Here is a 71,697-nt window from a genome sequence, read left to right as displayed (position 1 = left end):
CGTTCAAGTTCCTTAGCTCGGTTTCTTCAGTTCGGTGTCTTCCTTCAGTTCGGTCTCTCTTTGGTGAGTCTTCCCTAGCTCTCCTTTTTTATTCTGTGTCTTTTCCATGTCTAGCTTTAGTTTAGACAGTCTTTTAGATGAGGGCAGTGAATCCGCTAGGGCCGAAGTGGGTACCTCAGCTCAGGTCGTAGATCGCCATACCAAAGAAGCTACTTCGGGTCAAGATGCGATCTGTGATCCTCCCGAGGTGGAATCACCCCGGGCGGCTCGAGAGGCCTCGGGTGATCTGGCGTCCACCTCGCATCGAGGTCGGCAGCCATATAACTTTGGCCCGTCAACAATGACGGCGAACAGGCTCCTGTCCCTAGTAGCTCAGTATAGGCTTCCGAGCAACTTTGTCTATAGTCTTCCCTTAGGTAACATTCCTTGGGAGCACAGTCACGACAAGATCATGATCTTCGAGGAGCAGCTCACAGCTGGTCTTCGTCTTCCACTTCACCCCTTGATTGTCGAAGTCATAAAACTTTTTAACATTACCATAGATCAGCTGCATCTGAACTCCATTCGTAATGTAGTAGGAACCATCTCACTCTTCCACGACTATAACCTTCCTCTTGACCTTGATATCTTTTCTTCCATTCTCTCGATAAAGAAAAACTCATCCTATGTTCTACCTGAACACAGGCGAACTTACTACCTATCCCCTCGTCCGGGCTAGAAACTCTTGCACGAGCTCCCAAATAAGGTCCCAACCTGGAAAAGGCGTTACTTCGTGGTCCGTAACACTGAGGGGTAACCTTTCCCAACCCACTCGAGGGTGGCCATTCAAGATCCCGGTGTCAGGCTGGACCTGAAGACAAGGGAAGCACTCCGATCTAGGGCGGAGCTCGGTTTCAAGTTCGTGGACTACGTGACCGAAGACAAGTTCGTGTTGCCTTTGTTGCAGCAACAAAGCAAAAGAGCTCGTAATGAGTCTCCACAGGCTGTTGTCCCAGAGCCCGAGCAGCCCTCAACTGAGCAACCTCCCGTGATCAATCTAGTCGAGGAGGAATTTGGGAAGGTCTCCCCGCCCCGCGCGCCCGAGGAGGCAACGTCTTCAGAGCCCACTGCCGCCTCTTCAGGCAGTTCAGAGCATACTGACTCTGAAGTATAGCCTTCTCAAGAGCCAAAGTGCAGTATACACCGAGGAGGTTGCTAGCTGGGCCGAGCTGTTGATCGCTCAGCTCGGAGCGCGAGGAGCTACCCATTGCATGGTGGTAAGTTATGTCTTAACTTCTTCAATTTTGTACTTAAACTTTTCTTGTACTAACTCTTGTGTCCTTCTCTTGGCAGGTGAACTCCGCTATACATGCCCTGACTTACCAGTCCGAGGTACATTTGAAGCGAGCTCTTGCCGCTGAGTCTTCTTCTCGCGAGGCTCACGTCGAGCTAAACTTGGCCCACAACGAAGTTAACCAATTAAAGAAAGATGCGCGGGCTAAAAAGGAGTTGATCACACTGCTCATGTCCGAGAAGGAGGAGCTCGCGGGCAGAAAGCGGCGTTGAAGAGGGAGGTGGAGAGCCTCGAAGCCCATGTAAAGGAGCGAACCGAGATACTCCTTCAAGCTGTGGAGGAGGCCAAAGTCAAGGCCATCAAGGTGGGGACGGAGAGCTACTGCAAAGGCTTCAAGCTTAGTAGGTGGCTGACCCGACATGAATTCCCTCAGCTCGACCTTAGCGCCATCACTACTTCGAGGGTCACAAAGGAAATGGTTGCCGAAGCTGCTAAAGATCCGGACTCCGAAGTGGAAAGCGACAACGAGTTGCTCGGGGACGTCGAGGAGACCGGTGCTGATGAGTGTACGGACCCTCCTGTCAAAGCCTCGGACAAGGGCGAGGAGCACCGAGATGAATAGAGACTTCTTTTTATCTCCTATAGTGTATACTTCGGGCCTCTGAGCTCGGTTTATAGTGAATTTCTTCTTTTTTCCTCTTGTACTCGAAGTTTGATATTAATGAAATACACTTTTTGACTTAACTTTGTTAAAAATGTTCCAAGTGTAAATAATTATTGAACTGACGAACTAAACCAAGTAGGAGTAATAATGTGTAGGTTACCCCGAACTGTCGAGCTACCGAGCTGGACTACAAGTAGGGATACCCGAAATAAAATTTTTCCAAGTGTAGGTTACCCCGAACTGCCGAGCTACCGAGCTTGACAACTAGTAGGGGTAACTTCGCATAATGTACGCCGAGGTGAGCGGACAATGTAGGGTATATACCCAACCTGTCTACGCACGGGCTACTCGCTTAGATATCGGTTGTCCCTTAGAGCTAGTGGGTCCAACCTAATATTATATGCTGAACTGGGCTAGACGTCGTAGGGTTTATACCCGAACTGTCTATGCCTTAGGCATGAGGGGTGATTTGCCTATGCCGAAAAGGCGACTAGGACTTGTCTGCCTATGCCGAAGAGGCGACTGGGACTTGTCATAGTGCCGAGGTCTTATGTTAGCTCGGCATCATGGCCCTTAGGCTTCTGGGAGTGACTCAGAGTCCTCTCTCCAGTTTGGCGATCATAGGTAGTATCTTCTCAGGTTGTCGATGTTCCACGCTCGAGGTACTTGCTTCCCTTCCAAGGTCTCAAGCTCGTACGTACCTTCCCCGAATACTGGTCTTACTCAATACGGACCTTCCCAATTCGGTCCGAGATTACCAACACCGGGCTCAGGTACCATAACCCTCCAAAGAACTAGGTCACCGACACGGAAGTGTCGCTTCTTGACCCGGGCGTTATAGTACCGAACTACTCTCTGCTGGTAAACTGCAGTCTGGATGTATGCTAGGTCTCGTACTTCTTCCACCAGGTCTAGATTGGTATGGATCTCGTCATTGTTTGTCTCCTCGTCGTAGGCCTCTAAGCGTAGTGTCGGCACCTCGATTTCTGCTGGGATCACCGCTTTCATGCCGTAAGTGAGGTTGAAGGGAGTCTCACCCGTGGCGGTCTTGACAGTAATCCGATAGGCCCATAGCACACTGGGCAGTTCGTCTACCCACAGTCCTTTGGCTCGAGCTAAGCGAGCTTTCAGTCCATGGAGTATAGCTCTGTTGGTAATTTCCGTTTGCCCGTTTGCCTGGGGGTGTGCCACCGAGGTGAAATTTTGCTCTATTCCCATTTTGGCACACCAATTCTGAAACTTGATGTCCTCGAATTGCTTTCCGTTGTCGAAGATGAGAAACTGATGTTGCCCGAAGCGACATACTATATTCCACAAGAAGATATTTTGTATGTTGCGGGTTGTGATCGTCGTCGTTAGGGGTTCCGCTTCCACCCACTTTGTGAAATAATCCACTGCTACCACCAGAAACCTCCTCTGTCCTGTTGCATGCGGGAATGGGCCAAGTATGTCGATTCCCCACTATGCGAAGGGCCATGGGTTGGTGAGGTATTTGAGGTCGGTCGTAGGTCGGTGATGGATGTTGGAGTGCCTCTGACATTTGTCACACTTCTTGACTAGCTTGAGTGTGTCTGCCTTCATTGCGGGCCAGTAGTAACCTTGTCGCAATGCCTTCTGGGCGAGAGCCCTGCTCCCCAAGTGTCCGCCACACAAACCTTCATGGGTGTCGCGGAGAATGAGCTCAGCCTCTGAGGGTCGCAAGCAGCGCAAGTAGGGGAGCGTGAAAGATCTCCTGTACAGTTTTCTGTCTATAACGACGTACTTAACCGACTAGTGCTCTACCCTTCTAGCCGCATTGCGATCGGCAGGGAGGGTCCCATGAAGTAGATAATTCGCGAGTGGGTCAATCCAGCTCGACTCTGCTTGTGCTACAGGAGCGACCTCTCCTGACCCCCCCCCTGAGAATGCTAGGTCGAGGTAGGTCCTCTATGTACATGGTCTGCATGGTGTTACTGCTTGTGCTGGCTAACCGAGACAAGGCATCGGCCTCAACATTCTCGGATCTCAGGATCTGCCTGATGAAATAAGATATGAAGCCACGTAGAACCTCTCTGACCTTGGCCAAAAAAGCAGCCATGGTGGGGTCGCGAGCTTCATACTCGTCGCTGACTTGGTTGACCACGAGTTGGGAGTCGTTGCAGATGATAAGGTGTTTAGCCTTTACTTAATTTCACTAAAGTGAGTCTGACTACTAATGCCTCGTACTCTGCTTCGTTGTTGGATGCTGTGAACTCGAACCAGAGTGCGTATTCCAGCTTCACCCCGCTTGGACCATACAGAATTATGCCCGCACCGCTTCCTTGTTGGTTGGACGAGCCGTCAACGTGGAGGATCCAGGGTTCCTCGTCCCAGGTCGGACCTGCTCTAACCGGGATTGGTGTCGCGTTGGTTGAAGTTTCCTCCGTGTGCTCGACCTCGGCCAGCTCGGGGATTGCGGTGCCAAACATACATTCTACACGAAATCGACTAAGGCCGGATGTCTTTCTCATTGAGTTCGATAGCCCATTTCGTTAATCTGCCAGACACCTCGAGCTTGAGCAGAATCTGCCTCTGAGGCTTGTTGGTGAGGACGATGACGGTGTGGGCTTGGAAGTACAAACGAAGCTTCCGAGCTGCTATGACTAGCACGTACGACAGTTTCTCGATCTTCAGATACCTTGTTTCAGCATCCTGCAAAACCTTGCTAACATAGTAGATGGATCGTTGGACCCGATCTACTTCTTTTATCAGTACTGAGCTGACCACCTCGTCACTCGCGGAGAGGTACAACTTTAAAATATCCCCTTCCTCGGGTCGGGTCAAAACCGAGATACTAGCTAGGTATCTTTTCAGCTCGTCGAAAGCGAGTTGACACTCTGCAGTCCACTCGAAAGTCTTTACTCTTCTTTATGGCCTTAAAGAAAGGCAAGCAGTGGTCCGCCGACTTTGACATAAAACGCCTTAGAGCGGCTATGCGGCCATTCAGCCTCTGAACCTCTTTTAGTTTGCGAGGTGGTCTCATATCTAAGATGGCCTTTATCTTTTCCGGGTTGGCTTCGATGCCACGTCGGTTGACTATGTAGCCCAAGAATTTACCCGAGAGGTGACCTCGAAGATGCACTTGTTAGGATTTAATTTCATGTTGTACTTCGTAAAGTTTCAAAAACGTTTTGCAAATCATTTAATAAAAATTTTGAAAATTGGGTCTTAATGACCATATCATCTACATAACATTCAACTTTATTGCCGATTAATGGCTCAAAATTTCTGTTTACAAGTCTTTGAAAGGTTGCCCCGACATTTTTTAGTTCGAAGGGCATAACCTTATAGCAGTACAATCCAAAATTGGTTACAAAGGCTGTTTTTTCTTCATCGGCAGGGTCCATCCTGATCTGGTTGTAACCAGAGTATGCGTCCAGAAAGCCCAACAACTCATGCCCTGAGGTCGCATCCACTAGGCGGTCGATCTTGGGCAACGGGAAACAATCTTTTGGGCAGGCTCTATTCAGGTCGATATAATCGACGCACATGCGCCATTTACCGTTGGCCTTTTTTACCAGAACTGGGTAAGCTACCCAGCTCGGGTAATGGTCCTCCCTGATGAAGTCTGCCGCTAAGAGCTTCGTTGACTATCCTCCAGCGCTCCGTTGGCCTTTTTTACTAGAACTGGGTTAGCTACCCAGCTCGGGTAATGGTCCTCCCTGATGAAGTCTGCCGCTAAGAGCTTTGTCGACTATCCTCCAACGCTCCGGGGCGAGGTTACGTTTTTTCTGTCTAACGGGCCTGACTAAGGGATCAGTATTTAGTTTGTGAGTTAGGACTTTAGAATCTATTATGGGCATTTCTGCCGCGGACCAAGCAAATACATATAAAATTTTAAGTAAAAAACTTACTAGCTGAGAGCGAAGTGATTCCTCGATCGAAGCGTCGATTTGGAGGGTCTTAGTTGGATCATCTGTTGAGACTGGGATGTGAACCGTCTCCTCTATCGGTGTAGCTCGCTCCTCGACATACCCCGTAGGTCGCTCGAGCTCGACGTCAGCCGCTAGTTTGGCTTTCCCTTTGAGGGCGGCGACGTAGCATTTGCGAGATTCGAGTTGGTCGCCTCGCACAACCCCTACCCCATAGTCCGTAGGAAACATCATTGCCAAGTAGTAGGTGGATACTACCGCACGTAGTGCATGCGTAATGGGCCGACCTACTATGGCATTATACGAGGAGGGAATTGCGACCACTAAGAATGTGTGCTCGAACCTTACAATATTTGGCCATGTGCCGACCTCTACGGGTACTGAGACTCGCCCTAGAGGTCTGACATCCTCACCGTTGAAGCCTACCAGGGGAGTATCCGTCGGCTTTAGATTGCTTGTCTGGAGCTGCAGCTTGTCGAAGGCGTCTTTAAACAGAATGTCGGCCGAGCTACCCGAGTCCACTAGGACGTGCTTGACTTCGAAATCATTTATCCTCAGCTTTATCACTAGGGCGTCATCGTGAGGATATTGGATCCCGCACGCATCATCCTCCGTGAAGTAGATAGGGTCTTCAAGTTTAGGTCGCTTCGGCGGGTTCTGCTCCTCGTTTTCTAATTCGTGAACTAAAGTTTGACCTGCTGCTGAAGTGCAGCCCGCGATGATGGACCTGCCAGTAATCATGTTGATTACTTCGTGGATTGGCCTTTCTTCGGGTAACTGCCGTGGCGGCTGCTCACTCTATCTGTTGTTGGACTCGGGAGCATTTCTTCTCTGGTCCCCCTGCCGGTCTGTTTGTCGATCTACTTGGTTTCTTTCTTCTCTTTGTATGAAATTTTTTAGATACCCGCGATGGATGAGCTCGTTAATCTCGTTGCGGAGGTTCCTACAGTTCTCTGTACTGTGTCCGTGGTATTTGTGGAAGTGACAGTAAACATTCCTGTTCTTGGTGGCGGGATCTCCCCTCAACCAAGGTGGCCAATTGACATAGGAGTCTTTGATTGCCATCAGGATTTCTCCTCACTTCGCGTTGAGGGGTGTATAACTCGTCCTTTGAACAAGCGGAGTTCTGTAACGCTGACCTGACTTGCGAGATTGCAAAGGAGATCGGCTTCCAGACTCGTTTCCTCCCTTGGTCGGGGGCTTACTCTTTCTTCTCTTGTTCCCGTCATTATCTGTGCTGTCACCTTCTCTTTTTCTCTTTTCTGTTGGATTATCAATCTTCATATTCATTTCTTCCTCGGTCCTGATGAACTTATCGGCGAGCTTGAGGAATTCTGTGATGTCTTTCGACTTGTTGGCCACCACATGCCATTTGAACTCTCTATTAGTTATGCCCTTCATTGATGCGCTTGATGTAGCTTCTGATGGACTCCCCTTCTCTTTGAACTACATTGAGGAGGCTTTCCTAGGACCTCGGGCACTTCTTGCTGGTGATGAAGTGCGAGGTGAACAACTCCACGAACTGCGCCCAACTCTTGATTGTTCCTGGCGCGAGGTTCCGGTACCATATATGAACTACTCCTTTAAATGTGGTGGAGAAAGCTACGCACGTGCAGGTCGGTCCCAGCTAGGTGCATCTGGGACTGAAAGGAGTCTACATGGTCGTTAGGATCAAAAGATCCATCATACTTGTCAAGGGGAGGCATTTTGAAGTCCTTGGGCATTGGGGTTGCCAATAGCTCGGAGGACAGAGGGGACGACCCGGAGAGGAGAGGAGCGGTCTTTGTGGCTACTGAGCTCACCTCCTCTTTACCTTTTACTTGTTCCTGCTAGTTTGGCCTTGCAAGTTGGTTGTTCTGAGCTGAAGTTCAGCGTGCTTTGCGACGCCTTCGCTGCTGCTTCTTCGTCGGCTTTGCATTGGTGCTGTTAACCTCTGTGTGGTCTGGTACTGTTTTTCCGTGAGGTAGATCTTGGTTCCCTTGATGTTGAGGTTGATTACCATGGATGGAAGGTCCTTGCCTTGAGTTCGCGGCCAGAACCCCGAACCGGTTACCTGCGAGCGAACCACCTTCTTGATGCGAACGCCGAGGAAGAATGGCTCTGGCGGGCTGAGTGTCTCCGGACCTATTTTCCGAGGTTGTCTTGCGAAGTAGGCGGAGTGATGTGTCCGTCCCTCCTTCCACGAGGTGATACTTGGCTCCTTAGAGGGACTGGGACATGTGAAGTCTCCTCGCCTCAGTGGGGAGATCGAGTGATGTCCTGCACACGAGATCGGTTCTACTGAGATGCTGGGTGTCGAGGTGGAACTAGCTGCTGGCTTTGCGGCAATGGAGGGAACTACTACTGGTAGAACTGGTAGAACATCTATTGCTGGTATTGCTAGAATTGCTGGACTTGGATGGCCCGCACACAGTGTACCAGGTCGTCGAACTGGGATTGCCCGACTCCAAGGGGAATCACAGACGGTTCAACGAAGGTCGCGCCAACTACAGGAGGGAGTGGTGCGTTTACCTGCGTAGAAGCTTGCGGCATGGTCAGTGTTGCAACCCCAGCCGCAGTAAGCAGTATGGCGAACTGACCGATGCAGACTAATGGAAGTTGAGGTTGCCCCCCAAAGATGTTCATTTCAGTGCTCTATCTGACGTGACTAGAGGATGCCATTGATTTCAGATGAGCTGTTGAGTGTAAAGAAGGCTTTTTGTAGCGTTTCCCACAAACGTCGCCAATTGATGTAGTGCGGTCTGACTACTCCTTGCTAGAGGATGATCTGGCTTCTAGTCGGACGGCGAGCTAAGCGGATCTGCGAAATAAGATCAGAGAACCCGGGGTGGCTAGCCCGGCGAGGTCGCTCTGATGCTTAAGTTAGTAAGTTGTAGCGAGCTGAGATAACTTTCAATGTAGATAGCTAAAGAGCTAGAGAGTAGAGAAATCACGCATACCTTGAGCCATTGGGGTTTGAGCCTTTATATAGTTGAGTGCTCGCGGGTTTTGCGGATCGATTCTGGGATCTTCGTCACAATGGGATCCGTTTCCGCTTTAATTGGGGGATAACATTATCAACTAATAAGGCTTATCAATTCCGCCCAAACCGGGCGGGGAGGAGATAAGGCTTGCCGTTACGCGGCGTGATCCCGTGAGGTTCGGAATCCGTTGGAGGGATTTCCGGGATCATCACGTAGTGGTATGAGTCGGTATCCCCGAGCTAATGCTTTTAAGTTTCGAACTGGATTGAATGCCGAAGTGCCTTGGGGTTCTGTTGCGATCTTGTACTGAGGTAATCTCGTCCTGAGGTGGTTGAATATCCAAGCTCGATCTGTTGTGGACTAGGCGCGTCAGGCTGAGCTGACAACTTAGTCAGGTCGTGTCCACGTGTCCCCTTTTTACTAGGTCGGGCCAAATCGCCCTTCATCAAAACCGATTAGGAATAAATCCAACTTTAGATATTGTTTCATGAAAAGTATGGTACCACATCCTAGAGGAATGTTTTAAACCATATAATGATTTCTTCAATTTATACACTTTATTTTATTGTCCCTCTTTTTACATAACCTTTGGGTTGAGTCATGTATATTTTTTCATTCAGATTTGCATTGAAGAAATAAGTTTTAACATCTAGTTGACATAACTCTAAGTCCAAATGGGCAATTAAGGACATTCTGATTCTAATAGAGGCAAACTTGGCAAGTAGAGAATAAGTCTCCTTATAATCAATCCCTTCTACTTGGGTGTACCCCTTTGCTACTAATATTGTCTTTTATTTTTTATAGAACCATCGAAATTGAATTTTATTTTCAATATCCATTTACGCCTTATAGGTTTCCTATTATTGGATAAATTAAATAATTCCAAAACCTGATTTTTATTTATTGGGTCTAACTCTTCTTGTATGGCTTCACACCAATTTTCCTTATCAGGTGCTTCCATGTCATCTTCAAAAAACAATTGGATCATCAAGAGATTCTTCATTCAAGTATATATAATAGTCTTTTAATCTTGATGAAGGGAATCTTTCTCTCTGAATTCTTCCTAGGGTGTCATTATTAGATGAATCCTGTTTTTTAGGTGCATTTTTAAATTCTGTAATTTCTTTGTTTATTTTAAATAGGTATGTAATTCTTTGTTATCCTCAATATGGTCTTCCAAGAATACAACATCTATGCTTCCTATAAATCCAACTGTTTCATTATATTTATAATTTACAAATCTATATCCTTTGTTATTTTCACTATACCTTATGAATGTACACCTAAGACTCTTATTATCTAACTTGATTCTTTACTGACTTGACACTCTTACATATGCACTAGTCCCCCAAATTTTGATATCAACTAGGTATTGTTTTTTACTAGTCTACATTTCATAAGGTGTTAAGCTATTAACTTTAATTGGAACATTGTTTAGAATATATACAACAGTATCTAAGGTTTTTCCCCAAAAGTGTATTCCTAGATTTGAGTGAGATAAAATTGATCTCACCATATCTAACAAAGCCTCATTTCTCTATTCAGCCACTCCATTCTGTTGTGGCGTGAAGGACATGATTAGTTGGTGTGTAATTCCATTTCGTATACAAAAGTCATTGAATAGGTTGGAGATATATTCTCTACCCCTATCACTCATATGAGATTTTGTTTTTCTTCATAACTAGTTCTCTACCAGTGTTTTATATTCTTTAAAATTTCTTTAATACTTATGATTTTCTCTTAATTAAATTCACAAAACCAAACATGGATAAATCATCTATAAAAGTCACAAAGTATTTATTGTTCCCAATGGGCCTCTTCAATTCTTGGATTTGGATCTAAAATTGTATTTCCTTAATGACATAAGAAAATTCAATTGATACACAAGTAATCAGTATCGATTTTGTATTCTTTCCTTTCTTAAAAAGGAGTCTAGTCTTTTTTCTACCGAGGAATGGTTCACAATATTTGAAATTTGTTTCTATTTTGGGAATTAATTCATTGGAGCTCATTCTCATCATTTTATCATTATTTATGTGGCAAAGCCTCATGTGCCATATATATGCATTATCATCCACATGATAAACACAATTAACATAGCCGGAATGAGCATTAACTTTATTAATAGTCAAACAGTACAACCCATCAAACTTATCCCCAAACTTTAAAAATCTACATCAAAACCCTTTTCATCTAACAGAGGTATAAACAATAAATTTTTCTTACAATTAAGTGAACACAATACATCAATAAGGATTAAATTAATGTTCTCATTTATAGGGATCTTCACTTTTCTGGTTCCAAGTACATCAATGTAGGTGTTGTTTCCCATAAAAAATTGTGTTCTCCTGTCTTCATTTCCTTCAATTCCAAGAACATCTCTTTAGTTTTGTAAGTGTACTTAGATGAGTCAGAATCTATGCACAGTCAGAAAAACCGGAATCAGTAAAGTAGGATTCAAGGACTACACAAACTATGTCCTTTTTTTCAGTTTTTCCTTTTTCATTATTTGACTTATTCTTCTTGCATTCAGGGCATTTATATTTTGTGTAGCCTTGTTTTCCACAGTTAAAGCAATGTTTTCCCTTAGTCTTCTTGAATTCGTTTAAGAATTTAAACTTTTTTATTGAAATTCTTTCCATTATTATTTTTGAAATTTTTGCCTTTAGGCTTCTCAACCATTTGGGAAGTTTCAGTTGGTTTGGAAGTAACCATTAAGGATGAATGTTGTGATTTATTCCTCTTCCATTCAACCTCTAATCCTAGCAAAGTATATAAGTTTTTTATACTAACTTCTCTTCCAGATAGGTCCAAAGTAGGCAAGTTTTTTGAACGAAAAACAATCGAAGAAACTCAAACTTATGACTTGTTGTTGCCCTAAAGAAATAAAGGGAGGAGTCGCCAAAGCCTGAAGCCAGCGTCATTGGATATGGGAGAATAATCTTGAACAAAAGATTCTTGTGTGGAGTAGGCGTTGGTGTTGATATAAGTGCAAATCAAGCTTTTTGTAATATTTTTGACAAAAAAGGAGGAACGCCCGAAATGGGGTTTCAGTGGAGGATGAGAAAAAGCCTTCAAGTTGAATAAGTTATATTCTCTCTCCTCTCCCTTTTTTGAATCTTAAAAGGTGGGATGCACGTCAGTGTGGCACGACTACACTCAGAGTACTATACCAGTAGAACTTGGCTCTGATACTAGTGAAAAACTAAGGTTAAATACCTGTAATCTTGGATGACAGGAATCTCAATGATCAAGAGACACACACTCACAGAAACAAGAGACAACGGGAGAATGCATAATCTAAATAAGCCTACACAGGAAGCTTTTAGTCCATCCAAAAAGCAATGTATCTCACTTGTATCTTCATATGGCTGAGAGAGCAATATTTATAACAACAACTCCCAACGTTAACTTCCCTGGTTCTGGGAATAAAAATAACCGAATGAGAACGTTGGGTAGATTGCTCCCTAAGAGATTGAATGAAGCCCCATCAGATTGAGACAAGCGTCTCATATTGACCAAGGATCTAACCACTTGGTCATCCAGTCTAGACTAGGTCAAATGGATATCCATTGACCCAATAAGAGCTGGAATCAGGATCAGAGAAATCCAACAACATTGCTATCTCTATGCATAAAACATTTTCAAGTAAACAATCAAATAAATTTTCTTTCAATAGAAAATAAATAAATAGGTAATAATTAAAAAAAGGATGATTGTGTGCGAAAGTGCTGCATAGAGATAACTAGAAAAATAGTCATCTTCCATCAACATGTTACTTGTCACATGGCCATTGGATATTCCGACATATTGAGGATCAAATGAGGGCCTATGGCCACCCTACAATCAAGTGGGATTGAGTAGAACTGTTATAAGGGAGAGATGATGACCGTGGTCATGTTGTCACTGAGACACCATGGGTTTAGCTTGTATGCTTTGCTCATGCTCTTGTAGTGGTACAAGAGGGACTAGCGTTGGCTTTGACTAGACTTGTTCATGGGCCGGGCTCGGGCCGGGATTTTAATCTTCATAAACAGGATTTTGTTAGGCCCAAGCCCGAGCCCGACCCGACCAACAGGCCTACAACTTGGGCCCGAGCCCGGCCCTAATAAAAATCCCAAAGCCCGACCTAACAGAAAAATGGTCGCCGGTGCTGAGTTCGTGTGACTGTTCGCCAGTGTTGAGTTCGCGTTGAGGTGTTAGCCTAAGTTCACCAAAGAAAGTAATGAGAAAAAGAAGGGCTACAGTTGCTAGCCTATGTTCGTTGGAGATCACCGAAGAAGAAAAACGATTGAGAGGGAACAAGGAACTGAGAATGAGAAGTGAGAACTGCTGGTCCGTTTATCAGAGAAGAAAACACTTGAGAAGACATGAATAAAGAGGGAAGGGAAAAGTTAGGCTTGGGTAGGGTTTTGAGAGTTTAAAACGATGACTGTTCATCGCCGCCGCCGATGCTTGTGTTCGTCACCTCGCCGATGCATGCGTTCGCATATGAGATTTTGAGAGAAGAGAAGTGAGAAGAGGAACGAGAGAGAGAGAGAGAGAGAGAGAGAGAGGACTCACCGCCTGTCTGCCAGAGTTCACTGGTTGCGCTGGTGAGTGTTCGCCGGTTCTGTCTGCCTAAGAGTGTGAGGTTGTGACTGTGAAAACTGAGAAGAGAGAACTAAGGTTCGACGACTAAAACTAAGAGAAAGAGATGACTAAGAAGAGAGGGGTTAGGATATTTAGGTCTAGGGTTTTTGGTTTAACCTATAGGTCGGGCCGAGCTGGGCTGGGCTTTTTTGACAAATCCCGAGCCCGAGCCCGACTAGCCCGACCTGCCACATAGTTGGGCTCGGGCTTTTAGGCCCGAGGTCAAGCCCACAGGCTCAAGTGTGTGTTCAAGCCTATCCGGGGGCCGGGCCAGCCCGTCGGGCTACCCGGCCCATGAACAGGTCTAGCTTTGACTAACCGTGTGCATGGCTTGAGGTGTGCACGACGTTGGCAAGGTTATGTTTCCCAATAGTCGACGACAAAGCTATGCCTTAGTAAGGCTCCAAAGATAAATGATGGCAAGGTATGTCTCAGTAGCCGACAACAATCCTTGGGTTTTTAGAGGTTGACAAATCATCAAATCGCCAATCTCATTTCCTTTTATTAGCAATATGGAAAACATGAACCACTGATCAGATACTGGAGTTCATTCGTTATCTTACAATGATTATCTTCGCCTTTGGTGATGTTGGAAAATGCGGTGATGGTCATTTTTCCCCTTTCTCTTTCATAGGTTCAAACCATTAGGGTTTTAGGTTGAAGAATGGTAGAGGTATTTTTGGTATATTGTAAAATGGGTCAAATATAATAAAGGGTAAAGTAGTAATCTATCAAAATTCGTTAGACCATTTGCCATCAACTTACTAGGGTTCTTTAGATGTTTTGGAAAGTTGAGAAATCGTGAAAAATAACGGTGAATGGTTTGAATTTTGAGAAGATGGAAAAGAGATTGTATTCAGTCCTCAGAAAACGATGCCCACACACCCTTCCAGCCAATTGCAGCTGTGCATCGAGAATATTTCTCAAAAAATAAAAACTACAGTACGGAGATATTCCTAATGCACGATTACTAGTGGTGGCTGTGAGTAGCAGTTGTGAAGACTGAAGACTGATCCGAATTCGATGGTGAGGGTTAAAAATTTACAAAAGCCGCCGCGTTGCCATCCCTTGTCTCAATCACCCGGCCAGCGGCCACCCGGGAAGAGAATGGATATGCGGCGATCCACACGCGTTGGCTGAACGTGTGATCCGGTTAGACCAATTAATGAAACTCGGATATTGGTACCCAAAAAAATTGAAACCAAAGAGTCCCGGACATTAGCTCTTCCGGTATCATGTCTTTTCCGGCAACATAAATTTATCCAAATAACAAATAAATCTGGTGAGTTGTCACGGACAGGAAATAGGCCACCAATCGGCTGCCGTGTGTAAGGTTTACGGCCGAGATAATGATTCAGTAAGCTTTTCAGACCGAATTCGGATCAACTACCAAACAAATGGTAGCAACAAATTCCCAACAAACTATTGTAACCGTATATTGAGAACATCTCTCCATAGAGATGTACTCAATGTGCGGGTGCAGTGGGCTGTTGGGACATCATTGATAGCGTTTTGTGGGTAGCAGATCCCTGCCCGTTGATATCACTAGTGTCACGTGCCTGTGCCAGATGGAGTACAATCTGTCATTAAGAGGTGGCATCCCAATCAGGAGGAATACTATCCAACGAGAAAGCTCACATGAGAGGGTTATCTTTAAACGTTAGATTAGAATCTTCTGAACATGACACTTGTTCAGAAACCACTGAATCCTATCAAAGGCTAATCCAACGGTTAGGTTTTTGTAGGACTATACTTTGTGTTACTCCTCCTAAAAAAAGTCCATCACGAGTCACAATTCAGAACCACGAAGGAAAAGAACAAAGCAGGCAGAGACATTTGGAAACTGGAAACAAAAGAAAGACATGCTGAAGGGTAAAATTGAAAATACAGACAAAAGCAGAGGAGGTCGAAGCATTCGATGAGTTGAACCTTTGTTCCCCGAAGTTTCTCTTCGTTCCGTTTGTCAATTATTTTCAATTGATCTTCTCTCAGCTTCCGGCTTCGGTACGTGCATTAGAGAGGATCGCTCTTTTTCTTCTGTTTTCCCTCGCTAGGAACAGGTTTTCAGATTGTTTATTTTTGTTATAGGGTTTTAATTTCCATTGTTCTTTGCCATTGATGCTTTTGTTTGGTCTTTTTTCTGTTACCTTTTTATTGGTTTTTTCAATCCAGAATTTGGATGATGTGAGGTCGCATATGATTGGTTTTTTGTCTCTTTGACTTATTTTGATTTAGACAAGTCGGTGTTTCGGACTGAAATCGGTGATCTGAGGGGTATAGCTGTTCATAGTTTGAAGCTTATTATCTACTGCGGAAGGCCTGCTGCTTTGTTAATTTTTCTCTTTGGGGCGTATTCCCGTGCTCGAATACGCTAGGAGATGGATTTGGTATCTAGTTACAAGGTATGCGTCATTTACTTATTTGTTTAGTTTGGGTTTAATTTGGTCAGATGGAGTCCGTGATAGGCCTGTTTAAATGGCGACGATTGAATCGGCTTTATACTGTTCAATGCATAACTTTAAACATGGTACTGATAAATTTATGCTATGCTAGTTTGGATATAGTTTAGTTTTCGAGTTCTTATTCTTTTATTATTTATTTATTTTCAGAATTTGTTGGAACAGTGTAAGTTGTTGCAAAGCGTCTTTGCATTGTTACACAGTAATGATATGATGGTTGTTTGGTTATAAAGACGGGCATCCATATATTGGTTGGTTAAGATGGTAGCTGAAGTGTGTCATATTTATTTTTGTAGCAAACATTCCTTAAAAGTGCAGTAAAATTATTAACGATATTATTTGCTTGTCTATCTCTATCTGCATTGCGATTGGAACTGCTTTGACACCTCCTGAATTACATGAAGTGGTTTAATTCTTCTATCAACTAATGCAATTTGATTTACTAGCTAATTAAGTCCTTTTTTTACTATGTTTTCATCGTTATAGTGGTTTGTTTTTTATCATATGAAATTAAGTTTGCAATCTTGTGCAGGGAGTTGTTGGTCTTGTCTTTGGAAATGACAATTCTGCTTCTAGTGAGGATAGGTAAGTTCTACTCACTTTCCTTTCTCTCCATGATGATAATAATGGTTCAAGGAATATAATTAAGTGTGCAATTGATGCCATATTAGTTTCAAAGTATCTCTGTTAGTCTGTTTTTGTGTAAATATATTTTTCAATCGACTAGGTTATTTGCAAAAATATAAAAAGTCATTTTCTGATGTTAGTCACAGATACTGGGTTCTTGGGAGGGGTGGACTGGATGCAGACCTAACCTTTGACATTTTTTCCTCAACATAGATACTCTCAGAGACTCAGACATGAACCTGTGTTATCATGCTTATCAGACCAAGATTTTACCATTACACCAAGCAATGGCCCCTATTATTTGCATGAATATTCCTTTTGAAAATTAGAATAGGATATGATTTGATATTCAGCCTTCATATGGCAATTTATTGATAGTAAATAAAAAAGATTCACCAAAAAGGAAAAATAGAAGATACAATATCAGCCTTCATATTTTAATTAGCAAGCTAATTTTTCTTTAACTAGCTTCAGGTCCTTGTTTGTTATTCCTGAATTCATTTTTTCTGGTTTATCTACTTTCACACTTGCACCATATGCTTTGGTTCACAAGTAGGAAAATTGTTTTATTAATGGTAAAAAAGATTTACAGGGAGTCTCACCCATACAACTACATATAGTATAGATTTTGTAGCTCATATACAACATCTATGGCTAATCGTCATTATGACCCGAAGATAACCTTTTCCCAATAATTACAAAAATTGACAAAATCCACCCCTTCAAAATCTGTAAGAATGGAAGTGTAAGGGACTGTTGGATAATGGATGTAGTAGCCAAACAGAATGACTTATTGCTTTGTCTATTTTTTTTTTAATAAGTACTTAATGTTTTGTTTTTAGTGATTCATCAGAAAAACGTTTTGTTTTTAGTGGGTAAAATACTTAATACAATATTCAAGTGTATTGTAATTAATGTAACTTGAGCTTCAGCTATTAGGGAGTTCACAATCTCCCTAAAAACTTTTTCACTAAAATGGAAGCAAAAAACAGAAGAGATTCCATACAAATGCTCCAGTGTCTGTATTTAGTTGACATCTCTTTCCATCAAATGCTCCAATTTTGTTTTCCCTCTATATCATTACCATGTAACAAGAGAGATGAGATTCCATACTATGTGATCTTGTTCACTGAAACCGTTCACTGGCCAAGACTCAATTAAAGACAATAGATTGCCTAGGGGTATCCATCGTCTTCCAAGCAAAATGGTAAAATGATTGCATGCTTTGGCTGAAAATTTACCATGTAATGTGAGACTGATTATGAATATCTTTTGTGATTTTTTTTGTTGTTTCTGTGTTTTTTCTTTTTAAAATTAATATTTATGGTTTTGCTTGTTTCAATAGCTATGTGGAACGCTTGCTCGACCGTATAAGCAATGGTGTCTTAGCAGACGATAGGCGTATAGCCATAACTGAACTTCAGTCTGTTGTCGCAGAGAGTGGTGCTGCACAGCTAGCATTTGGGGCAATGGGTGGGTTTTCATTATTAATTCTTTCCAAAAAAGAATGTTCCACATTACCTCTTGTATATCATATGTGTTATGTTCCTGTTATTCACAGGCTTCCCCGTGCTTATGGGTGTCTTAAAGGAAGAACGTGATGATGTAGAGATGGTCAGTTCTTCTTTGCTTTATATATATATTTTTTTTATGTTAATAAGTGCTTTGATATCCTCATCTGTTTGATGTTTGATACCTTTGCTGAAACACGTGTCTAACTTAGTCCCTCAGTCCAGGTTATGTAAAATGGGTTCTGATGCAACAGATAAACTTTGCTGCAAATATTTAATAGAACACATTTTCAAACCTCTCCTTGTGTGGGAATATGAGTATTTTTAGTCTATTCAGAATATTAAAAACTAATTTTCTGGTGCATGTAATCTTACTATAATGCAACTGATGGGCAAGATCACATGGATATTTATTGCTTTGCTACTTGCTAGCTATTCTTCATTTGCAAGGATGGGCTATCATGCCTTTTTTTGCCCTTTTCTCCTTCCAGGGCCTTTTTTCTTTGTTCTTAGTACTGCTTTCAGAGCATTTTTTTTTGATGAATTGCTTTCAAAGAATGTTTTGCCCCTATTATTATTTAGTGACATGCTGATCTTTTCTTTCATTGAATGTATACAGGTTCGAGGTGCCCTGGAAACTCTTGTGAGTGCTTTGACTCCTATTAGTCATGCACCGGGGCGAAAGAATGATGTCCAGCCAGATTTAATGAATTCTGATTTGCTTTCTAGAGAATCAGAAAGCATTTCTCTTCTTATAAGTTTGCTGGTGAGAGTTCCCTTGGTCTATTTACTCTATAGATCCCACATAATAGTTCATGATTAGATATGATGTTTAAAAAGCTGCATAATTTTGTCTGTTTTGGCACTGTGGCAGGCAGAGGAGGACTTCTATGTCCGATATTATACTCTTCAACTTTTGACAGCCCTCATTACAAAATCTCCAAATAGGTATATTATGAATAGCTGAAAAATTACTTTTAGTCCATGGATTCTCTACTCGTCCTGAGATGAAGTTTTTGCTGAGATTCCTTCCTCAGATTACAAGAAGCTATTCTTTCTATTCCTCGTGGGATAACTCGGCTTATGGATATGCTTATGGATCGTGAGGTATGAGCTTATTAGGATACAGAAGCAAAGAAAAAATATCTTCTAGTTAGAAACTAAAAGGCATCTTATTTATCTTTATGAATTTTTAGTTCCCTGAATTGTTAACCTTTGTTCTTCATATATATATATATAGCATACATATATAAACTTTTTCGTTAATTAAATTTACAAAAATATACAACAGAGTAAAGGCCAAAAAAGTAAAAAGTCAAAAACCCAATACAGGAAAAGCCATCAAAGGAAAACCCCAGCTATTTCCCCCAGAAACAAAAATTACAATTCAGCCCAGAAAACCTGATTTGTATTTACCCTTTGCCTAGCCAAAGAATCAACCATGTCATATTCCTGGTCAAGCATTCACATTTCTTCATAAGATTTCTATACATCCAAGTTACTTTTTCTCATTCATTAACAAGCTGGTTATCACTTTTGAATAAACCTTCTATAATTAGGTTGGGCACCCATTTCCACAGCCTTCTGCACACCAAACACAGCTGCCATAAATTCAGCTTTTGTCAAGTCTTCAAAGCCAATTGGACCAGAGTACATTGCACCTATGTTACCTTCATCATTTCTGAACACACCCCCTATACCAGAAGGCCCCAACTTCATTTATAACAAGCATTTTGCTACTAATGAGTGGTGGGAGGATGAAATTATCATCTTTAGTGTCCCTAAAAGCAACATATAGTGGGTTTAAATGTAACTACACATCACACATTATTCACAACTTTATATCTTGCTATAACAAATGACATTAACGAGAACTTTTTCTCCTTTTACTTTTTTCCCTAATTTTTGAGACCTCTAAAAGTTTTGTGCACTTGTGCCTTTTGAGCTTAAGACTGATTGTTCTGTTTGTTTGTAGGTTATACGAAATGAGGCTTTGTTATTTCTTACTTACCTAACTCGTGAAGCTGAGGTTGATTTCCTTCCACCCTTACAGTCTTCACAAATTTCTGTCCAGGTGAAAAATGTTTTGTTTTGTACTAAATGTTGCTCTTCTTTAATTTCAGGAAATTCAGAAAATTGTAGTTTTTGAAGGTGCATTTGATAAGATCTTCAGCATTATTAAAGAGGAAGGAGGTTCTGAAGGTGGTGTTGTTGTCCAGGTGATCTTCAGAATTTCCTTTTCTTGTTTCAATCAATTTATTTTTACAACTTCGATTTTTAAATTTAAACCAGTTCAAACAAAGAAGGGGGTCCAACTATGATACCAGAGAGGCATGATATATAAAAAATTTATAACTAATCAACTGGTATCACAACAGTGGTAACCAATCATTTGATATTCATCAAAGTTCACCTGGGGCGGGGGGGGGGGGTTGATTTGGCAAAGCTCTTCTGGTATCATACCATTCCAGCATCATAGAACACTAAACAAGGGTTGACTTTGATAACAAATGGGAGACTTTGATGTTATTACTCTTCTGGTATCATACCATTCCATATACACATAGTCATCCTGTTTCTGCACATCATTTATATTTATATCTAATGAAACTACTTTTATTGATTAAGAAAAGAATTTTTAATTAAAAAAAGGAAGAAATTTTGTCGTGGAATAAACATATATATATATATATATTTTTTTTTTGAAAAGGTAAGGTAATTTATTAAAATAAGAACCAGTACAAAGGAGCCTAGGCCATTAGAGGCTGCCTAGAGCCACCACAAATTACAGATACAACCAGTTCTGAAATCTAAACAACAGACTCAAATTCTGATTTTTAAACAACTTCGATGCCGACACCCAGGACAGAAGTTTACCTACAGCTTTCTGCACCATTTCCTCTGAAGATTTAGCTTTGCCCTGAAAAATTCTGTTATTTCTTTCAATCCAGATAGTCCAAAGCACAGCAACCGGGATAGTCTTCCAAACCAAGATACCTTTCTTGCTGAGACCCTCAATCTACCAACACAACAGCAGATCCTTCACAGAAATTGGCATTACCCAGCCGATTTCCAAAGCTTGGAGAAAATGCCTCCAAATATAATTCGAGACTGGGCAATGTAAGGCCAGATGTTCAGTAGTTTCTACTACCCCACCACATAAGCCACATGACATGTTCGAAATCTGAATGCCAAGTTTCACTAGATTAACTTTGGATAGACATTTATTTAAAGCCATTGTCCAGAGCAAAAACTTCACTTTAGAAGGATTGAATGAGCTCCAAATCTGCCTAGCCGGAAAGTTTTCCTGACCTGAACTTATCAACTTACTGAACATAGACTTAACAGAAAACATGCCATCAGCTTCCCATTTCCATCTCCAAACATCCTCCATGTTTGGGTCAATCCTCTGGTTCTGGAGCAGGCCCAACAGAATTGCATACTCCTCAATTTCCCAGTCAAAGAGGTGCCTCCTACAAGTTAGGTTCCAACTGAAAGAGTTACCATCCACATTGAACTGATGAGTCTTGATTTACAGAAATTTGATATAAGAGAGGAAAGGCATCTTTCAGACACACTTCAAAACACCAAGAGTCTTTCCAAAATTTGATTCTTTCCCCATTTCCCAAGTTGTAACCGATTTCTTCCTCAAATAAACTAGCGTTCTTCATTATACCTGTCCAAATGGAACTTATCCCTCTTGAAATAGGAGAATTGGATCTCCAATCACCCCAGTCCACTCCATATTTGTCCACAATCATCTTTCTCCACCAAGCATTTCTTTCATTTGCAAATTTCCAAAGCCATTTACACAGGAGGGCAGAATTGAATTTCTTCAATTTTCTTATTCCCAACCCTCCAACTTTCTTAGGAAGACACACTTGATCCCAGTTTACAACATGAACCTTCTTCTCCTCCTCCCAACCTCTCCAAAGAAAGTTTTTCTGTAGTTGCTCCACTCTGTTAGCCACTTTGGAAGAAATAGGAAATAGGGAGAGGTAGTAAGTAGGTAAATTAGAAAGAGTACTCTTAATCAAAATCACTCTCCCCCCAAAAGAAAGGTATTTAGCTTTCCAGGAAGCCAATTTCTTCTCCATTCTTTCAACCACTAGATTCCAAATTTGAGAGGAAGTATATTTAGCTCCAAGAGGGAACCCCAAGTACTTGACCGGAAGATGGGCAGTTTGACAAGCCATAACTTCTGCACAAACTTCTAGATTTGTAACAAGACCTATAGGGATAATCTGAGATTTACTCAAATTAACCTTAAGGCCAGACACCACCTCAAACCAACTCAAAATTCCAGGCACCACCTCCAGTTGATTAGGGGAAGCATCAACAAAGCATAAGGTGTCATCAGCAAATTGATGAATATTGACTTTTTCTTTTCCCGGAGCAATTGCAAAGCCCTCCCAAAGCCCATTTTCAGCATCCTTCTTGCTAAAGAGAGATAAAATTTCCACGACACAAATGAAGAGTAGGGGAGAGAGAGGGTCACCTTGCCTCAAACCTCTTGAACTTCCAAAAAACCCCGTCGTTTGCCCGTTAATTAAGATGGAGAACTTAGGAGTCTTAACACAAACTCTGATCCAGTTTCTCCAAAGCTGCCCAAAATTCATTTTCTCTAAAACCAGATCCAAGTAGTGCCAGTTAATATGATCATAAGCTTTTTCAATATCCAGTTTACACAGAACACCTGGGGTCCCCTCTCTTCTTCTGGACTCCAACAGTTCATTAGCAATGAGAACAGAGTCAACCATCTGTCTACCCGGGATAAAAGCACTTTGGTTACAAGAGATAACACTGCCTAACACACACTTTCATTCTTTCAGCCAAAACCTTAGCCAAGATTTTGTAGAAACTGTGCAAGAGACTAATGGGCCTGAAGTCCTTTATATTGACAACCCCCTCAATTTTCGGAATAAGAGTGATGAAAGTTGTATTCAGACTTCTCTGAAAGGAGGCATTAGTGTGAAATGCCTGAAACACCTGCATCAGATCACTCCTCACAATATCCCAACATTTTAAATAGAATAGATTAGAGAACCCATCAGGACCCGGTGATTTATCATTTTCTTGCTTCTTTACTGCACCCTTAATTTCCTCTTCTGAGAATGGTCTCTCTAACCAGATTTTCTGCTCTTCATTTATCTGAACCCACTTCTCTTTGTAAAGGTTCTTATAGAAAGAAGTAGCTACAGATTTGACTTCAGAACTAGACTCACCACACCTGTCCTCCCACACCACCTTGCTGATTGAAGAGAACCTAGCACGAGCATTTGCCATTTTGTGAAAGAACTTTGTATTTTTATCCCCCTCTTTAAGCCAAATGGATTTGGCTCTGTCTCCACTTCCTCTCTTCCTCAACTGCCATCTTATCATATCTGATTTTTACAATTGATCTCTTAGGTCTCAGATCTTCAGACAAGGGATCCGCCTCTTCAGCTCTGTCAATCTCTACAATGGTGCTCAACAAAGCCTTCTTATCAGTAACCCACTTCATATTCTTCTCCTTACTCCAATTTTTAGTTTACCCTTGACAGCCTATAATTTTGATGCCATGACATAAGAACTAGAGCCCTCCACTTGCAACTCATTCCACATAGAGCTGATTAAGGGGATAAGATTTTCCTCCTCAAACCAAGCATTTTCAAACTTAAACGGAGATTTGACTGTCTTACGGAGACCACAAACAAGCTGAATAGGGCTATGGTCGGACATCGGTCTAGGAAAGGTAAGCTGTCTGAAATCAGGAAAGAATTCATCCCAGTTTGAAGAAACCAAGAATCTGTCCAGCCTAACCAGGGTCGTGGAATAAACATATATCCCTACAACTTTGTGGGGTCTTTTGCATATTGGGGTGTTTTCAGAGCCTAGAACTTCATACTTGTGCTGTTTTTCTAGCAAACCAAGTGCTGTTAAAGTTTTTATGATTCCAGATTTATTTCTTCTTAGTGCAGGTTGTTTGTTATATCATAGGTGGTCGTGTTATGCCTCAAAAACAAAGCACAGTAATACTGTCAAACTTGGTCCTGTTCACTAGTGAGATTCACTCTTAGAAAACAAAGAGGAACAAATTCTTGGGTGATGTTTAGCATCAAACAGAGAAGTAGAATGCGAGGTCAATTGTTTTGGTGAGAGTTATAGCTAGAAAAACATAACTTCTGGTGTGAACCAACAGTTAACAGTTGATAAATAACTTGAAGAAAGTTCTTAGTGTTTACAAGAGAGTACAAAAATAAACTTGACTCAACTAATTTGTCTCAACTATATGGGGTTGACAACATGAATTCTGTTCCACCATTCAACTCTGTTTGGTGCCATACTCTAGTACAAAATATGTATGCTGTTTAATTTTCTGTAACTCTTTCTTTTTTGTTTATAACCTGCAACAACCATCAAAGGTATTTTATTGTTGTAAGGAAAAAATAAGTTTATCTGACAGCCCATGGAGACTTTATCATGTGAAATATTATAAAGTAATCTCCTCTCGTTAAAGCAATGAAAGGGTGACAATACATAATATGCCCAGTATCAACCACTACATAATACCAGAACATTACAAAAGAAAAGCAGTATGCAAAAAGAATCTCTTCCTCAAGCAAGGCCATCAGCAAAGGCATTAATGTACCTTGGAATCCACTTGAATAAGCTGTGGATTGTAGAAGCATTTGATTTCTTTTTAAAGTCAAGATATTGTGAATCTTGTGTTGAATTTCAAATAGGATTGGGAGGGAGGGAGGATAGGACCAACTAAATTTTGGTATGAACCAAAGAAGGGGTATTTCTTACAGAAGCTTGATGTTATGGTTATCTTCTCGAAAGTAGAGTGCAAAATCATGTATTTTGTATTTTTTTTTATGTATTTGTACTGTACATATTTGCATTTTTGCTCTTTTCAAACTGAGCCTTTAGTAGTGTATTGGTGTTACAGAAATGCTGAACGAGTGGAATAACAAGTCATTTTTGTGCTAGTTGGCACTGGCCTAAGACTTGTTATCTTATGTTGAGTTGGTCCATTGTATTGAAAGAGTAATGGATTATGCATAGACTACTAAGATAAGGATTTGTCCTTAACTTGAAAGCTATTTTAGGTCCTTTTTTTTGAGAGGTTCGGTCTCTTTTTTGTGTGTCGATACTTGCAATATTAGTAGAAGTTTAGTGTAAATTTTTGTATGCTCAAAAAAAAAAAAAACATCAGGCAGGGATTGAAATTCAATTTGAGAATGTATGTGATGTTGATAAAAAAATTGAGAATGTATGTGATTTTGCATGGAGAATAATATGATTTTGGTTTTCTTATTTGTATGCTTAAGAAATCTGTTCCTCATGCCTTATACAGATCTCTTGGTTACAATGATTCTAATTTGTTTGGTTATTGATTCAAGAAGGGAAATATGTTGTGTTTTATTTTATGATTTTGCTATCAGATCATGATCTCTGTATCATCTTTGCATCTGATTTTTCAAACTACATGTAATGGCTGACATTTGATTTCTTTTTGTGTTTATTTCTAAGCAATGAATTGATGACAAATGAATACCATGAAACTATAATGGTATCACTGATACTTCTGTTACTGTACAGGACTGTCTTGAATTGTTGAACAACCTCATTCGCAGCAATGCATCAAATCAGGTTAGCCTTCTTTGTTATTTCTTTAATCAGGAACAGATCAACACAAGTTTCATTAAATTTAAATATAGAAAAGTGAAGTACCCAGAGCAATTGCTAGACTAGGACAAACCAGCAGTTCCCAACAAGCAAGGATACAATGTGTATAGTTATGTAACCCCTTTGGGAGGACCCAGATTCAACTTGTCACTATTCAATGATGGTAACTGTACCTCTTGCATGTTTCAGATATTACTAAGGGAAACAATTGGTTTTGAGCCTATAATATCGATTTTGAAGCTTCGGAGTAGTGCCTACAGTTTTACCCAACAAAAGGTGAGGTACTCATGGAAAAGGTTTACTACTTTATTGGGTTGGTATAGTTTAAATGCAGTTAGATCTTCTATTGTTGGGTGACCAAATATATTCCGTCTTAAAACCTTACTGTTGAAGTTTTGTTGTGTCTAAAACCAAACACCATGCCAGTAGACAGTGAATCTTCTCAGTGCGTTAGAAACTATCACGTTGCTACTGATGGGAGGTCCAGATGTTGAACCTGGCAAAGATAACAATAGGCTGACTAACCAGACTGTTTTAGCTCAGGTTTGTCTTAAGCCCCCCATCTATGTTGAGACGTTTGGCTTAGAAAATGTCTCATTTATTGTCATCTTGTAAGAATTGCAGAAAAAAGTTTTGGACCATCTTCTAATGTTGGGAGTAGAGAACCAGTGGGTTGCAGTTGCTGTGCGTTGTTCGGTAAGATAAGCATTTCTTTTAGGATTTATTCCCTTGCCCTTCTTGTTTTCTCATAGTGATTGAAGGATGGAAAACATTTAAATAGAAAGAATACAAATGAAAGGGAGTACCTAAGGAGTTTAATGCCTGGTTTACAGAGTATGCCTCTCATGTAAATGAGGTAGTTTCTATCATATGATAAAAATAGAAGTTCCTTTCATGTCCTGTGGCAGCTAAAGTGGCTGCCTGAATGGTTTCTAATGCTTACTTGATGGAAAAATGGAAAAGAAAGAAAAAGCTAGCTGTTTGACAGTCTCTGTCTGCTACATCTTAAAACTTGCTCATATCAAAAGAATTAAGGTTCGGTTTGGAAGGAGTACAAATATAAATATGTAGAGTGCAAAACCTTGTATTTTGTATCTATTTGTACTGTACATGTTTGTATTTGTACTCTTTCCAAACTGAGCCAAAGAGAAAAAAAATCGAAGACTACTATTTTGGGGTAAATGTGAAATATATAGTGGATTATGTGCTGATGTGGACAGGAAGATTGTACTCATGGCTGATAGGCAGAGTCTGGTTCCCCATATTGGCCTACCACTAGAGCAATTCCCCCCGATGCCACAGCCTTGAAAGTCCGTACTGAAAGTGTAATGTAAGTAACAACTGAAGAGAGATGGTGACATTGTTTACAAAATCTCAGTTGTTATATACCACTAAAATTTGTATTTCTTCAGTTGTTATATACCATACATGTTCAATTTAATTCTAGTTGGTTGCCAAGTTATATTTTTTTTATTTGATGCATTACACAAAGTTCTGAATGATTGATCTTCCTGTTACTGATTTCTTACATTCAAGATCTAGTTTTTCACTTTTTCTTTCTTGGTTGATTTTTCTTCTTTACATTATTGTATTGTTTCATTAGATCTTTTACCTGGTATGGATCCAACAATATGGTCTATTGGGCATTTTTTTTTAAGATTTCATGATCCTTTTAGAACTTGATCTTCCTTCCAACCTATTTATCTTATTGGGTAAAATCTTCACTATCAGAACATTTAATTGTTTTTTGTTTTTACATCCTTATTTTTTTATTTAAATTTTGGCTATGATCATGGTTTCAACTGTCTTGTCTTTTTTCTTGACCCTAATTCTCTCTCTCTTCCTGTCGAACAACCTTTCTTTTTCCTATCTCTTATGTTTCAGTGGCTAATGTTCTTGAGGCTGAGTTAAAATGACACCCCCATTGCCAGCACCCTGTGGGTTCTCTTGAGATCTTAGGCTACCATCTTCAAAGCACAGAATAAAGGTGTTGGGGGGGTGGGGGGTGTCTTGGACACAAAGGAGGTTTGATTGCAAGGTATCCAAAAGATTCTTGTCTAGATCTGCAAAACTGAAGCCGTTAAAGGACTTATGACTTAGCATCCAGGAATTGATGAAGACCACTACATGTCCTCTCAGGTTTTCTAAGGATGTGCATTCGTTCTCAAATATTCTTTTGTTCCACTCTTCCCAAATGCATCACATTACTCTATGTGTTACCTCCTTCCAATAGAGGCTGCCTCTTTTTCCTACTTTTCTGCTCTGCCATTGAATAATAAAATTGCAAACAGAATTGGGGGGAACCCTGTAAAAGCTGCTATCTCTTATCACAAATCCTGAAAATATTGCCATAAACTACAAGCCACTTGGCAATTAATGAGGAGATGCCTAATGGATTCACCATCCTTAAGGCACAGAACACAACCATGAGAGGAAATGTATAGCCACCCTTTTCTTTTTTCTTGGATATGATCATAAGTGTTTATCTTGTCACAAGATGCTTCCCAATATAAAGAAAGCAATTGTGGTAGTGACCGGAGAGAGCCAGATACTTGTGTTTGGAAAGGAGTAGGAAGCAGAATCAGCTATCAGCCCCTTGGAGGTAGGATTTGGTCATGAAAATTCCATTAGGGGTGAGGGACCAAATTATTTTATCTGGGCGGGTAGGTGAGAGGTAGATGTCAGAAATTAGGGGAAGTTAGGGAGATCTCAGTCGAACTTCTGTGAGGGCTCTACAGAAATTAAAATTATAGTCTAGACCATGTCTGTCTCTAATGAGGGTTGACGATACCAAGGTGTGGGTAAGACACATAAAAAGGTTGAGCCCCCCCGAATCTAAGGAAGGAGGAGAAAGGAGGCCGCCTGAGGACTATATCTTTTCAAGGATTGGCCGAAGAGAACCTATTGAGATGTTGAGTTCTGCCCCTTCTCAATCTGCTACTCTCATATTTTCTGCGAATTACAGTAGCCCAAAGATAATTTTCAACATTCTTGAATTGCCATAACCACTTGCCTAGGAGAGCAGTATTCATCTCATTAATGTGACCCAACCTCAGTCCTCCCTCCTTGTTCTTGTGGACTTCCTTCCTACTAACCAAATGATCTCTCTTCTCTCCTGCACCATCCCAAAGAAAATCACTTTGAAGCTTCTCTGCCTGCTTTTTCACCTTGGTCGGCATCTTGAGCACTGAAAGCAGATATGTTGTGAGGTTTGGGTGTGTAGCCTTAATAAGTGTAAGCGGACCACCTTTAGAAGTGCAATTTTTCTTCCAATTAGCCAATCTTCTTTCACATTTTTCAATCACAAGATCCCAAAACCCGGCAGACTTTGGGTAGGTGACTCCCATGCAGCAATCTTCACCATCACAGTCTCTGATTGCAAGAATACCATATTTGTGTTTTGAACAAATATCTTGTACATTTTGATCTGTTGCTGATAAAAAACTTGCACATTTCTTAAATATTGTAGGGAGCTTTATGAGCATTTGAGCCACACATCCTTGATTTTGTTTTCCCCAAAGGGGAGAATGGACTGTTCATGGGAATAAAGATTACTTGGTTTTTCTTAAATTTTTTCTATCATGCTAACCCACTAGAATTAACTTGAAAGTGTATGATAAGTAATAACTGAAGAAGATTGTGATTTGTGACATTGTTTCATACAACAAATTTTCACTGTTTCAATTACTGATTGCAGGAGTGTTGTACATTATCCTGAACAAATATCTTGTGCATAATTTAGCTGCTCCAGAAAGTACTCTGTTACTTGTAATATTACTTTAGTGTCTATTTCTACTATGATACTAGTTTTGTCCCGCCATCCCTCATCTGACCAAAAAAAAAAAGAGAAAAAGAATAAGCAATAAAACTCTAAATTGATGCCAACTTTAGATATATTAACTGTTTCAGAGGTGAACATGACATTTAAGTTTTATATACTATTGCAGGCTCTTCGATGTATAGGTGATTTGATTAACCGGCATCCTCAAAACCTTGACGCTCTTGCCAGTAAAATGCTTGGAGAAGAACCACATACTGAGCCGGCCCTGAATTCAATTCTTCGTATAATTTTGCGAACATCTAGTGTGCAAGAGTTCATAGCAGCTGACTATGTTTTCAAGTGTTTCTGTGAGGTTTGTCTTTTAGTTCAAAATTGGAAATTGCAAGTTCAGTTAACTGTTCCTACATATGCACCAAGACTGTATTTCGGTGTTATAAACTCTCTATGGACCAATAAAAATAAGGGGAAAAGGAAAACAAAATCCTCCATGGTTGAACTATGTTGTTTTTGACACCTTTGGAAATAATCAGGAAGCATTGAGAATGTAAGCCTATCTGTTGGAAATTTGCTATGATACACAGGATACTTCTCCCATAGATTTTTACAGTGTTGGACAAATGTTGACACAAAACACATGTCAATGTGTGTTTTTAGTGACACAAGTTACTCAGGACAAGAAAACAAAGGGGAAAAGAGGCAAAATGAAACATGACAGTATCATAGACTAGCCCCCTGGAGAGATTGCATTAATGAGATCTGAAACTGTTGTCAGTGCCTAGGAACATGTACTAAGGTGTATGTGCAAGTGCAACTCAGATCATAAGGTAGAATAACTTTCTAGTATCCAGGACCTGTACCACTTAACAGATATAATGGAAGAACCCCATTCCCTACCTTGCTGGTTTCTCCCCCATTCCTTCTCCCTTCACCATTTCCTGCATTTACCCCAACTGTCATCCCCTTCTGTAAATTAATTTCCTCAACTTCAGCCAGTAAATTCTTTATAATTTCCAAAATTCTTTTATTTCTTATTGACCCCTTTTTTGTATCCTCTCCTAACTTCTGAACCCCCTAGCACATCTGCATAGTTGCTATTATTTCTTCTATGAATGGGTGAGAAAGCATCAAAGCTCTCTACCTTCACTGCTAGGGAAGTTTCAATTTATTCTGGACTGCAGTCTGACAGCCTCAAGACATGTCTATTGGAACATATATGATTACTTCTTTGTAAAATGTGCATAAATCTATCAATTTGTGTGGTAAGCCTTTGCTTTTCATTACTTGGTAACATGCAACATGTAGACATGCATGAAGGCTCTTGAGCAAGAGGAAGAACAAGAAGAGAGTTCAGAGAATTGGTGGCATCTTGGTTTCTGATCAGCCTTAATTGATATATAAAATTATATACGAGTGTTTAAAGATTACAAAAGTACAAGAATGCCCCTGGTGGGTGGAACATAAAGAATTAAAAGACATGCTAGCCCAGGACCATTCAGCCCAATAAGAAACAAAGAAATAAAAATGACACAGAACAAGATACAGCCCAGCTTAATAATAATTAAGCCTCACAACAATGTACAGGAATGCACATGTATGCTTAACACTGTGAGCTAGGTATGCATGCATACAAGTGCATATGCACGTAATAAGCTGAGTCCATGTTTCTGGATTTTGAAGGCTTTAAGTTTGAAATGGTAGAAATTATGCATATCTTGTTTATATTCTCTTAATTATGTGACTGTGTATGCATTTTGGAAACTGTCTGCCTATTTTAGAAATGCTGTTTTCACCATACTCTTGTTTATACCTTTCCCCCCAAAAAATTATGTAGTCAATTGTACGCTTGAAATCTTTTAAAGTTATAATCACACTCACTCTTTTATTAAGTTATGCCACTGTTTCAAGCAGAAAAATACTGATGGTCAAGCAATATTGGCATCCACAATGATTCCTCAACCACAGTCAATGATTCATGCTCCTCTAGAGGAAGATGTTAACATGTCATTTGGAAGGTGTGCTTATGTTTCAACTTAGTTCATAGTTTACTTCTTAATGTAAATGTACTTGCTTTGCTTCATAGGTTTTGAAATTTATTAATAACTTTCCTAGATTTTTGTGTTTTATGGCAGCATGCTTTTACGTGGTTTCACTTTGAGTGATACTGATGGGGACCTTGAGGTAAAGCAGAATTTTGAATCTTTTACTAGTCATTTGAAGGGAGAGGTTGAGCATTGGTACTAATAAGAGTTCTCTTGTCCAGTATGTCTCAGAATTTGACCTAGAATGATTAGGTTGCATCCTAACATTCTCTTGATGTATGTAATTTGGTACTAGTTATTTGTTTTTTTTTGGGTGAAAAATTAGGTTCTAGTTTGAAGTGTCCATTCTGCATCTGGAAAATGAAAATATTTCCAATTTACTTGGTTGGCAAATGCATCTAAATCGAAGATGTTTTCTCAAATCATCCTCTTGTACTTATTTCGTGCCCTCAAAGTTGCAGTTCATCATTGTGCATTGCATCAGTCATTGATCAGGAGCATGTAGAACATAAGTTGTAGAAATGTTTGCTCAGCTGCTAACTATTCATCTATTGTTCTTAATTTGCAGACTTGTTGCAGAGCTGCTAGTGTTCTTTGCCATATACTGAAGGACAATGCCCAGTGCAAGGAGCGGGTATGTCATTTCATTTTCCTTTCTTTTCCATAAAACAGGGAAGGATGGTTTAGGAAGTCATCAAGCATCTTAAACTGAGGGTCACATTGTTACTTAATGTTTCCAGAAAAATAAGACACACGAAAGAGCTCACCAGTTTTCGTTAATTTACCATCTTTCCTAGTTTCAGTTTGATCAGTTGGTAGACAATGCATATTGATGACATTACAGTTTGAAGTGATCATACATATGTGCTATGTAAGATATGCTCCTCTTGTATTAATATGTACTGGAATGTTGCAGGTCCTAAAAGTTGAGCTTGAAGCACCCCTGCCATCATTAGGTGCCCCTGAACCACTCATGCACCGAATAGTGAAGTACTTGGCTCTTGCCTCCACAAAAAATAAAGACGGTGACCACAAAAAATCAACTCTAATTGGAGATTCATATATCCAACCTGTTATCCTGCAACTGTTAGTCACCTGGCTGGCTGACTGCCCTAATGCGGTCTGCTCCTTTCTAGAGCTAAAGCCCCATCTCACTTACTTGCTTGAGTTGGTGTCAAACCCTTCTGTGACTGTGTGTGTAAGGGGTTTGGTTGCTGTGCTCTTGGGAGAGTGTGTTCTCTTCAATAAATCCAGTGATAACAACAAGGATGCTTTTTTGGTGGTCGATGCCATTAGCCAGAAGGTTGGGCTTACCTCATACTTCTTAAAGTTTGATGAGATGCAGAAAAGCTTTCTTTTTGTGTCTGCAAAGCCTGCCCAACAGCGTAAGCCTCTGACAAGATCTAATGCTGCTAGCATGGCAGAGGTTGAAGATAGTGACACAAATGATGGAAGTGATGAGAATCATAATGTACATCCAGTTCTTATGTCATTGTTTGATGCCCAATTTGTTAGTTTTGTTAATAGGCTGGAGGCAGATATTAGAGAAAATATTGTTGAAATATACAGTCATCCAAAGAACAGGGTGGCAGTTGTGCCAGCAGAATTGGAACAAAAGGGTGGGGAAAGTGATGGAGACTACATAAAACGTCTTAAGTCATTTATTGAGAAGCAGTGCAGAGAGATTCAGGTACCTTTTAATTTGTTTATATCTTGTTTTCTCTAATAATTATTTTGCTGCGAATGTTTCTATATATCCTAACTTGTGAAATGTTTGGGCACTCGATTTTTGTAAGGATCTTCTTGGTCGTAATGCTATTTTGGCTGAAGATTTGGTCAAGTCTAGTGGAGGTGGTGCTCCTGGGTCTGATCAGACAACTTCAGGTGGAGGCCGGGAAAGAGTTCAGACTGAAACCCTCCGTAGGGATCTCCAAGAAGCAATGCAACGGATAGAGATGCTCAAATCGGAAAAAACGAAAATTGAAGCTGATGCATTCATGTACCACAATTTAGCTGGTAAACTGGAGTCTGATCTGAAAAGCTTATCAGATGCTTACAATAGTCTTGAACAGGCCAACTTCCGGCTGGAATCAGAAGTGAAGGCTCTGAAAATAGGAGGGGGAAAACCCTACCCGGATATTGAAGCTGTGAAGGCTGAGGCAAGGGAAGAAGCTCAGAAAGAGAGTGAAGCAGAACTGAATGATCTGCTCGTTTGTCTTGGACAAGAGCAAAGCAAAGTTGAGAAACTGTCTGCAAGGCTGATCGAATTAGGGGAGGATGTGGACGTTCTCCTAGAAGGGATAGGGGATGATGGTGAGCTTCCAGATGATGGTGAAGACGAGGACTGACTGCTTGTAATTGTAATGTTGTCTTTCAGGCTATGTTCAACTTGTACAGTTATGCGTGCCATATTGCCTTTGGTATATCGCAATAACACTCTAAAATACTGGATAAATATTTATTATTTAATTTATTTTCTCTTATTTAGTGGCACTTGATGAAGAATGACGGACCTGGGGAAATATCCTCCTAGGCTCCTATCAGATAGCTCTGCTCCTCTTATTGCCCCATTTACTCTAGTTGTTCATACGTTCATCAAATATGTTGAATCCAATGCTAACCTGACGGTCGAGGTTAGTAGGTACTAGGTAGGGCTGCTGCAAATGTCTGTATTCTGTAATTAAAACTAAAAGCTGAAGGAAAGCAAAGTGGCTACTTTAGTCAAGGCCCTCGAATCAGTGTCATGGCTTTCTAAATGGGGTCATTAGCTACTAACCATGCATTTTAAATGGGGGAGGTTGGAATTGGACATGTTATTACCACCATGGTTCAAAATATCGATACAGTCGATATGCCAGTAAGGGCGTATAAATACGGTATCGCACTTTGTTTTTCTTTTCAGCTTAGTTCAGGGGGTTGATTTAAGGCTCATCTACCCCCTGAACTGGGTTATTCCCCAAAATATCCCTTAGAAAGGCATATTGGGAAGCTCCTGATATGATAAGTATCAGCCGATACCTATTGGAATTTCGAAGCTTGATTACAAGTTCACAACATTGCAAGAAACAATCCCACAGGAGAAGATACTTGGTCTCGGGTTTTACTTGCCTTTGGCATGCATATATCTTCCTCTCTACTATGTTTCATCTGAAAAAAACACGTAATCACGTATCATCTCAAAGCAATAATTTTTTTTTCTCTTCTCACACTGTTCGCAAGTCCCTTTTACCAAAAAAAAAAATCATACAAATATGGAAATATTCTCAATACGCGATGTAAAAGGCTGTGCGAATGATATGAACAGTCTTTGTGAGCACTAACGTCGATCTCGTAATTGTCTCTGACCCTATGGTATGAAGTCTTTGTAATTTACCCTCTTAATTAATATACGGCAATGGAGTCGCTAATCGACGGTGATTCGGCTGCAGCAGCAGCAGACGCAGCTATGGCTCCCACATCGATTCCTTCGTCTAGGCTGTCTCGTCTGGTGGAGTCATTGAAGCTGGAGCAAAAGTTCCAGAGGATGCGTTTCGAGTGTCTCAAGAAATCAACGAGAGCAAATTACCGGATCATCGAGAAAGAGAAGTCCACGGTAATCTGTAGTGTCGCTGCTTCTGCCGACCGCGTCCAAAGAAGAAGCGGTTCAGCACCTCACTTCTCTTGTTTTCAGATTACAAGGACCTCCAAAGGAGAAACTAGAAAGTTCACATTCACACTCCTCTCACCTTCTGGTCCTTCTATTATGATAATCGACAACACAGTTATATAGAAAAATGGCGGAATTCGAAACTCCTATTAAATTAGTTATGTGGCTTCCTTTAATCAATCAGTTTGAAGAGGGTTGTAACTTGTAAGACGGAAAACTTGCAAGCTCAGAGATGTTGAGCTTGGCTGGATCACTGGGAGTGGAATGATTAACCTGGAAAAGCGGATTCTCGTGGACTAAGGAACTGAATACGAGAATTTAGAGGTTTGGCATCCTATATGAATTTGCTTGTTCAAATGGGTGCCTAGATCTGTTAATAGTATAGCAGCACTACCAAACGCCCTCTAAGACTATAACCATCAAGTTTATCATGTTTGTTATTACGCCCATGCCCAAGGAGGCAAGGACTGACCCAATCTCAAACCAATGAAATCTACCGCTGGCGCTGGGCAATTAAAATCCCTGCTAGGATGTGCACAATTAACTCAATAATCGTAGAGGAAAATTAACCCTTTTTAATAACAAACAAAACCAGTTCATCAGAAAAAAAAAAAAAAAAAACTCGTGCCAGTAATAAAATAGCAATTCATTTTCATATAAAAAAACACATGAATACGATATCATGGTTACGTTCGAGTTCAAATCAGCAGCCCCCTCACAAGATTTTCCCCCTCAACATCCCACAGCACATCCTCGCTATGTATTGGAAATATCTCTCCGATGATGACATTATTATTTCTGACATTATCATCAGGAGATGATCTTAATACATGACAGGGATATGCTGTGGGATGTTGTGAGGGGCAATCTTGTGGGTGGCTGATTTGATCTCGTTACATTCGGTGTAAGAAATCCAGAACGGTGCATCGAAAATAGGTTCAATCAAAAGGTCAAGCTAATGCTATTGGTCAATAAACGATACGAGTCTACCCAACTCACAAAAGTAATACAAATAATTAAAGGGTAAAATATAAAATCCTCGCCCAAGTTTTCTGACAATCATAAAATCCTCTCATATATCTTCTCACTTTAACAAAATTCTTCCTATAGTTTTGAAAAATCATGCATTTAACTCCCTTCTGTCATTGTCCTGTTCGGAAAGTCCAGACCTATTCTACCCTTATATCTATTAATTCATATACACATCATTAAAATACCCTAAAACACTAATCATCTTCTCCAAAAAATTAAGAACTAGAGGTGTCAAGACAACCTAACCGTTCATCCCTCCATCTTTTCATCTCCCTCCCGAGTTTTTACTTGTTTCCCATATCTTGAACCAAGCTTCGGTCCATTTCTTGTGAGCAGCAGCCAAATAGCCGTTGCAAAAACAGCCCAAATTCAATAGGAATTCAGATTCATCATTAATACTCTCCAAGTTTAAATGACAAATCCTGCAATTCGTGTCCTCTTTAACCGTACATCACTTTACAAATCTACCTTGATCGAACAATTTGATGTCGAAGAATTCTCGTACATCACTTAAAATATCTACCTTGATCGAACAGTTTGATGTCGAAGAATTTTGGTGGTGGGCCAAAGTCCCCCAACCTTGAGATCAGACACGTTGGAGAACTTATGCTCTTCATCCAACCCAGCGGTATCGGAACCGAACTGGGAATGCCATGATCTGTCATCAGCGGTATCGAAACTCCCTGCGTTGCTTGTAATGACAAAACAAGCACAGCCTCCTAAATCAAAAGTGAAGAGCTTTTGATTGCCATTTCCACAACCCAAGACCTAAAACTTCATGTAAAAGAAGTCGAGAGCTTGGGACTCTACCTCAAACTTCATGTAACAATGGGACGACGGCGGATGATAAATTCCTATCCCGCATCAAGTATTTACAAATAAAACAGCCAATAAAACGGAATGAATGAAATCCCAATTTCATTTTTATTGACAATTCCCATTTATTTAATTAAAACATGCATTTGCGATACTAGATTATCTTCTAGAAAGTAGAGAAGTCCTATAAAATTAACTCAAGATAGATAGCTTTTGTTCCCGATATTCCTTCTAATTTATCCGAAGTCAAATGTTGCATCATTAATTAATTAGCTACGTAACCATGGAAAATCGAAACAAGTCTTGTAACTGCAGGATGTGAGCGCCAAAGATGGATGATGGATGATGGATGGGGATGGCAGGTTAATTTTAATCCCGAGCACTTGGAGACTCGCTGCCACGTGGAGAACCACGTTGGTCATCATCGTCATCATCATCAACAGGGCTCCTGTCATTCCTGGGACTAGGGCTGCGGCTGCGGCTGTGGCCATTTGTTTCAGGAGGGCTACGGTACCCCCTTCCATTACCATTAGGGCTACTATCCCTGTCGGGGCTCATGGGGCTTCTGCTCCTGGCTCCCCCCCTGGGAGGACTCCCACTATAGTCGTCTGACCCACCGGATCGTATACGGTCCCCCCTGGAGGGAGGGCTTGCCCCATCACCTGGGCCATAGTCCTCGTCATCACGTCGATTGGCTGATTTACGATCCCTTTGAGGCGGAGGACTTGGTCCATCACTAGCGCCATAGTCCTCATCACGTTGATTCTGCTGCTTACGATGATCCCTGGGTGGTGGTGGTGGGCTCGATCTTTCTCGTGGACTGCTCTCGTCAGGTGTTACACTGCGCTTCCTACTTTTGGGTGGAGGACTACTCTTCTTTGGCTTAGGACTCCTGCTGTAACGAGGGCTTCTTGATCTCCTCTCCTCGCGCTCAACACTTCGATCTTTCCTTGGGGGTGATCTAGATCGGCTGGCAAAGGCAACAAAACAAATGACGTAATGTAAAGGCGTTTTAAAATTTAAATGGGAATGTAAACCCACAAGTATTCACAAAAATCACTAATGAGAATTTAAGAAAATGCCGACTTGCAATGCATACCTATTTGCTATTTCAGTCTATGACCACTCTCTCACTCAAGTCAAAAACAGGAATAACTGATTATAGTTAAAATAGGGCACAACGGGGCCAGGAATTTCAGGCCACCAGATGATTGTTTCGTAATGAGCCGCTTTCAGGATCAGCATCATGCTGCACATTATTCCCATACCTCTGAAATCTTCAAGTATGGGCCATGGGTTTTTTCTCTAAAGAAATACTAATTCAGGCTTAGATGGCTTCAAGAATACAAATCAAAACCCCTTGTACAACCTGATAGCTTATCACTTCTATGATACCCTAGTTGATTGATTACAACCTTTTTCTAGTATCACTTTTGGTTTGGAGGGTAAGATAATTAAGTTTTAAAATGTAGTTGCAACAATGACCTTTCTAGTTTCTAATCAACAATGGAAACTCAATAATTAATAACAAACCTGTAACTACGGCTCCTGCTGTAACTCCTGCTTCTACCTCGTCGAGGCGGCGGTGACCTTGATTGTGACCGAGAATAACTTCGCCCTCTTCTATAACAGAAGATGTTCTTTTTTCAGGAAACAAATAGTTTCTAATGATGGAAACATTGCAATTCTATTAATTAAAAATAATAAATACAAAGTATTCAGAAAGTGAGAATACCTGAGGTTCTTTGGACTATTCTTGCAATTTCTTTCTATGTGACCTCTTTCTCCACAACGGTAACACTTGTTTTTCCAGTCTCCAGCTTTGCAATCTCGAGCCCAATGGCCATCAATACCACAATTAAAACAGCGGCCAGACCCCGGAGGAGGACCTCTGCCCAGATACTCACGAGAACCACCTGGGCCACGTGGTCCCTAGATTCATATATAGAATTGTATTACTAAAATGCAATTAAAATTCAATTAATGCTGAATAACATAAACTGTAAATAATTAAAGAAGTCCCATTAAACAACTTAAGATTTAGCAAGAAAGAAACCTGAAAGGGAAACCAATAATTTCAGGCCATTGCAGTAAGAAACATGGAAGCTAGACAACTCCAATTTCAGCCAGGCCTTCACCAGCAATAATGACTAAATTTTTGGATTGGCTATGTACATGTTCAATGTTTTCTACACACCATTAAACTAAAGACACTCTTGACATTTCCACAAAGCTCTCCAAATATAAGTGAGATGATAATACCAAGACAGTTCGATCAATAGTTAAAAAGAAAAAGAGAAGCCTCCAAGCTTATATTGAAGCATTTATTCAGCCAAGAGACAACCAAAAATAACTGCTTGTAGAATCTACAAACTCACCCCCTTTGCAAATTCCACAATGATACGGCTTCCATCAAATTCACGTCCATTTAAGCTGTATCTAGCATCATCAGCATCTCGGGGATCACTAAATTCCTGTGCGCCAAAGTTAAGAACAAGAAACACAAAAAGCTCATACTTGCACAATAAAATACTTGTAGAAAAACTAATGTATATTATTGTGCTAGGGGCAGAAATTGAAGAAAATTTAGAACGAAGAGAACTGAAATACATACAATGAAGGCAAAGTCGTGCTTCAAATCCACATCTCGTACTCTGCGGAAACGGTTGCCATAAACAGTAAGGCCATCATGACTTAAGTACCTAAGGGTCTGATACTTCGCCCCTCAGAGATGAACTAAACACCACTTTGAGATTGTTGCCATTTCCATAAAAACACGCAATAACATTACAGAAAGTATCGCCAAAGTCTCCTATACACTCTGCAAGAATAGCCACCAATTCCACCAAGGGCACCCTCTCACCATAAGACCTCCAGGTTAGGCAAAAGCCCAGAAACCTTCAACAAGATCATTCAAGTTAAAACAGACGACACGTGGGGGCTCAACGTTCTCACGCAGATAAGAGAATGAATAGTGAACGCAAAGCCAAGCACATAAGAGGGCTTGGTAAAGGCCTCGATGTCTTCTAATCACCTTTAAGGGAAACACACCCCATCACCCACACTGTATGACCACTAGTCTAGAACAAATGTCATTAATCATTAATAAAATACTATCAATTCTGGCCTATAATATGTGGCTCTAAGGTACTTCAATCGCCCAAACTCACAGTATCTATAGGTTAATGCAAGATCAAACAAAATCAAGAAGGGAACCGGAGTTGAATCTTTTTTTCGAAAAAAAAAGAGAAAAGGGTATAGAACAAAAGAGACATGCAGATGCAAATATGCACGAAAAACAAGACCCCACGAAGCATTTAGTGATACAGACTAGCATCCATTTTATTGTACGATATGGCAAATATCATTAATTACCTTCCATATTTGTGATACAGACTAGCAACCATTTTATTGTACGATATGGCAAAATTCATTAATTACCTTCCATATTTGCTGAAGAGGTCCTCCAAATCTCGCGTCCGTGTCCTTGAAGACAAGCGACCAACATAGAGGCGGGTGCTACCATAGCGATCATCATGTCGCGGCATCCTGTGCTGCAGCAATCAAGAAAAATTGTTAAAACCTCACATAAACCAAGTGAAAGAAGAAAAATCAAATCAATTGAAATGGAGATGGAAGAACCACATTTGTCACCATGATAAACAGAACCACCTACAACAAGAAATTATGTTTATTAAGCCAATTCAACATAAATCTCGACGATTCAATTCGTGATAATGGCTAATGTTATATATGATATTTCGACCAAACATTACTAAGCACAAGTTCCTCAATTACCTACCAAAATCTACCTTTCCATAAGACCATCATGGTGGCTGCTTGGCAGAAGTTTCATGTGCTATCGGATTATGTTAAGCTACAAGCCTACAAGCATGCCTTGCCTCTTCCTAATGCATGTTGATCTGGCTCAAACCCTTTTAGACAATGGAAAATTGCTTTTTGACTTACTTAGAGGTCTGCTTTCTCCCGAGGGATAATAGCATATTACTAAACCCGAAGCTTTAACAAACCCATAATGACAAAAAAAATTAGGGGAAAAATGGAGAGTGCTTTATATGAATTAGGGTTTCAATCAGCATAACCTACTGAGAGGATGTCCACCATGGAACCAGACTTTACACATGAAGTCCTAAGAAATAAGGCATGCTCTTAAGAATCTCTTTCAGGAAAACCGCCGTTGACCCTGCAATCGAAAAACCGCTAACAAATCCCCGGGGAAGGGGGAGATTAGGTGAATCGAGATGATCGGAGAGAAAATACAGTAATTAGGCACCAAATAAAATCAGATGCGTCGAAGGAACTCTCCGAAAGGAGATCCAGAACCAAAAACCATCCAAATCTATCCGAAATATCAAAGTTGAGAAATCCTCAACCAATCACGCATGCAAAATAGAATTTTATAAAAAAAGAAAATTAGTATCGAACAATCGAACAGACAACAAGGGATGATCACATCCGAGCAAAAATCAAAATTAGAAAGCAAATCCCTAACCTGCACAGCATCCTTCTCACAAAACCAAAATTTTACCGAAGAAGAACACCAATTTCGATTGGGAAGAAGGGCATACCTGAAAATTTCTTAAAAGTCTTCTTTCGGATAAACCCTAAACTTCGTACCGAAGGAAAGGCTGGGGCATTCCCCTCATCGCTCAATTTATAGCACAAAGTGATAGACTTGGACGGTCTAGATTCATTTTCGTAGATCACAACCTTTGCCAGATAACGACAAAATAAGTAAATAACCCCAAAATTCGCATTAAGGTTTCTTATTTATCTTCTCTTTTAATTTAACTTTAATCAAGTGTTTTTTGTAGTTCCGTTCTATCCTACACAAGACACTATCCTGCTGCAACTGCAAGCTGAGCCTTTGATTCTATGGAGTTCCGTTCCCTTCCGGTCCATCATGGTGGGACCGTCTTGATTATGCAGTTACGGATGTTAGATGTGTCATGGGGCCCATAAATGTGATACGGACTAATCACAGGCACCCTTGGTCCCACTTAAAGATCGTGATTTCCAAAAATCGGCCCGATGTTGACGAACCAATCGCCCGATTTGTGAAGTGTGTACATGTCCTTACGATCTTAATTCTTAACAATATGATTTCATTCCACCGTCCAACAGGATTAGATGCGCAATCTGATGAATCAGATTTCTGTATCAGTGGACCCCAATTTGAAATAATCTACCTATCTGATGGACAAATCTCAAGTTGGGGCCCACTGTATATTAAAAATCTCGGATCAGGTCTGATCCGGGTCGGAGTGGATTCAATTTCGAAACTAATCCTCGCAGATCTATCCCATGGGTTTTTCTTTTTTATAAATCATAATACGCTATAATCATTCGGGCTTTTATCGGGTATGGCCCGATTAGACATGTTCATGGGCCAGGCTTCTGCCTCAGCCCATTGAATTTTTCATACTGCTTGGACACAGGCTTTAGGCCGGGTCCATTCGAATTTTAACAGAAGCTAAGCCCTCGTCCGGCCATGTCTAAGCCCGATGGAACCTGGTTATGACTTATGAAGCCTGAATAACATGCCTTTAGCTTCTTAATTTGACAATAAAGCCATTAGAGTTTATTAAAATCAGGTGTACAAATTTATAAAAATTTATAAGATGCAGAAATCAATACAAACCTTTTTTTTGTGGAATATATACAAACCTTAATTACACCTATGAAAATCTGAAAAAAAAAAAAAAACCTTCCTTCTGAGGCCTATGAAGATATAGACTCGGAGCAGTGGTTTGAGGTTGGTTCGATAGGCCTAGACGGTTAGACCATTGACAGCCATAGATGTAATAAAGTGGGTAATGATCTGATCGTCCAATATGTGCATGCCTAAGGAGAACATTGCTATTTCTCATGTGCAAGGTATCGAGAATGCAAGGCATTAAAGGCTGCTCAAATGGATGTTGTCCTGACTGAAGCCAAACTCCAGAGTATCAATACGTATCAACTTTTGGACCTTGCAAAACCTTTTTGGTTTGAAGGAAAAAATAGGGAAAGGAAGGGAAAGTTAGGAAACTTTTACAAACCTTGTATAGATTTCTCTACTTTTTCCTTCAAACCAAACATAGCCTAAATGCTAGGAATTAAGATATATGGCCATGTTCATTGCTTAATACCCTTCTTAGAGATAGGCCATGTTCATTGCTTAATACCCTTCTTAGAGATAGGCCATGTTCAATGCTTCACACCTGAAACCATTCTTACCGGGGAGAGTATCACCCCTTTTGATTTGTGTATTTGCAATTTTTGTATTTCATACATGCCGATATTTTGAACCTTGGTCCTAAATGTGGGGGAGGAGTAAGATTTTTTTTACCATCACTGTGTTGGATTAACTAATTTCATTCGTCGTGTATTTTTATCCATGTTCCTGTTTAACGAAACAAATAAAATAAGATAAGTTTTCTTTTCAAAAAAGAAAATGGTCAGTTGCTGCTAAGAAAAATCATGAAAAAAAAAGAACTACAATAATTAGGAGGATAAATCTATTAACTGATAGTGGCTCAATTGGTAAGTTTTTTGACCAGTTATAGCTAGACCTGTTCATGGGCCGGGCCAGGCCGGGCTCAGGCCGGGCTTTTGCTCTTTATTAACATAAACTTTCAGGCCCGGCCCGACCAACGAGCCTAAAACTTGGGCCCGAGCCTGGCCCTCATAAAAAACCCGAAGCCCGACTTGGGAGTCTGAGCGCCGGTGCCCTCTGAGGATTGAGAGAATGGTGTTGTTGAGTTCGCCGATTCCTGGGAGTCTGAGAGTGAGAATAGAAACCCAGAAAGTGAGAAAATAGAAGATGAAAACAATGCCGGCTAGAGAGAGAGAGAGAAAAAGAGCTCACCGCGAGAGAGATGATCTAGATCTGGTGGTGCTAGCCGCCGGTGCCTGAGTTCGTAGAATGAAAATGGTGCGCCTGGGTTCTAGTGGCGCCGGTTGGAGAGAGAACTGAGAATGAGAAGAAAGAAGATGAAAACGGTGCCAGCTAGAGAGAGAGAGAGAGAGAGAGAGAGAGATGACTAGTTCTAGTGGAGTCGGTCGTCGGTGACTAAGTTCGCAAGTGCAGTTGGGTTCACCGGTTCTGAGAATTGAGAGGGAGAAATGAGAGCCACCACTTCTGAGAGTGAAAGTGAGAAAGGATAATGAAAAGAAAAATTTTAAATATTTAGGGTTAGGGTTAGGTAGTTTAGGAAAAGTCAGGCCGAGCCAGGCTCGGGCCGGGCGTTTTTAACAAATCCCGAGCCTGGCCCGTAAAATAGTCGGACTCGGGCTTTTAGGCCCGAGGTCAAGCCCGCAGGCTAAAACACATGCCCAAGCCTGTCCGAGGGTCGGGCCGGCCCGTCGGGCCACCCGGCCTATGAACAGGTCTAGTTATAGCAGAGACTTGAAATCAAATCCCATTGTGACCAGGATTAGGGGTTATGGGGATGGGGAAGGGCTACCCTTTGTTGTGTAGCCACATGAACAATTATATATATATAGATAGAGAGATGGATAGATAAATAGACCCTAGGCTCAAATTTGATGCCTCAAGGAAGAATGATGGAGGAACTGCCATTGGTTGTATAGCGGGAAATGATGAGGGTGAGAAGTGAGATCTTACAATGAAGGTGTAAACAAGTGGGTAATTGTTCCATCAATACGGTAGAGGCATGGGCTGCCTTAGAAGCCCATGAAATAGCCAAAAAAATTCCAGGTTCAAATATTATCATTGAGGGGGGACTCTAAATTGATCATTGACTGTCTAAGGGGTCGAAATGCAGCTCCATGGAACTTGAAGAATATCATAAAAGAATGCTACACCATATGCAATGCATGCATGTCTTCAGGGAGGCCAACCAAGCTGCTGATTGTCTGGCGAATGCTGGACATGGAGGGAGCAATAGCCTAGTTGATTCAAATATCCGAGAGTTGTCCTACCAGTGTTTTGTTGATGTTTGGGAAAGGGCTACCCTCCAATCTTTGTATTCTTTGTGATTGTTTTTCTTTGTTGTGTCCTTTTTTCCTTCTTTCTTGTAATTTCCTCTTTATAAAAAAAAAAGTAGTGCAAAACCTTGTATTTTGTAGGAATTTGCACTGTACATATTTGCATTAGTAAAGGTTCAAAACATCGTTAAATATTGGCTCGTATCGACCAATACGATAGGGACCTTCCTGATACACCCCTACAGGGGGTGTATTGGGTCAGGCCATGGTTCAAAGGGTAGTTGGGACTTAAATCAGCCCCTCTGTATTGATTTTGAAAAAAAAAAGTATAAACATTGATATAGGTTGATACGACCGATGTATCAGCCTATATCAATATTTAGAACCTTGGCATTAAGGATGTCCATGGTTCAGTAACCGAACCATGGGCATATTTTGCAAACCGAATCGGTGGTACCGATTTTTCCATTTCTCAATACTAAAATCAAACTAGTACCACTAGTTAACCGGTCCACCGATTTCGATTTTTGACTAGTTCGGTTCTTCGGTTTTTTGGTTTTTTATATTTATAATATATATTATATAAATATATGTATAATATTATATTATAAACAATAAATGATATATAATATATTATAAATATTTAAAAAAAATACAATATATAATATATTTATAAATAGATTATTATAAAATAATATAAGTATATATTTATATATAGTATATAGAAAATATGTGACATATATTAAAAATATATATATAATATACATATATTCTAAACTGAAACCGAACTGATCGGTTCGGTTAACCACATTTTACGTTTCGATCTTCTCAAATTGGTTCGATTTTTCATGGACACCCCCTACTTGGCATTAGTACTCTTTCCATGCAGTGGGAAAAATCCTCAATGTAAAAGTCAGTCAATGGGTTTTAAATTGAATGGATCATTAGGGGGATTTTTTATGTGAGGAATGTACAATAAAATTGATGTATCATTTACATTGATTTACGATGGAAAATTCTGCTAGTTAGATGCCGTTTACATCGATTTTCAATGTAAACTTGACATTGGAAACAAATGTATGAAAAAGTGGATCAGGTGTAGAATTTTACATCGATTCACTTTTAGACTAGAAACAAACACGTGTAAATATAAACCAACAGTATATATATATATATATATATTAAAGGAATGTTAAGTGGCAATTTATGAGAAATTACTATTAATCCCACAACCCACTAAATCCCACAACCCACTACTAGAAAGTTAGACACGTGGCAATTTATGAGAAATTCCTACTAAATCCCACAACTCACTACTAGGCTACAACCCCCCCCCCCCCCCCCCCACCATTCTGGAAGGCTAGACACATGGCATTTTCTGAGAAATTACTATTAAAACCCACATCCCACTACCACCATTTTCAATCTATTCTTAAAAAAAAACAAAAAACAAAAAATACAAAAGTGGTTATCCACAACCACTTCTGTCTACGTTCTATCAATCTCAATTTATCATTAATCCTCTACGTATCGTAACAAAAGAAAACTATACATATTCTAATAATTATTGAAAAGCTATTTTTTGAAATAAATATTTCTTAAAATTTTAATAATTATTTAAAATATTAATAAATTTAACATTATTGATTCTCCGTACCTAATACGGGGTCATTCACTAGTATAAACATGAAAGAACGATAAACAAATGTATGAAAAAGTGGATCAGCTGTAGAATTTTACACCGGTTCACTTTTAAACTAGAAACAAAGACGTGTAAATTATAAACCAACGGTAGAATTTTACGTTAATTTAGATTTACACCAAAAACAAACTCAGCCTAAAAAAATAAAGGAAATAGGTGGCGGAGAGAAACCCTAAATCACAGGGTTGATGGTGCTTGTACGGAGAGAAGAATCCACATCAAATGCAAATGCAAACTCAAACTCAGAGTTGCAGAAACAAAAAGGGAGAATAATCAATCAGCCCAGATCAAAATTTTATAGCCCCAAAGTACAGGGGAATGCATCGTAACCGTGAATTGATGCCAAATTTACGGGCAAGGTCTATAGGGGGAGAGGGCTAATAATAAGGGGGGCTGGAATTCAAAATTATGCATCGTGTGTATCCGTACTTCTCCGAAACAAAAACTCTCTTCAGTATCTCATTAAACAGCAGGAACCCATAACAAAAGAAACTTTGTTTTTTCTTCTTTTTCTTTGACCCATAACGATTAACGAGATTATATTAATAGATCAGAGATATATGGAAAATACAAGGATAAAAAGCAAGATAGTTTGAAGAGACAAAATGGACACCTGGCAACCCAACATGGCTCATCTCTATTCATCCCTGATCCGGCAAGGACTACCTGCTAGAAAAATAATCAACTAATAGAAAATAACGAAACAAATAAAATACAAAAAAAAAATCTCTGAACATTTTCTAGAATATTCTCTTCATCACCTCCAAGCGAGAGTAGGCATATTCCTGGGTTCATAAAAAATGCCCAGCAGCTTGGCCCCATAAGGGAGAACTTTGAAGCTAAAAGCTAGACTAACTAACCCACCCGGAATGGTACTTCTGGGCTTGCAGTCGATCTGTGGACCATTCCACCATCTTCCTCTAGCTTTTTTTCCTGAAAAGCAAATTTGTGATGTTCTTTAAGCATGATTGTTTCCTCCAGATAATGTGGCACAGTAGTTCTTCAGCCATGAAGATGCTGATCTCAAGACACGAAGCTCGCCTGTGAGGAGATCTAGGGCCATTTTCCTTCGGAGAGCAAGTACACCAACAGAGGAAGCATAAGTAGGACCCAGTGACTGTACATACACGTGATACACACAGAAACATTGGTTAACTTCATTGACCTAGAAAAACTTAGACCGTAAGCATTTTACAATTTGCATGTCAAGAAGTAACCAAAGTAGTAGTTTTTTTTTTTTATAAGTAACCAAAGTTGCAATTGATTTCAATAAATGAGCATTTCATTCTTATTGCTCAAGTCCAAATGGATATGATTAAATTTACAAAATAACAAATAAGCAATGGCTTTCAAGGTTATCAACAAAAAAGAAAAAAAGGTAAAGCAAATGGCCCATCTAAGATTTTTCTCAACATTCCACAGGTGGGATGGATTGTCAATTGTGTGCCAAATCCAGACCATCTATCTTGTAAGGAACCTTATCTTAATTGCCATGATCAAATTATAACCCCGACCCTTTTGGTAGGGAATGCTTTGAGTGCCATAATCACATGTATCATAACCCAGACCCGATTTGGTAGGGAATGCTTACCATTGGATAATAGCAGATAAAAAAACACTCGTTTTCATTTTTAATGAAAAGATTGAGACTTTTCCGACAGATGGAATCATAGGACAAGTTAAGTGCTTTGAGAGCAGCTAAAGCTCTCAGTTGCATGAATGTTTGTCAATTGCATGGGCCATCCACAAAACCATTCCGTCCAATAGCATTAAAAGGCATAATCTTGTTATTTTCAATTTGAGTGTGGTCTGAAGATCTTTTTTTTTTTTTTTTGATAAATTGTGGTCTGAAGATCTTTTTTCCTTCTCATTGGTCATTAGAGTTATTACATAGACTTGCCATGGTACACTTGGAGGGTGCAGTATAGTGGATGGTTTCTTTCTGCATTCAGAAAGAATGAATCACTCCCAAACTTTCATCCTTCTACATATAATAAAATAAGCATATGAACATTTTGAAAACTGGACAACTTGTATCAATAATTTGGCCAATTGTACCCTAAAAGGAGAAAAAGGAAAACTCTCGATAGGCCATACGTAAATCCCGTGCCCAGTTTTTTTGCCTGCTTCTCTAAGACTGCGAAAAAATTTGGGTGATTTCATTAAATCATAGTATTAGGCTACAAATTTTCTTCATCTTATATGAATTTTGAATTGGTACTAACCTTTTTTCACTTTGATAAAAATTCTGAAGGGGTTCCCATAATAAATGAACCAAGTAAACATAGGTCAAATATTTACCTCAATGGATGCACCGTACTCCTGAATCAAGTTGAAAACTTGTAAAAGTAAGAGCTTATGAGCTTCAATTTCCCTACTCCTGTTCTTTAAAGGCCGTCGAGCAAGCCTTCCGTCATTCTGTGCAGCTTCTGTGACCAATTCTTTAAGTTCTGAAGATGAAAGCTTCAATCAAGAACTTGTGTGCTTGAAAGGATATAATTTCCACATCCACCTATTCACCTAACCATGCATGCACACACACACACGATGGGAGGGAGGAAAGAAGCACCTTGAATAGAGGTAGCAGATAAAATACGAGCACATGCACGGAGCGATTGTGGAATTCCTCTCCCTTTCCCTTTAGCAGACCGAACTTCCCTATTTTAAGGTAAACATTTTCAGAAAGAATAACAAACGTGAGAATATAGATAGGAGAAATAATGTCATGCACCTTTATTCTTCTTAACATAAAAGATTTTTACTAAAAATAAAGAAAAAATGAGATCCCCCCTTCCTCTTCATCCTCTTCCCCTTCCTCCTAACCCCCTCCTCTTAAGGAGGCTTACGCCTCTTGCGTTCTTAAGGAGGCTTATGCCTCACGCCTCTAGGTAGTGGAACACCTCGCATCACGCCTCCACGTTTTAAAACACTCCAATTTTTTGGTTCATTCTCAGTCTAATTTTGGGTTTGATTGGGATAAGAGACTATGGACCCTCTGAGAGGGATGTAGAGGTTGAAAATGTCATGAGTCTGGTTCAAGTCTTAGACCGAGTGGTGTTGGATCCCTCTGAGAGGGATAAGAGACTATGGACCCTAACTCCCTCTGGGACCTTCTCTTGTGCCTCCTTCAAGTCTCCCTATTTTCAGGATCAATGGGAGTTGGGGATTCTACAAGGGCTGAGATACTGGCTGCGGTACAAGGAACATAGGTTGTCAACCAACTAGGAGTGGAAAATCTGATAGTTGAATGAAACTCTAAGGTGGTAGTGGGTTGGTTGTCGAGTCCAGAAACAGTTTTCTGGGGCTATAGGGATCTTCTTAAGAAAGTTAATTGGCTCACAAGGAATATGTCAGTCAGCTTTCAGTGGGTTAGCAGATCGGCAAATGCCATGGTTGATTCTTTGGCCAAACAAGGGGTCCCAAGGGTTGAATAATTTTGCGCTACCTTATGATTGTATTCTATTAAGAGTTTGGTTATGCTCTCACCTCTAAGGGGAAGTAACATCTCATGCCTCCTCTTAGGGTGAATGTACACTTCCTTTCTTATTAATAAAATCATTATTCATTTATCAAAAAAAAAAAAGAATGCAGATAGGATCAAAAACTTGTGGGCTGCTCCACATGTATCAAGTAGAGAAATTCCGCATTCTTGGGTCAATGGGTGCACCTTCTGATTCTGAGGCCCAAGGGTCTTCGCACTGGGTTGTCAGTGCATCTTAATGGCATTTTACTACCTTCCTTTAGTTTTGGAAGTATATGCTGCATTTTCAATCTGATGTGGCTTATTACTGTCATTATCCTTGTTAATTTAAAATTAGGTATTAACCCCTCCCTCTACTTATCTATCTTTAAAAATTTATTTAAACAATTACAAAGAAAGTCCAGTAGTGAATTTAACAACAAATGAAATCCAACTCCGTGTTGTTAATAGAAGGGTTTAACATAAATAACAGTAAAGATCTGTTAAGTTAGTACCAACTTGATTGTAAAAGAACAGTTAAAAGAGTTGAGACCATGCCCATCAGTGGGTGTTGGCATACAATATTTATGCAGAAGTTCCAATTTCATCAAATGCAGAGGATCACCTTGGGGAACACTGACACAAATTTGAACCTGACAGTAATTACAGATCATTTGTCAATATTGAGGATGTAATTTGGAGTATATAAAACAAACACTGACAACAAACTTAATTAGAAGATACAATCCAAACAAATGTAGAACATATGAAGAATACCATGTAGTGAACTAAATTAGCTAATCAATGTTGTACCGAGAAAGAAGATGTCAATGTACAGAAAATATGAGAAGGAAATAAAGATAAACCACCAACATTTATCACTTAATGCTCTCTTGTTAAGAGGTCTATAATTTTTTTCATTGAACTCTCAAAATTGAAACAGTTAATGAAAGAAACAAACACTGTGTAACCCAAGTTCTATACTGTTACATCTCTATTACCTTCAGCTAATAGATAGAACTTGTGCACTGAATATAACAGAATGGAGAAACAGGATTCATGTAGCAGACCCCATATAGTTGGGACAATACTTAGATGATGATGATGATGACGAATATAGTGTTATTTTGTACAAATAAGTGCTTGTTTCTACATTATGTAGATTTAACGTCAAGTCTAGAATCCTAATTAAGATTAGTGAAGCCATGGAATGGTGGGGACCATATGGGACTTGTAACAGACTTATGCCCTAAGTTTGACTTCCCTTACTTTTTTATGGTTTTATATTTTTCCCAATTTTCCGCATTTTTAGTCTTTTGCCATTTTTTGCAATATGCTCATTTTAATCTACTTATATTTTGAACCTCTTCATTCCACCACCAAGTTTCTTTAGCACTTTTCCATTTCCCTTTAGATTCTCCCAAGGCATCATTTGCTACTATATCCAGTTTGCCATTTCAAGCCATCATTAGCCTTTCCATCTAAATTCTATTTACTCTCTACTATCAATCTATCTCTAAATTGAGTTAAATTTTTCTCCTTCTAAATTTTCCCAAATAATTCTTGGATACCTATTTTCTTCCCCAAACTCTCTTTTGTTTCCTAATATGCACATCCACTACCACAAATGTATATTGTGTGGTCAAACTTTCCCCTGGAATAACTTTGTAATCCTTACAAATCATTGTTTAATTCTCATAGTGAGAAAAAAGATCTATTTGACTTATATTTGATCCACTTTTAAATGATATTAAGTGTTCATTCTTCTTTTTGAAAAATATGTTTAGAAGTGTCATATCAAAAGCATAATCTCTTATAATACGTGGTAATATAAAGAAAAAAAAAAGTTTAAAAAAGTCCCCCTATGAACAAAGACTGAAGAACAAGAACAGCACATGTCAAATCACCATACATGTTACATATATTTCATATCATTTTGACCATTATAAAAACATACAAACTGACCTGGTCATAAATGTTGTAAGGAAGTGTAAAACCAAAATCCATCAACAATGTAGCATTTGGAAACTTTCCATATCTTATTAGGACCTGAATGTAATAAATGCATCGAGTAAACCTCTAGTACCATGAACTACAAACTGATAAAAGCAAATAACAACAATGACAAAAACAGATAAAATTCTTTCCTAATAATCACATAAAAGCATGGCATGCACAGGTTGATAATGTTTTTATTATGAGAACCAAGAGTGAGCTACTCTTTGGATTTAGAGAGGAGACTAGAAGTAGAAGGGGGGGGGGTACTCTTTATTAGAGACTAGTTGAGCGAGGCTGTTATTGGCTCAAGGGCTCTATGGTGGAAGCAAGGTCACAAGCAACTAGGTTGAAAAGTTGTTCAGATGGGTTCCAAGGTCTGTCAACACCCTAAGTGATAGTCCAGCTACAAGAAGGGTATAGAGTGACTTGAAATCAGGGAGTGGCATGTCAGGGTAACAATTATTGTAGTTGTTTGTAGAGTGGATTGTCAGCCATAATAGCTGCTGTTTAGTCCTTCCATTGATAGGGGAGGAAGGTCATTCTCTCTTTTACAATCTTTTGAATCTGTTATGCATTAATAAATGCATTAGATATTGTTTTGGATGAAAGAAAAGGGCATGATATGCAGGACGGATAATTGTTTTGAATTTTTCTAGACTTTACAGAGTAATAAATTTGAAACTTTTGTATAGTATTTAAATTTGAAGAAATACACTATACTAACCACTTTTTCATTTATCTCCTCATATCAAGTATTGTTTGTGTGTCACAAGTTCTCTAAAGGATAAGATGTGAATTTCTTCTTGTTTTGGGCTATCGTCACTCCTGGTTGTCATTCTCAAAGACTTCTAAGGAACCCCCTTATAATTTGTTTTTGTGATGATGTTCTACCAATGTACATTCTCAGGGTACAGAATCTTATGTACAGTAATGTCAGTCCATTTTAAGCAATGACTACCATACTTTACCTTTTACAAAGAAAAATATTTTATCGAATATTATATTACTTTTATAATTCATTACAGGAAATACCCATGTACCGAAATTGAAGACAGAAAACATGAGAGCTGGATTACATCTTCGATATTGTAATGTTTGAACAGTTAAAGAGGAATCCAGTTAACCCACAAGCAAGATATTTGCAAACCGAAAGTGGGAACTAGATGCTATGGGGCCTTGGACATGCAGACCTAGATTGAGTTCTACTATTAAATGGGCCCCTTCTAGGAATTATGATTACATGGAACTTTTACTCTTTGGAGGGATGCCAATCAGGCATCCAACTTCCATGACTCTTATAATATGTGAAATTCATAAGTGCTTCCATACCCTTGCCATTCTTGCCTGTATTGTGTACTGTTGTGAAGAGACATATAGATCAAATTCTAAATCATCTATTATCAAGTTTTTTTCTGTTCAAAGAAGTCGATAGTTTTTCTGATCAAAAGAATAAAGAAATATTTCTTCAAGGTCCACCAAGTATTTTCCAATATTGCAATTTGCAGACAGAAAATACCATCCAATTTCACAACAACAAAGTGTCATTTCTGAAATAGGAAGATAAAACTGCCATTCTCAAAAACAAGGTGCTATTATTTAAAGGAGAACAAGAAATATTCAAATAAGTTGTGCCTGACCTCTTCACCAGGAGCATAATCCCGATCAGCAATAACCTGCACACACAGTAACAGTGTACAAGGGGAAGAAAATTTAGTGAAACTAGAAGTGGATGTGCCCACAATCTCTAAAAAGTCCATCCCCTATGGCATGCGAAGACATGTTAGACAATGCAATCAATTGATAAGAATTTCCATTCACATGAGAGATATTTGAAATTTCCTTATCCTGGGAGGCCGTGGATGGTTGAGACTGTCATAATATCACTCGGCAATGCTCTTAAGTAGCAATTTTATAATTTTTGGGTTGACTCCTCTAAATATAGATTTTTTCTTCTTAGTGTGTCAATGGGTTTCTTAGGACGTCTTATCATGTAGGTCCCACTTAAGACAATTCTTTTATTGAAATTGTAGGTTTGTCGCTTTTCTTTTAGCCAATTTTTAAGGACCAAAACTTTTCTCTTTTTAATAACTATCCAATGAGACCAAGATCTCATAAACCAAACATATTTTGAAAGGATTGTAATCATTTTAGTGAAAATAGACAGTGTCTCTAAGGGCTAGTGAACCCCTCTCTTACATAAATAAGTATTTGTAATGCCATCAGAAAATAGACTGATTAATTTATCCAATAATAATTGAATTTTAGATTCAAGAGTTGGTGTCCTTGAAATGCTTTCTATTTTTTCTTATTGCTTCTTCTTAGGTAAAGTCTAAACTTTATTACTCGTTTCTTGCAGTCAGATTTAATTTCTCTGTATTATTTCTTGGATCTTGGACTGTTCTTGTTATATCTTGATTTAGTTCTTGATTTCTTGCATTTTTATTGGATTTTCTTGCCTATCTTGCGATCTTCTAGAATCTCCTTGAATCTTTCTTGATTTCTTACAATTATTCCTATAAAATTCTTCTTTCTTGAAGAAATTCTTGCTTGTTGAATTTGATACCTATTTTGCTTCTGTACCATTGAATCTTGCATCCACATTTGACACTCAAGATTGTCCCGAAGGTAAAAAAAGAGGTATTCTTTTATCACTAGGATGAATAGCCCCATAGGTCCATAGCTATGATAGGGGACTCACCTTTCTTTTGAAGAGTAATAATAAAAATTTTATTAATAGAAAAAAGGTTACAAAAAGGATGTGACAAGATGTCACCTTGACAAGACACAGCAGCTAACAACTAGTCAAAATACATAATAATGACTGTTACAATTCTGGATTTCAAGTACATTCCAAAAATTCTCCCCCAAATTTGATCTACTAATCAGATCAAACTCACCAGAACCCACTCCGAGACAAAATGACCTACTGAGGCCACCAACACCTCAATATTTTGGATTTGTCTTCAAACAGTCGCCTGTTCCTCGACAAAACACTAACACCTCAGGAATGCTATTTCTCTTAATTAGGGTCATTCCCATTTCCCACAACCCTAAAGCTGCCCTAAACCTGTGTGGAAGTTACCCTATGGTTGATGCCCAAGGTCTTTATTAGTTTTTTTATTACATAATCCACAAATCATTCTAGGGGCAATTGACCAAACCCCAAAACCCAATCCTAGAAATCCCACCTCTCCCTTGTGTCACTAATACTGCTACTTTTATGTCACCAACTGATGTTAAAAAGAAGAAAGAAAAAGAAAAACTAACAACAAATAAAGCATACCTCTGAGGTTTGTTTGTCTTCATCACTTAACAGCAGTGCCTCTGAAACCCCATCATGATTCAAAAAATCCGCAAAAGGAACCTACAAGTTTTCTGTGACTTAGTAATTACTAGGCAAAAGGTCCCATCAGATGTTATCTTTTTGGATGTAGGTGGACTGTGCAACTGCAGATTGGTGGACTCTTCAACCCAACTGCCTTTAGGTGGTCTAAGAGGAGAGGAAGAGTGTTGTGGAGATATGTTAGGGATGCTTTGGCATGGACGGTTTGGGAGGAAAGAAATGGTATCATTTGGGAGGAAAGGGATGAGGCTACTTACTGTTTGGGAGTGCATTTTGAACAGTACTATCATTTGGGCCAAAGCATTGGATCTTTTTTGAGAAACTGGGAATTGGTTGCAAAATCTTCTTTGGTCAAGAACAATCCTATAGCAGATTGGAAGCCCCGTGAAGAAGGCTTTATCAAGCTAAACTTTGATGGTAGCAGCCTCAGTAATCCTGGGTCTTCTGGTATTGGAGGAGTTTTTAGAAATGCAAAGGATCAGATTGTTGCCTTTTTCTGGTCCAATTGAAGTGGGGGATGCGGTAAGTACAGAGGTTCAAGCAGTTCTACGGGAAGCACAGATTACTAGAGGGCCGAACTGTGGGAGGTTGCTAATGTGATTCTAAACTGGTAGTTGGGTGGTTGAAGGAGCCGAAGACTGTAGCTTGGTCCTTTAGGGGGGCAATGAGAAGATTCAAGTGGCTAACTTCCAACATATTAGTGAGAGTTCAATGGGAGAAGAGATCAGCTATGGGCTGGCAGACTTTCCAGCTAAGCAAGGGTGCATAGGGATCATTTATTCTGGGCTCATTTGTAATCTTGTTTTGTTTTTGAGGCTGCAGCTCGTGCCTCTTTATGGATATTTTATGTTGTATCCTCCAATAGTTCTATTTCAATCTTTAATAAAATGCTTGTTATTACTTATCAAAAAAAAAAACAGATGTTATCTTTTGCTGCCAATTGAATATATATGAAACAGCACATGAATGATAAATATACAATTACAAGAAGAATACCAGAGATAAGCCCTTTGAACTTCCCCATGCACGAGATCCAACTGGAAGGTTAGCAGATAATTAATCAAAATAAATTACTAAATCAGGATTCATTCATGCAATAAGTGCACATTAGTATCATCTCACTAACATATCTACAATAAAAACCAAATGAACAAAATACATTGCACTATGGAATTTAGGCATCACAAATTAAAAAATGGCTTTATAGTCAACTGTTAAAGGGTCAGACCTAATCACGAAAAACAGAGGAGGGACATCAATAGGAGAATACTAAATACAGATATCAAAGTTTGTCTAGTTCGTTACATCAACTGTAAGAGAAAAATGAGTGCACCAACTGAATCCAAATGCACAGCCTATATAAAACAAAACTAGTTAACTTAAGTACAGCCCCTAAGGAACAAACATAAATGGAAAAAGTTTATGATCCAATCAAACACAAATAAACAGATCCTCTGAGCTTTAAGAACTGCTATGATGAACTTTGCAATGTTAGTGTGAAACTGTGAATAATTCGATTAGCACTAGTTCAGTCCTATGTCTGAGATAAGTAAGAAGGAAGGAAGAAGAAGAAGAGAAAGAAGAGAGGAGAAGAAGAAACGGTTCGGTCTGAGAAGAGGAAAAGTCAATCCCTCTCAGCCAACCCACCTTATATTTATACTCTTTGTATTAGATTACAAAAGACAAATCTGTCCCTCATTAAGTATGGGACACACAACTTAAACCCAGAAAAAATAGACAATTCAACCTTAATTAAATAGACAAATGACCAAACTACCCTTGTACTGTCGATTCTAACAGTTAGAAAGGAGTCTACAATCTCAAGCTCTGTTAACTGGTACAAAAAGTTCAATTTTACTGTTCAGCCAAGGTATTTACCAATTACACGTTCACCAGGGTGAATATTCTCACCATGAAGAGAGGTTTCATGAGCTTGGTCTTGGCTTCTACTCAGCACCTCAAGCACAACTGACCAATTTCATTTGATGCAATTAATGAGGTTTCAGAAATGTTAGATGAGGTTCAGTGGCAAGGCCAACTTCTAAGAAAATTTATTACACTGCCCATAAAAGTGGTTCATTGAAGATTATTTGGTCAAAGACATGATTTGCAGGAGTTGACTCAAAGTTGGTCAATTGAGTTATTAAAGAATGAGGCTGCAGAAAAAGGCGGGATTCTACTAAGAACGCTTTTCAGATTTTCATTATGCAATAAAATTTGGGAGCCCATTTTCAAGAGATCTAATGAGCAATGAAATCTAATTACTTCTTTTAAATGATAACAAAGATTTTTATAGGAAACAGTAACTTTCATTAAATTAACTTAATAGTAAGAATACATTGGTTCAGTCCCTAGATTTAAGGAACCAAACTCCCAAAAGAGTTCAGTATAACAACTCAGCCCAGAATAATTCTCCCCTGTTTACCCTTGTTTGGCTAATGTATCAGATAAACCATTTACTGACCTTCTAACCCATCTAACAAGTAGACCAATCTCTCTTGAAAGTCTTCTGATCTCCCTCATGGTTAGAAAATTATTCCAAACAAAATGTAATTTATAAAGTATGACACCTTTTTGATGGATTAATGAAGTATGACATCAAAGGGAAAAGGAAAGAAAGAAAGAAAGATTTTTTTTTTTTTTGATGAAAAAGATTATTAACAATCAGGTCATATCAAATTGCTTACCTATAGCATGTGCGTGCATGAAATCTTTAAGTGTAATATCTTCAAAAAATTCTGGGAAGTGATCAAGAGCCTGGAATCATAAGAAACACAATTATTATATCAGTGTAATTAAAATTTTTCTTTTGGAAAAAGAAGTCAGCAGAGACTATAGATATTATATGGAAAATTCCCAATCCCAAGTGAAGAAGAGATGAACACTAATGTGGTGTTTGGAACCTTGGTGTTGCATCAGTGCTGCATTCCCACTTAAATTCCAGCTAGGTACCACGTAGGCATTTTGGTTTTGCCTTCCAAAAATCCTGTTTGGTTGGGCAGAATCAAGTACAAATGTTTGTACTACTCTTTGCATAGAGTTATGTGCATGGAGGTGTTGGGAAGAGCTTCAAAAAGATATTTAGTAAAGGGGCATTTCCACTCCAGGTGTCCTGTGTGGAACCTAGTGGTGCTTATGTGTTTAAAAGTGCAATAAATTATATGTATTAGATTATGTACCAAAACATCTCACTCTCCCAAATTTTGATGCAAAATATCAAGTGAAAACACTTAGACTTAAAAACGCAATGTAAGCTTAGTGATGTGATATTTCTCAAGAGACCTTTTTTCTTGCAAAGTTGAGGAAAATGTTTAATGGCATTCATCATGATTAGACAGGTTAGTTCAAAATCCTTGTTTGAACAGCAACATGATCAAAAAATAATTAATAAATAACAAGAAAGATATATTGCCTACACCCTAACTAGCAGATAAGGAGATTATGGTTTTCATGCTGACTGGATCAGACAGTACCAAACCAAATTACAATAATCAGAGAAGACTGGCCCAGCTGCCTTCCCACCACCCCCAATAGAAAAGAGCCATCCCCACCCCCTCTCTTGCTAAACTGTAGTGTTATCGGTATCACATGGACACCCCACCTTTGGAGATGTCTGACTCTCCAAAATACATGTCTGACTCAGCTATAGTGTGGACTAGGCAAATTTACCAAAATGATCACCATGTTGACTCTCCAAAATAACAAATTCTCACTTTAAATGCCTCTATGTAGTGATGATCCAACCATTTGAACTGTTCAATAGGAGACTCCGGTATTTTGTATATTCCAAATTTACACAACTTATGACCCATTGTTCATTGGATATTTTCTAGTTAACACTGAAATTAGGAAAACAATGAAAAACAATTAGTGTGGCCACATGGCAGATAGGCGAAGGCTGTGATTTTAATTCATCAATTGGAAATTGTAATTTAACTCTTTAAGTTATTACTTTCACATAGTTCTATGAGTTTTAAGAATAATATTAAAAATTGTAATATTTAATATATATATATATATATATATATATATATATATATAAGTTCAGCAAATTACATTGGTTGAAGAGTGTTGCATGGATGTGAGATTGGGAATTGGAATATGACGTGTTCATGAGTCTGACTTGGTGAATCCAAAAAACTAGGATTCTTTTACGCATCTTACATGAACAATATTTTATTATATGAGAAAATCCTTGAACACCGTCAAACAGGTTCTTGCTCAAAGAAACCCAAGGGATCCTAGTCCCTGAGGCTCATGAGGAATGGAAATAAAAAAATATGTCATTTTGATGGAGGACATGTACAGATTCCAACAACTTCTAAATCTAGTGGTGAGTTTTATAGGATATAGGTGAAGCAAGAAAAAGCTGGCTATCCACCAAACAATAGGCAGGAAATTAGGAAGAAAGAGAAGTCTTGCAGTTAGAGCTAAAACAAAGGGATAGAGCACTTAGAAGAAGAAGTTGTTTTCACTGAACTAATGTTCTCTTCATGAATAAACTCTTCTAATTTTCAATAAAAATGACTAAATTTGTATAAGGGCTCGGGCCAGCCTCTACAAAACTAATTGCTCAATTAATTTATACAGTTCAAGAAAATGTTGCATATTCTGGGAAGGGTAAAGTTGTTTCTTGATTTAGGAGATCAATATTAACATTGCAATTTCTAGAAGACTCACCAGGAAAACTTAATGATTCAGTTTACTTGAACCCTTAAGCGTTATAAAATTGGTAGAGTGATTTGTCTTATGCCTCTAAACCATCTAGGATTATGATCCACCACGATTGGGATATGGTAAACAGCATAATGAATATAAGCATTTAAGATAAAGGATAGGAGGAAATTACATACTGGTCTAACTGACAAATATTCTTTCTCAATTTGAGCTTGTTGATTGATAGTTTCCTGATAGACTGCACTTTTTTTAACCATCTCCAGATCATCCTTAGTCCAAAATATCTGGAAACATAGACTGAAAAGTTAGATATTCATTGAATATATTATTCAAAACCAATATAAAGATAATGCTCAAGGCCTAATACAGTGACATCAAGGAGCTGAACTAATAATATTGATAATGATGACAATTACAGTTATAGTTCACTGTACTTAAATCAAAGAACTGACTCATGGTCATCACCATGCCAACAGACATTTGTCAGGATGTTACAAGTTATAGCTCTCTGTGCATCAGTCTACACTGTAGTTATAGAAATGGTCCTTTCACAAGAAAAGGGAAAAAATAAGTACAAGTCAGGAATCTTGATGTCAATTTTCCTTCCTAGCTCAATGAGTAAATAAATATAAACCAGTTTCACCAAACCTATAACCACCTTTCCTCTTTCAATCTAGATGTTTCTCCCTAAATAAATTCCATCAATTTGATTAATTTCATTATTATTATTGATCCTTTTCTTGATTAGTTAATGACTTAATGCATTGCACCTCAACCATGACATTACATATAAGTTCCAGCCTACCCATAGTACTAGAAAAGATGCCACTTGGCATCTGAGACTCCTAATATTCATCTCTTCTGGTTTTTTTATAGTAAAATAAAAAGGAAATCATTAAAAGAAAAAGATAAATAAGCAATACACAACATAGTGGCCCCAGCAAAACAACAACAACAATAAAAACACCAACAAGTTCAAATGCCAAATAACCAAAAACAAAAAAAACAAAGACAACCCCCAAAGCAACACTTCTACCTTCACTCCACTCCAGGACATCCTTCTTTTGCAATGCCTTAAGAAAAACAGACCCCAAACAATTGAAACATCAGAGAATACAAAAAAGACACAAACAAGTCAAGGCACAAGCTAAGGAATCACAAAACAAAAACAGAACTCATAGCCCAACAATAAAAACCAACAAGTTCAAATGCCAAATAACCAAAAAAACAAAGACAACCCCCAAAGCAACACTTCTACCTTCACTCCACTCCAGGACATCCTTCTTTTGCAATGCCTCAAGAAAAACAGACCCAAAACAATTGAAACATCAGAGAATACAAAAAAGACACAAACAAGTCAAGGCACAAGCTAAGGAATCACCAAACAAAAACAGAACTCATAGCCCTTTAACTGCTACTTACACTAGCTTAAAACCATCCTCCCACCATAAGTATGAACTTTTTAATAAGTAAAACCTAATTTTATTAATCCTTAACTGAAAACATTACAATCAATAGAAGCATCCCTTGGAGAGGCATGAGATGCTACCTCTCCCAAGAAAATCACATATTACAATTGAGCCCAATACAAGCTATTTCTATTCACCCCTTGCTAGCTAAAGCATCATCCATTTCATTAGCCGATATTCTCACCCACTGTATCCTCACAATCAAATTTCTAGTGAGCCATTTAAATTTCTTGATCCCATCCCTAAAGCACCAAATTATAGAATCTGGTTCTGTCAACCATCCCATCACCAGTTTTGAGTTCCCTTCAATCACCAAATTTAAGAAGTTCAACTCACTGGCAATCTGTGTTCCTGTATTGCATCCAACAATTCAGCTCTGGCAAAATCGCCATTCCCACTGGGCCTGAGAATAAAGCAAATAAGCAATAACATTAACTTCTATATTTCTCATTGCCCCTTCTATACTTGATTATAAGTTTATGACCAACTTATTGAATCAATTCTTGATCTTAACAATCTTGGTACTCAGGATAGAAGAGAAAGCACCACAGCAACCAGCAAGATTCTGTTTATGGAAAACACAAATAACTAATTTTACCATCCCATTCCATGTTTCATAAACCATTGGTTCTCTTCTTATTTTCTTTTAGATTCAGTAATGATGAGAAGTTATCTGATGAACATAGTCATTTTCCAGTGGCAGTGCTCCATATTTCATCTTCTATGGTTAGTTTTAACTTTTTAATTATATGTGATATTTGAGGTAAATGCTTCTGGTGAGTTTATATGGGTAAACAATGTAAAGCACCATCAATGTCTTTGACAGTTTATTAAGGTTTAGTCAATCAAGTGCAAGTTCAATGATAAATATATGTTTTCATAATGGTGTCTAAGACTGGAAGGCTCCATAAAATTTGACCCATTCAATTCATGAAAGAGAAGAGCTTCTGTAAAGCAAACCAGTCTTATATAACCAGAATGCATATCTAAATCTTTGGAGTCAAAAAGTTGACCATTTATATGTTCATGCACCATAAATGCTACTTGGTGAAGCCCAATTGTGGCTTAAATGGTTATTAACCCCTTGGTAATTGCAATGGATTTTTATAAATGGTAAGATAAGATTTCATTGATGAACAAAGGGAGAGGTTCCCTAAATAAAATAAAATGAGCAAAGGCCCAAAAAGCTGAAAGGCACCACAAAAACAAAACAATAGTTACATCAATAAACCTTCATTGCACAACAAAAGCAGGATTACAAATAAAGACTGTTCCACAGACTAGAATACAGCTCTTCCTTAATAGCATTGAATTGTTTAAGGATCCACACCCATCTTACCAGACACTTTCTCAATTTTGCCTGTCAAAGATTCTGCTTTGACTTGACTCAAAGATTCTGCTATTATGTTCTTCTCTTATTATCCAGAATGAGATGGACAGTTAGCATCATGGGGAAAATTTTAGCAGCCAATCAGTCTAACATTTACATGGGTAAATGTAGTAGAAGGTCAAGACTGTAATCAGTCTTGAATCCTAATAGGTTTTAGGTTTGCAAAACAGAAGAAAAGTGAGAGAAAGGAGAGAGAATAGAAGAGAAACAAGATAACACAAGTTGTTGAAAGGAGGGACAGATTCTAAACTGATCTGCCGCCGCCACTCTCTTAATATTTATAGGTTATGTTTAGTACATAATGGAAAGGACACATCTGCCCTTAGTACTTACATAATAAATAAAGTAAATAAAAGCTGAAATAAATAACAACTGAATTAACAAACTGACTCAAACTGACACTACTATAACTGAAACAAATAACTACACTGCTGTCCTACGAACACAGTGGGGCCCACTGCAGTGGGGCCCACATCAGTGTTCTCTACACTCCCCCTCAAGTTGGGAGTAGATATCTATCATTCCCAACTTGGATAGGTCTGTCTCTAACTTCTTCCTTGGTACAACCTTGGTGAGGATATCCGCGAGCTGCATATTAGATGTGATGTACGAAAGACACACTTCTTGTGATGTGACCCTTTCTCGCACAAAATGTCGATCAACTTCGATATGTTTAGTTCTGTCATGCTGCACTGGGTTGTGGGCTATATTAATAGCTGCCTGATTATCACAATACAGCATTAAGGGCTTTTCATAGTCAATACCCAACTCTTCAAGTAGTGACCTCAGCCATAAGATTTCAGTCACTCCATTAGCCATTGACCTGTATTCCGCTTCAGCACTGGAGCGGGAAACAACACTCTGCTTCTTACTCCTCCAAGAGACAAGGTTACCTCCCACCAGGGCACAATATCCAGAGGTAGACCTTCTATCATCAACACTTCCAGCCCAATCGGCATCTGTATAGACTTCCACCCTCATGTGATTATTGTTCTTGAGCAATATACCTCTACCCGGGCATCTCTTCAAGTATGCTAATATTCTCTCTGCCGCAAGAAGATGAGAAGTTCTAGGGGAGTGCATGTACTGGCTAACAACACTAACTGCATAGCTGATATCCGGCCGAGTGAGGCAGAGATATAGAAGCTTTCCAACCAACCATTGGAACATAACTTTGTCTTCAAGAGGCTCCCCACCCTTTGCACTAATCTTGTGATTTTGTTCGATGGGTGTATCAGCCGACTTAACACCCAACTTTCCAGTTTCCGCCAACAGATCTAGAACATATTTTCTCTAAGAGATAAAAATCCCCTGCTTGGATCTAGCAACCTCAATACCCAAAAAGTACCGTAGTGCACCAAGGTCTTTCACCTCAAATTCTTGATGAAGGAGCTGTTTGAAGGACTCAATCTCATGACTGTCATTTCTTGTCACCACAATATCATCAACATATACTGCTAGTAGTGTCAGAGAGGACTCCACCCTCTTAATGAATAGTGTATGATCTGACTGGGCCTGTACATAACCAAACTTTCCAAGGGCTAATCTGAACCTATCAAACCAGGCTCTAGGTGACTGCTTCAAACCATACAATGCCTTGTTCAGTCGGCAAACCTTCTTACCTGTCTCTGTATCATAGAATCCAGGAGGCAACTGCATGTAAACCTCTTCTTGTAAGTCTCCATTCAGAAAGGCATTTTTAACATCCATCTGAAACAGGGGCCAAGAATGATTTGCTGCAAGGGATAACAGAACTCGGATGGTGGTCATCTTGGCTTCTGGGGCAAAGGTCTCCAAGTAGTCTATACCATAAGTCTGAGTGAACCCCTTTGCAACCAGCCGGGCTTTGTACCTTTCAATAGAGCCATCAGCATTATGCTTCACAGTGAACACCCATCTGCATCCCACCGGTTTCTTTCCTTTTGGTGGGTCAACCAGTGCCCAAGTATTATTCTTCAACAGGGCATCCATTTCGACTTGCATTGCATCTTTCCATTCTGGAACTGATAAGGCTTCTTGCACTGTTCTTGGAATAGGGACATCGGCAATGGAAGTGAGATAGGACCGGTAAGATGGTGACAGACGATCATAGGATAAGAACTGTGAGATGCTGTGAGCTGTAGAAGTGGTGCAATGTCGTTTCCCTTTGCGAATGGCAATAAGGAGATCAAGGTCATCCACAGGAGGGGAAGTGGCAACAGTGAGAGGTATCTCAGTAGGCTCTGGATCTGGAGCCGCAGAAGAAACTGGAGCTGGCCGGGACTGCCGAAGACTAGGATCAACTTGCCTGCATCGCCTGTGATAGACTCTCAACTCCGGCTCCCTCTGACCACCCTCACCACTACAACCTTCATTACCCAGTGGAATAGGTAAAGGAACAGCCCCACTTCCACTCTCACCTCTCTCCCCCTGAGGAAAGAAACTTAAAACAGCCCCACTCTCACTGCTCTCCCCCTGAGGAGAAACCCTAGGATAATAGGGTGTCTCTTCAAAGAAGGTGACATCCATGGAGACAAAACGTTTCCCTGAAACCGGATCTTAGTAGCAATAACCCTTTTGAGTTTGTGCATAACCAAGGAAAATGCATTTGGAGGCCTTAGGTTCAAACTTGGAATGATGAGGCCCGAGAAGCTGAACGAAATAGGTACAACCAAAGGTTTTAAGGGGAACAATGAACAACTCCTCGTCTGGGTATAGAAGGGAAAGGGGGGTTCTCATATCAAGGACCCGGGAAGGAACTCGATTAATGAGATAAACTACCGTGAGGATAGCATCACCCCAGAAGCGAATAGGTACATTGGAGGTAAACATAATGCTTCTAGCCACCTCCAAGATGTGCCTATTCTTCCTTTCGGCAACGCCGTTCTGCTGTGGTGTATAAGGGCAAGTGCTCTAGTGAATAACTCCATGGCTAAGAAGGTAGGAGGTCAATGGCTGAGCAAAGTATTCCATTGCATTATCAGATCTAAGGACTTTGATTTTGGTCCCAAACTGAGTGAGAACCATCTGATGGAAGTTTTGGGTCAGAGCAGGAACCTGATCCCGAGAACGCATAAGATAGACCCAAGAAAAACGGGTATGGTCATCAACAAACAGTAGAAAATATCTGTACCCACCCATAGAAGAGATATGATATGGCCCCCAAACATCAGTATGCACAATATCAAAAGAGGAATTACTCCTTTTATTACTTAAAGAATAAGAGGTTCTACAATGTTTGGCAAACTCACAACTCTCACACCTCAACTTTGATAACTCAACAAACTCAAATAAAGCAGGAAACAGACTCTTCAAAAATTTAAAAGACAAATGACCTAATCGGTTATGCTTGGCATAACCGAACTCACAGACTGGGAAACAAAAGACTTCTTATCCACTAACTCCTCCCGACGAGAACTCTCTCCAAGCAGATAGATCCCGTTCGTCTCACGGCCAGTCCCAATCACCTTCCTCGTCTCCAAATTCTAAAAAACACATCGGTCAGGGAAAAATGTTGCTGAACAGTTCATGTGTTTGGTAATACTACTAACTGAAAGCAGGTTAGTATCAAGCTTAGGAACATGCAAGATAGAAGATAAAGAGATAGTATCCGATAGCTTGATGTCCCCCTTGCCCGAAATGGGAACAAGAGAGCCATCAGCAATGGATACTCTATCTCGGCCAGAGGACAAGTGATAAGAAGTGAACAAAGATGGCAAGCTAGTCATATGGTCAGATGCACCTGAATCTATTACCCAACAGTGATCAGTATTACCTGGAGTTGAAGCATGGTAAGCTGAGGTTCGAGTACCTGAATGTGCAAATGCAGATGTGGCAGGAGCTGATGGTGACTGAGATGGCTGAGTTGAACTCCCAACTTCCTTTTCCAACTGTATGAGGGCAGCCCGAACAGCAGCTAAAGTCTCTAGGGATGTGCCTGATGAGGATGTTGAATCAGTGTTCACTGCCATATGAGCATTACCCTTCTTATTTCTTAGTTTTGCTGGGACCAAGTGAGGATGTAGCTTCCAACAAGTATCTTTTGTGTGCTTGGGTTTCTTGCAATGTTCACATACCAGATCCCGTTTATCTTCCTTCTTCCGGTCCCTTTCTGAGTCACCCCTGGCTTAGGTTTAATAGCTGTCAAGGCTGGGAAAGAGGGTTGAGGCTGCATCATGACTTTCCTCCTGGTCTCTTCACTATGCACCAGGGAGTATGCTTGAGAAAGGGTCACACTATCTCTTGTCAATATCTGTTGTCGCACAATGTCATATTCTGAATTCAAACCAGCCAGAAACTCAAATACCCTATTCGTCTCAACTTGCTTTCTGTGAGTTTGTGCATCTTTGAGACTCTCCCACTCAAGGGTCTCTAGATGGTCAATCTCATGCCACAAGGATTTCAAGGTAGAGAAGTAGACAGAAACTGGCTTCTCTCCTTGTTTAAGGTTGTTCACCTCACACTTCAGTTCATAGGCTTTGGCAACATTAAGGGGTTGGGAATAGGTTTCTTTCACAACATCCCATATCTCTTTGGCTGTCTTTGCCCACAAGTAATTTCGGCTGATATGTGGTTGCATAGAATTACACAGCCATGCCATAACCAAATAGTTCTCTTGAACCCACTTGGTGTATGTTGGGTCCTCCTTGGAAGGTTCAGTCACATCTCCCAAGAGGTAACCCAGTTTTCCCCTTCCTCCAATAGCCATCATGGTTGACTGAGCCCACTCCAAATAATTTGACCCATCAAATCTCATAGTTGTAATCTGAAACCCGGTTTTAGATACACTACCATAACTGTGGTTTCCAAAACTACTTTCTCCCTGACCCTTAAACTCCATCTTTGATCAAGATTCAGTGGCTACAAACTGTTAGAGCCACTATACCAGAAAACAGAGTCAAATAAGCAAGTCTGGAATCTGATCTGAAACCAACACAAATCTGATCTGATCTGATCCAATCTGAAACCAACCCAAATCTGATCTGAAATCAATCGCCTATCACAGTATATGCAAGAAATCAACTCAAATCTGATAATCAATTGGCATGCACAGTACCAGGCAGCCTATCAATCTGAGATGCTATTTTCTGAAATCACTACTGTGGGGCCCACTGCTGCGAGAGCAAAATTAGGGTTTCAACTATAGGTCTGAAGTAAGTGCTCAGCTGCACTCTCCAAGAAGTCCGCACAAGTGGGACTTGTCGTAGGGCAATATGAAACCCTAAAAATTAATCACCTTTAAAGAGGGGGGTTCGGCCCAACAGTCAAACCCTAGAAACAAACTTAAACACAGTTCGGCAAGCCAAACCCTAGAAACAAACTTGAACACAGTTCGGCCCCTCTTTCTAGATAGGTCCAACCTATCTTGACTGATTGCAGTCTCTGAAACTCAGTAAGAAAAACTTACTTATGTACGTTGGTTTACTGTCTTCTAGGGTTACCTGAACCCTAACCTTCGCTGCCTCTTCCTGATTACCAACTCTCTGCAAGCCGCGGCAAGTCTTCAACTGCTGCGAACCTCTTCTGGTAATCTCCAAGATTCAGCCACCGAAAACTTCTTCAAAGCTTCCAGCCCTAGCTAGTCCTCATGTGGTCGGATAGACTAGACACACATGAGAAGCCCTAGATAGGCTCTGATACCAAGTAGAAGATCAAGACTGTAATCAGTCTTGAATCCTAATAGGTTTTAGGTTTGCAAAACAGAAGAAAAGTGAGAGAAAGGAGAGAGAATAGAAGAGAAACAAGATAACACAAGTTGTTGAAAGGAGGGACAGATTCTAAACTGATCTGCCGCCGCCACTCTCTTAATATTTATAGGTTATGTTTAGTACATAATGGAAAGGACACATCTGCCCTTAGTACTTACATAATAAATAAAGTAAATAAAAGCTGAAATAAATAACAACTGAATTAACAAACTGACTCAAACTGACACTACTATAACTGAAACAAATAACTACACTGCTGTCCTACGAACACAGTGGGGACCACTGCAGTGGGGCCCACATCAGTGTTCTCTACAAATGTCTTAGTGGCTATTAGCAAGTGAATAAATGCACTTCATCAATTACTAACTCATAAATCACAGTACTTTGCAGGTGCTGCTCTGTTGGTTTTTGTTATAGGAAGGTATATGCAATATGTATCCATTTATCATAAGATTATGCAGCTTTGTCCTTCTAAATGTGAACAACTTAATGCACAGAAATGCACTTTCACTGGTAGATATACAATCAATATAAGAAGAAAATACAGTTCTTTTTTTCCTTTAGAAGCCCTATTATATAACTACCACTGGTTAGGAAATTCGGAGTTCCATTTAAGTTTGTTTGCAAGATAACTTCATATCCCTTTATACCAAAAGATAATTTACCGTGCTATGCATCTCTCCAACTCGTGGAAGACTGTTGATATATGGGGCCCATTCAGAGTCCTGTATGAAACCCAAAAAAATAATGAACTGCTCAGATATTTCATAATTCTCCAGCATTCCAGTTTTCTCCAAAACAAGACATAGCCTAACGTACAAAGACACTTCTGAAGATGTGCATCATGTACCCACCAATCATTAAGCTTATCAGATACCTATACAGTATAGAAAAACAAAACTAGTAAATGATTCATCATACCTGACCCATCTTCTTCTCGACTAAAATGACAATAGAAAGCCGTGCAGTATTTCCGATGTCCTTGCCTAAGAAAGAATTTATTTCTGGAAGTACATTGTCCGGTGTTATTTGCTGCATGAACAAGTCGAGGAAAAATAACAAGATCCCCATCAGATGAAAACATTAGCAAGATCACCGGTCTAATGCAATGCACATGAAAATAATTTTGCAGATTTAACTGATGATAGCATACAACGTTGAAAGGAACTTTCAATATGCAGTCTCCAGCTTGTATGAACTCCGATGCAAACAGTGACCTGCGCATTTGGATCACAAATTCTTCAAGAAGGCTGACATGAGGTTTATAGAGAATGTTTGAATACAAGCACGAAGCTATTATTTACTGTTTATAATTAAGCAGTCACTCCAGACAAATATGCAATCAATGAAAGGTAATAGTTGATGTAGAGTTGTGGGCAACTCAACTGAATTAACTCATCCTTAATCCCAACTATTGGAGTAGACTACACGAACCCCTTGAATTTGTTTAGTAAGAAATTTATTCAGATTTATTCGGAGTATAGTTTGAAGCAACTCCCAGATCGAAAAAGATAAAAATAGTAAAAAGTAGCTTGCACTTCAGAGCTTTTTGAACGGTAAAGAAAATAACAAAACCTTCCATATACAGAGCTCCCAATTGAAAGAATTGACGAAATTTCGGTTCCTGATTTTCGCCGTAGCCACGGCAAAAAGTCCTTGCACTCGTCTTGCAAGCACGGTATAACCTGAAAACGACGATATGTTCTGAGTTTCTCGACTGCAAAGTCCAAACACATACAATATAAAGCAATCAAGGATAAACGGGCGGAAGCAGAGCTAAAAGCTTGTCGTAATAGAACCTTAGAGTACGATACAGAGCTTTGGAGTTTGAAGCGGAGGTGTGAGGAGTGTAGAAAATGAGGGCCCTGAAACCAGGCGCCGGTGGTGTGAATCCCTATTCGCATATCTTTTTCCTCTTGATATCCCTGAAAACTTACAGAACCAGTGCGTGTATCTTTTCAAGTTGCAACGGTCAATGCTATAGCAGAGAAATGTTCGGTGCCAGTGTAACATATAGCCTTTACCTTTGCCTTCATAGCCTCAGAGCAGAAAAACACATTACGATGAAGAGGTGAATGAACAACAGAAAAACCCACCGTACCGTTCACTTCACTCTAATCTTAGCTCCACCGTACAGTTGAGGTACGTGCCAACTCGCAATTAATGTTAGTGGAATTTTGAATTGTCGAAGGTCTACATTTGAATTCAGAATTCTAAGGTGGAGTTGAGTTAATTTATCCCTTTTCTTTTAGCTCGGTTCGCCTTTAGATAAGTTATTTATCCGGGTAAATCCAATTATCTGTGTAAGTTTTTATTGAGAAACACTTATCCGGGTAAATGCATTTATCCATGTTCTTTTATTTTTCAGGTAAATAAGGTAATGATCATTTTAGTCCTAAAAAACAATTATTAAAATGGGGCATTTTTATCTTGAATTCGTATTAGCAACTTTCCTCCTAGGTGATAAAGTTATTTGCCCACCTAGGAAATGGGTATCACTTACCTGGTCCCCACATTAATTTGAAAAATGGACATGGGATTCTTGTTTAATGGGAACCAAAGTCCCATTGACTAACTTTCCTTCCTCTGAAAATCAAAAAAAAAGAACGCCCCCTTAAGTGGAAATAGTTTCACTTGTTATGTTCAAAAAAAGAGAGCTTGAATCTTGTCACATCTAACCGCACATCATAAATATCTTTCGCATACATTATTAGTGTGCGGCTTGACGCTCGTTTTTTTTTTTTCGGGGGGGGATAGATAAAAGCAATGATATATCTTGATTCTCTTGTCTGTGACCACAACCTGACTTCCGCTTTGGATTGTTATATAGGAGGAATTGGAATCTTCTCCCAAAAACACATTCCAACCCTCTACCAACATGATCAAGTAGCACATCTTACCATGAGACTGGACTCTCCATATATGAGATGTGTGGTGTCAGATCTTCTTGGTAGGTTGTTGGAACTTTACTCATGCCTACCCACAAAACACTACACCTGTGGACTGTGGAA

At 39.5% G+C, this 71,697-nt stretch overlaps 3 protein-coding genes across 13 annotated transcripts; 1 reads left to right on the top strand and 2 right to left on the bottom strand.

Annotated features, from left to right (window-relative positions):
• Window positions 1-15,223: 15,223 nt before the first annotated feature.
• GC6 (golgin Putative 6) lies at window positions 15,224-34,006 on the top strand. 2 transcript variants are annotated; one of them, XM_010255105.3, is made up of 20 exons: window positions 15,224-15,426; window positions 15,658-15,824; window positions 16,414-16,466; window positions 17,854-17,981; window positions 18,070-18,122; window positions 18,639-18,785; window positions 18,894-18,967; window positions 19,057-19,126; window positions 19,995-20,048; window positions 20,143-20,238; window positions 25,607-25,657; window positions 25,883-25,969; window positions 26,123-26,236; window positions 26,318-26,389; window positions 29,641-29,826; window positions 31,383-31,486; window positions 31,604-31,652; window positions 32,082-32,147; window positions 32,430-33,203; window positions 33,310-34,006. In XM_010255105.3, the coding sequence occupies exons 2-20, from the start codon at window positions 15,801-15,803 to the stop codon at window positions 33,859-33,861; spliced, it is 2,754 nt and encodes a 917-aa protein (XP_010253407.1). In that variant the 5' UTR covers window positions 15,224-15,426; window positions 15,658-15,800; the 3' UTR covers window positions 33,862-34,006. The 2 variants fall into 2 exon arrangements, with proteins under 2 accessions (XP_010253407.1, XP_010253408.1); XM_010255106.3 differs by having other exon boundaries at window positions 15,315-15,482.
• A 3,086-nt stretch (window positions 34,007-37,092) lies between these two features.
• On the bottom strand, window positions 37,093-41,734 carry LOC104594688 (uncharacterized). 5 transcript variants are annotated; one of them, XM_010255103.2, is made up of 7 exons: window positions 41,597-41,734; window positions 40,449-40,561; window positions 39,622-39,661; window positions 39,386-39,481; window positions 38,743-38,939; window positions 38,541-38,630; window positions 37,093-37,977 (listed from the first exon to the last, which is right to left on the bottom strand). In XM_010255103.2, exons 2-7 carry the CDS (start codon window positions 40,553-40,555, stop codon window positions 37,377-37,379), a joined length of 1,131 nt encoding a protein of 376 aa, XP_010253405.1. In that variant the 5' UTR covers window positions 40,556-40,561; window positions 41,597-41,734; the 3' UTR covers window positions 37,093-37,376. The 5 variants fall into 5 exon arrangements, with proteins under 5 accessions (XP_010253405.1, XP_010253404.1, XP_010253406.1 ...); XM_010255102.2 differs by having other exon boundaries at window positions 38,541-38,627; XM_010255104.3 differs by having other exon boundaries at window positions 41,521-41,640.
• Window positions 41,735-47,142: 5,408 nt separating this feature from the next.
• LOC104594687 (SET domain-containing protein) lies at window positions 47,143-70,861 on the bottom strand. Of its 6 annotated transcripts, XR_016082901.1 has the most exons (16): window positions 70,486-70,853; window positions 70,262-70,371; window positions 69,840-69,903; window positions 69,608-69,718; window positions 69,352-69,411; window positions 60,317-60,424; window positions 58,151-58,220; window positions 56,460-56,500; window positions 55,404-55,484; window positions 53,758-53,793; window positions 52,088-52,171; window positions 50,642-50,775; window positions 49,232-49,320; window positions 48,964-49,112; window positions 47,523-47,779; window positions 47,143-47,328 (listed from the first exon to the last, which is right to left on the bottom strand). XR_016082901.1 is itself a non-coding variant. In XM_088899021.1 (15 exons), exons 1-15 carry the CDS (start codon window positions 70,588-70,590, stop codon window positions 47,621-47,623), a joined length of 1,335 nt encoding a protein of 444 aa, XP_088755147.1. In that variant the 5' UTR covers window positions 70,591-70,854; the 3' UTR covers window positions 47,143-47,620. The 6 variants fall into 6 exon arrangements, 5 of the variants coding, with proteins under 5 accessions (XP_088755147.1, XP_019052786.1, XP_088755146.1 ...); XM_088899021.1 differs by having other exon boundaries at window positions 47,143-47,779; window positions 49,232-49,315; window positions 50,703-50,775; window positions 70,486-70,854; XM_019197241.2 differs by having other exon boundaries at window positions 47,143-47,779; window positions 49,232-49,315; window positions 50,748-50,775; window positions 70,486-70,854.
• Window positions 70,862-71,697: the final 836 nt, after the last annotated feature.

This window comes from Nelumbo nucifera, chromosome 2 (genome assembly GCF_055504915.1).
Source record: "Nelumbo nucifera cultivar China Antique chromosome 2, China Antique-T2T, whole genome shotgun sequence".
Lineage (NCBI taxonomy): Eukaryota > Viridiplantae > Streptophyta > Magnoliopsida > Proteales > Nelumbonaceae > Nelumbo > Nelumbo nucifera.
The sequence above is the reverse complement of the archived record's forward strand: the minus strand, read 5'-3'. Positions and strand labels throughout refer to the sequence as shown.

Coding starts and splice junctions, on each gene's coding strand:
- LOC104594688 (XM_088898189.1), bottom strand. Junction 39,662..40,448: donor CTCTTCAGCAAATATGGAAG/GTAATTAATGAA, acceptor CCGTTTCCGCAG/AGTACGAGATGTGGATTTGA. Junction 39,482..39,621: donor AGCACGACTTTGCCTTCATT/GTATGTATTTCA, acceptor TTTGGCGCACAG/GAATTTAGTGATCCCCGAGA.
- LOC104594687 (XM_088899020.1), bottom strand. CDS start 70,590: ATGCGAATAGGGATTCACACCACCGGCGCCTGGTTTCAGGGCCCTCAT. Junction 52,172..53,757: donor ATTATGCTCCTGGTGAAGAG/GTCAGGCACAAC, acceptor TATTACATTCAG/GTCCTAATAAGATATGGAAA. Junction 49,321..50,641: donor AACTGTTCTTTTACAATCAA/GTTGGTACTAAC, acceptor ACCTTAAAATAG/GGAAGTTCGGTCTGCTAAAG.
- GC6 (XM_010255105.3), top strand. CDS start 15,801: ATGGATTTGGTATCTAGTTACAAG. Junction 18,786..18,893: donor CTCTTCTTATAAGTTTGCTG/GTGAGAGTTCCC, acceptor GCACTGTGGCAG/GCAGAGGAGGACTTCTATGT. Junction 31,487..31,603: donor GTTAACATGTCATTTGGAAG/GTGTGCTTATGT, acceptor GTTTTATGGCAG/CATGCTTTTACGTGGTTTCA.